Raw genomic sequence first — 70,451 nt, 5'->3', positions numbered from 1 at the left:
CTTTTTAATACATGCCAATATTCTGTAATGCATGCCATTGCTGAGCCTTGTCATCTACTAGGACCCCCAGGTCCTTTTCCATCCTAGATTCCCCCAGAGGTTCACCCCCTAGTGAGTAGATTGCATTCATATTTTTGCCACCCAAATGCATTATTTTACATTTTTCTACATTAAACCACATTTGCCATGTAGTCGCCCACCCCATTAATTTGTTCAGATCTTTTTGCAAGGTTTCCATATGCTGCAGAGAAGTTATTGCCCTGCTTAGCTTAGTGTCGTCTGCAAATACAGAGATTGAACTGTTAACCCCATCCTCCAGGTCATTTATGAACAAATTGGAAAAAGAATTGGGAAGTTCCCCCAAGGGGTTTTTTAGCGCTATAATGATATATTAATCAGAAAGAATGGAAATATAATAAAATCATTTATTTGTGCAAACAACAAATTGCAGATCGTTCATCACATTTTTTTAAATACAGTACTCTGGTTATGGGCATGTCTCAAAGAATGTTCCATCAATGTTAGATAATAACAAATATTAGATAATTAGATAATTCAAATATTAAAAGTATTAAAAAATCAATTAGTTAATAGACAACTAATTGATTGATTGATTTTTTAATACTTTTAATATTTGAAATGCATTGTATTATCTAACATTGATGGAACATTCTTTGAGACATGCCCGTAACCAGAGTTCTGTATTTAAAACATTTTGATGAACGATCTGCAATTTGTTGTTTGCACAAATTAATGATTTTATTATATTTCCATTATTTCTGATTATTATATCATTATGCCGCTAAAAAACCCCTTGGAGGAACTTCCCAATTCTTTTTCCAAAAACTTTTTGGGATGCGTAGCTGACTCCAATCCATGTGTTTTCTCCATGTTTATGAACAAATTAAACAGGATTGGTCCCAGCACAAAACCCTGGGGGACCTCACTACCCACTCCTGATCATTCTGAGTACTCCCCATTTATCACCACCCTCTGAACTCGCCCTTGTAGCCAGTTTTCAATCCATGTACTCACCCTATGGTCCATGCTAACTGACCTTACTTTATACAGTAAACGTTTATGGGGAACTGTGTCAAATGCTTTTGCAAAATCCAGATACACCACGTCTACGAGCCTTCCTTTATCTAGATGGCAACTCACCTCCTCTTAGAAGGTTAATAGATTGGTTTGGCAAGAACGATTCTTCATGAATGCATGCTGATTACCGCTAATGATATCATTTTCATTACTAAAATCTTGTATATAGTCCCTTATCATCCCCTCCAAGAGCTTGCATACTATTGATGCTAGGCTAACTGGTCTGTAATTCCCAGGGATGTATTTTGGCCCTTTTTTAAATATTGGTGCTACATTGGCTTTTCTCCAATCAATGGGTACCATTCCAGTCAGTAGACTGTCAGTAAAAATTAGGAACAATGGTCTGTCAATTACTTGACTGAGTTCCCTAAGTACCCTCGAGTGCAAGCCATCTGGTCCTTGTGATTTAATAATGTTGTTTCCCAAGTCTATTTCTGTTAGCCATGAGGGTGCTTCCTGTGATGTGTCATGAGGACAAACACTGCAGTTTTGGTTACTGAAGCCCCCCGATTCCCTCGTGAAGACTGAGGAGAAGAATAAATTCAGTACCTTCGCCATCTTTCCATCCTTTAAATAGATGTCCTTCCTCATTCTTTATGGGGCCAATATGGTCCTTCCTTTTTTACTGTTTATATACTTAAAGAATTTCTTGGGATTTGTTTTGCTCTCCTCCGCTATGTGTCTTTCATGTTCCATCTTAGCCACCCTAATTGCATCCTTACATATCTTGTTGCATTATTTGTAAAGTCTGAATGCTGATGATGATCCCTCAGCCTTGCATTTTTTTGAAGGCCTTCTCCTTAGCTTTTATATGCATTTTTACATTGGAGTTAAGCTATCCAGGACTTTTGTTTGCTCTTTTAAATTTATTTCCCAATGGGATGCACGGGCCAATGCCCTTATTTAATATGCTCTTAAAGCAAACCCATCTCTCCTCCGTGTTCTTTGTTCCTAAGATTTTATCCCAATTTATATCTTCTAGCAAGGTTCATAGTTTAGGGAAGTTTAGGGAAGTTTTGAAATTCAGTGTCTTTGTGTTCCCCTTGTGTTTCCTATTTGTGTGATTTATACTATAGCCAATTGACCTGTGATCGCGGTTTCCTAAACTGACCCGTATTTCCACATCCATGATCAGGTCTGTATTGTTGGTAATCAGTAGATCTAGTAACGCCTTGTTTCTAGTTGGTGCGGCTACCATCTGACCCATGAAATTGTCCTGCAAGACATTTAGGAACTGGCGAGCCTTAGACGAATGCGTGGTTCCCTCCACCCAGTCTATGTCTGGATAATTAAAATCCCCCATTATGATAACACTTCCCATCCTTGCTGCTAATCCAAACTGTGATAGGAGGTCCGTCTCTCCATCCTCCCTCAGGTTAGGGGGCCTATAGCATACTCCCAGTATCCCCTTAGCTTCATCCCTTTGGAGCTTTACCCATAAGGATTCCACCTCCTCCTTAGCTCTCCTATTGATGTCATCTCTCACATTCACTTGAACATTATCCTTGATATATAGGCATATCCCTCCCCTTTTTTACCCTTTCTATCCCTGCGATAAAGGGAATACTCTTGAATGGTTGCCAGCCAATCATGAGAAAAAGCAAGAGAGGGAGGAGGCGCCAACTGAATGAATCTAAGTCGTTTAAATATATCAGTGTAAGATGTACACTTACAAGTCCATATGATGAAGATGCCCATCAGAGATTAAAACGTCCTGGGGTACTCGGATGCCGCTCCGGGGGTTCCGGTATCAATTCCTCGGCCATGTAGATGTTGATATTCAGTCACAGGCTTCTGTATGGTGTTGTTCACCTGGCCGGAAGCTCCACGCTGACCAGTCTGGAACATGGAAGCAGAAGTGATGTCACCACGGCAGGGCAGGCATCTGAGCTGGAGATTGTAATGCAGGAAATGTACAGGCCGAAGGATCGATACCGGAATCCCTGGAGCGGCATCCGAGTACCCCAGGACGTTTTAATCTCTGATGGGCATCTTCATCATATGGACTTGTAAGTGTACATCTTACAGTGACATATTTAAACAAGTTAGATTCATTCAGTTGGCTCCTCCCCCTCTCTTGCTTTTTCACTTGTTCACAGAGGTACCGGACACCCTCTGAGGATAGCTTGCCTCCTATTTATCAGCATTTATCTAAAAGGACTTGCTATAAAAGCTACTACTATACTTTATTACTTAGGGCATCAAACCAATTGGAGCGCCAGCACTTTCTTTCTTTATAAGCCAATCATGAGAGCTGTTGAACTAGGTCTCTGAAATTCCCACAAAATCTAAATCCTCCTCGTACAACAGTATCTCTAGTTCACCCATCTTGTCCGCCAGGCTCCTGACATTGGTGAACATGCCACGTAGTTTAGACCGGTCGCATACTGTCCACTTATTGGGTGTTCAGAGATTACAAATAGGACTTGTTACTATACTTACCTCAGGTTTATGTGCTTTAGTCAACCTACCACTAATGCCCCCAATACTACCCTCTGGAATATGTTCATTGTTGACTATCTCTACCTCTGGACCCTCCGTCGCCTAGTTTAAAAACCCCTCTAACTTTTTGGCCATCCTAACTCCCAGCAGATCTGCACCCTCTTCATTTAGGTGCAGTCTGTCCCTTCTATAGAACTGGTGATCGACGGAAAAGTTAGACCAGTTCTCTAGGAACCCAAACCCCTCCTAACTACACCAGCTCCTCAGCCACTTGTTTACTTCCCTAATCTCCCTCTGCCTTTCTGGTGTGGCTCGAGGTAGTGGTAGTATTCCTGAGAATACTACCTTGGAGGTCCTTTTACTCAATTTAGCTCCTAAGTCCCTAAAATCGTTCTTTAGGACACTCCATCTGCCTCTGAATTTGTAATTGGTGCCAACGTGCACCATGACAGCCGGGTCTTCCCCAGCCCCTCCCAGTAATCGATCCACCAGATCCATGATGTGCCGAACCCGAGCACCCAGTAGACAGCATACAGTTCGGCGCTTCAGGTCTTTGTCACAGATTGCCCTCTCTGTCCTTCTAAGAATTGAGTCCCCTACCACCAGAATTGGTCTATCCTTTCCCTTCGCTTCCCCCCCACTCTCACTTCAGGAGTTCTCCCCTCGCAGGTAGGAGAGTCCCTCAGCTCCAGTGTTGGTCCCTGACCGGTTTTACCAAAGTCACTCAATGGAGAGTACTTATTGGGATGCTCTAGCCCTGGATCGGCCTCCCTGGCACTTCCCCCTCTATCCTTCCTGTCACCCATCTACTTGTTTCTAGTGCCTGCACCTCTTTGTCTCCATCTGCCTCTGTGCTGGCCCCTGCCGGGTACTTTCCCAGCACTCCTTTAGTATGGAGGGTCTTCGAAGTGCTGACAGTTGCTTCCCCAGATTCAGAACCTGGGCTTCCAGGGAAACAATGTGCTTACATTTTGCTTACATTTTTCACAGCAGTATTTGCGCTCGATCAGATGATCAAGGAACGCATACATGCAGCAAGATGTACACCGAGTCGCATCTCCACACCCGCCAGGCATTGTAGCTAATAATTTAATGAGGCTTGGGGATTATGCCCTGTCCAAATTATTTAACAACTAGCTTCCTGACACTAATACTCAACCATACAATAGACAGGTACTCAACAAGTCAATACACAGGTACTCGTCGCCCACATGCACTCGCAGTCCACAATACACAGGTGCACACAATATACAAGTATACACAATACACAAGTACTAACGATCCACACACACTACTCTGACAACACTCAGGTAATCACAATACACAGGTACTACCAACACTCTGGTACTCACAATACACAGGTACTACCAACACTCCGGTACTCACAACACTCAGGTACTCACAATACACAGGTACTACCAACACTCCGGTACTCACAACACACAGGTACTACCAACACTCCGGTACTCACAACACACAGGTACTACCAACACTCCGGTACTCACAATACACAGGTACTCCCAACACTCCAGTACTCACAACACTCAGGTACACACAATACTCAGGTACACACAATGCTCAGGTACTCCCAATACTCAGGTACACACAATACTTAGGTACTGACATACACTGTCAGTCAGGTTTTGGTGTTTGTGTCTCTCTGCACAGCCTCCCCTTGTAATCTGACACTAGCAGTCAGTCACTCAGTCACTGATCAGCCTCACACTCTCCCTCCGGTCTGCACTTCACTTACCCACCGCCTCTCCCTGTCAGACTTCCACCTCCCGCTTCCGCTGTATGTCTTCCCTCTGTCCGTGTCCGGGTGGCAATTACTGTCCTCAGTACACCCACTCCTGCACCACGATGTCCCGCTCTGCCGCCGCTGTGGGTCCCTGGGTCACCTGCTGCCACTCACAGTTGTGGGGGGGTCCGTCCTCCACGCTGCCACTCTCAGGGATGGGGGTCCGGTCTGGTCCTCTGCACGCTGCTCCCTCACTCCACGCTGTCCCCAGCACTGACTTCTGCACCAAACAAAAAAAACTCTGCAACAGCACCACCTAGTGCTGCTAAGGCACATATCAAGAATATGAAGTGTTGGGGGGACAAACACTTTAGGAAACTCCTACTGCCACTCCTCCTACAACCTCTGCTTATGCATTTCATGATCAGTTGTTCAGCTTGAATTGCCCAGTTTTTTTCACTTAGAGTACAGCATGGTCCTACATGCTTATGGCATAACTGAAATAAAAAAAGAAAAAAATGAAAGAAGCCACATCACCACCTAAAACTTTCTTGCTGCCATAAGCTTTATTTTGGGAAAGTGTGTTACAAATTACACTGCCCACCAGACCCCTAATCCAGCGGTTTATTTATTTATGGAGGTCAGGGGTTGGTATGGGATTGGTACATTTATATGAAACCATTTGCCAAAGTTTCAACATTTAAAAAGATCGGACACAATATACACTTAATGATCCTAAACTTGTCACTTCTTTATCCTTTAAAAACAACATCCTCAACTACCTAAGCCTTAACGTGAAAGTCCATGATAAAACTAAAATCCCTGCATCTATAGCCACCAGCATTCTAACACTAACCTATCTAGCCCTGTAAAGAAAAAAATCGCTATACATACTTTTTTTGCAGGCGATCCGACCCAATCCCAGGCTGAGCTGTCAGCCGCAGCTTTGCTGTGAAGGCGAGTGCAGAGGACACGTCCAGCAACAGAAGCCCCATAGTATGTTTATGGGTGACGTCACTCCCCATTCATTTCACAGCCATTGTCAGCCTCATCCTCTGCCGAGCTTTCGCCGATGGAGATCGGGTCGGATCGGCTTCAGAAAAGGTATGTATACTAATTTTTTCTTTACAGGGCTAGAGAGGTTAGTGTTAGAATGCTGGTGGATATAGATGCAGGGATTTTAGTTTTAGCATGGACTTCCACTTTAAAACCAACTTTATTTAAATAAATGTCCAAAAAAAAACAAAAAGTTACAAACACTAGTGTCAATATCAAATCAAAGTGCTACAAATGTATCAAAGAAGGAATACATATATTAAACTATAGCCCTTTAAGTGTAACTAAAGGCAAAACTTTTTTTTCTGTTTTGGATATTGTGTTATATTGCTGTCTGCACCCCTGTTAAGGAGATTCGCCCTCTCTATTTGTCCTTTTTACCATTATCATTGAAAATGAAAGTAAAAGAAAATCACAAATTTTGCGTTGTCCCCAGAAAAGTAATAGAGGGGATCTTCCAATGAGGATACTAGTTCTGGTGACCTGGGGGTCCCCAAAGAATTCCCTTAATTTGTAGGGATTCCTCTCACTTCCTTGTTGGCTATGGGATAGGAAGAGAAGGGAAATCTCCCCAATAGGATACAGATGGACGGAAAAAAAATGTGACAGGGGTTATAAACCTTCCTTCCTCTATCCAAAATAAGAAAATATTTTGCCTATAGTTCTACTTTTAAATATTTACGGATGACAACCAAAAAGCACTGGCACTCTAAAATCCAAAACAATATTTTACAAGAAAAATGTAGAAGGGACAAAGAAGGAAAAAAAAAAAGGAAGGAGGGGAGTGGGAGAAAAGGGGGGGTGGGGTGTTTAGAAGAGAAAAAAAAGGAAATGGGGGTCTTTCATGACTGAAAGAATTTTGGATTTAGGGTGCAACCTGACTGTGATTATATGCAAGAACCCGAGTGGGAGTTCCCATGATTAGCTGTGAGCGGCAGCCCCAATGAAAGCCATGGGAGGCTGTTGTCTATTGCAGCTAATCATGCCCACTCCCATGTAATAGCTCATGCTACCATCACATGGAAGTGATCGGCTCTGACAGCAAGCAGATTTCATGCAAGTGGGCACACTTAGCTACAAGACCAGGCAGCCTTCTATTACTCTCCATGGGGCTGATGCTTGCAGCTCATCGCAGGAACCCTTGCTGGGGTTCTCGCATATTATTGTGGCCAGGATGCATTCCTAAGTGTGATTGGTAAATGATTGCTATACATAAATATATTCCTTTGCTCAGACTGGACTACCAAAAAAAAAAAATGAACATGGCCAAAGAGTATTTATGCACAATTAAATTCTTTAGAGTGGACGGTCATTTTAGAAAGTCTAAGTCCAAACAAGGATACTAATATTTCAGCTTTTTCTAATTTTATCAAGTTCCACTATAAAAAGATTTACTGTTACATTTTAATTTAGTGTTTGCACTGCTTGTGAAATGTCTCACATTGCCTAGTTTCTGTTGTTAAAACAAAATTCTCACCAAAGGCTACCCCAGATAAACATTTTCACATCATAATCTATTCCATTTGTTCTAGCACTTTTTCAGATGCATTTAGGGTTTTTTTTTTTAAACACTTCCCCTTAATTGAATTGAGTGGAAGCCACAGGATAATGCATGCAAAAAGTAAAGTTTTCTTGCAAAACAGCAGGTTGAGTTCTGAATTACCCTGCATTTTTTCAACCAGTGTGAACTCCTTATTTAACAGATAAAAGAAAATGTGTTGCTAGCAAATGTAATACAGTAATACCTCGGTTTACGAGTAACGCAAATACAGTAAAGTATACAAGCGTTTTGAAAGACGAGCAACATTTTTTTTTGTCTTGATATACGAGCAGTAGTTTTACTGTAAAAACAAAACATCCATGTAAAGCCGCTGTGTGTATGTACAGTAAAGCTGTCGGAGACACTCCCAGCTGGGTGGGGCGGGTGTAGTGTGCGTTCACAGCACCCGGAAGTGATGTCAACAGTTCCCGAGTGTCTCAGAGTTCTCCAGGAAGCGCTGGGAGCCACCATCACCTCCGAGCCTCTGGCCACATATAGCACTGTATGCTGTACACCAGCGGTTTTACATGGAGGATGTCCAGACTCCTTATTGTGAGTGTAATTCTTTTTTTTTTTTTTTTTTTTTTTTTTTACATTAAAACTGTGATTCTTCTTTTTTTTCAACACAGTGGTACAGTGCAGTATTCCTACTACAGTACTGTACAATATTAATATGAGCTTTTATTCATTTTTATATGAATAAATGGTTGTGGAACGAATCATCTGAGTTTTCATTGTTTCTTATGGGAAAATTTGCTTTGATATAAGAGTGCTTTGGATTACAAGCGTGCTTCTAGAATTAAATAATGCTCGCAAACCAAGGTATTACTGTACAATATAACCTATAGCTTCATAGCAGGCATCCACCAGCACCATAACACCGATCTATAACTTACATCCACACTGCAGCCTCATTGAAATGACTGATATTCTTGGTTAGGGGGGCACACAAACATGTGTCGCTTAAGCTTCCCAAAGTGCAATTTGGTGCCTAAGTCACCAGTTACCAACTCAAGTGCTGTGACATGGGGAACATTAGGCATGCCTAGAAAAATCAATTTAGAAAAGTCAAGTATATGCCATGAGGGCAGCAACATGAGTTGGGGATAGCCAACAGAAGCACTACTGGTAATTATTATTTAAGGGTACTTATATAGAGCCGTCAATTTATGTAGCGCTTTACATATACATTATACATTCACATCAGTCCCTACCCTCAAGTAAGCTTACAATCTAAGGTTCCTAACTCACATTCATATACTAGGGCCAATTTAGACAGAAGCCAATTAACCTGCCAGCAAGTCTTTGGAGCGTGGGAGGAAACCAGAGTACCGGGAGGAAACCCAACCACACACAGGGAGAACATGCAAACTCCAGGTAGTGTCGTGGTTGGGATTCGAACCAGCGACCTTTTTTAGTGTAAGGCAAGAGTGCTACCCACTACACCACAGTGCCGCCCGGTAATATAGTGCACCAGAGTGCGATTGCTTTGGTGGTGAGGGTTATTTTATATCTGATTTCCTGACAGATGAGTGTTAAGGCTAAACTCTATGCATTAAAAAAATATGAAACTAGTGTAAGTGCTACAATAATAATAATTATGTAGTGTGAAAGAAATATTTAACTAACAAGAATAAAAAGCAGTTAACCTAGCTAGTCTTCATGTAGGCCCAGGGTATACAAACACTAGAACTGCTTAGCCTTAAAACATAGAAAAATGTGGAAATCATTGAACTACATATCCCCAAAATATTTACTAGTGTAAGCAGACTTGGAATTGATTTGCATAAATGTGATACCTGGAGTCAATTTTAGATTATACCCATATCAATTTTCATTTTAAATGGAAACACATAAAAAGAGACAAACTAATGCTGCGTACACATGATCAGAATTTTCGTCAGAAAAATCTTGGATGTTTTTTTTCCGACGGAATGCCGCTCAAGCTTGGCTTGCATACAAAAAGTCACACAAAAGTTCTCTGAACTTTCGACCGTCAAGAACGCGGTGACATACAACACGTACAACAGCACTAGAAAAGGGAAGTTCCATACGAAGCGCGTCACCCTTTGGGCTCCTTCTGCTAATCTCGTGTTTATCTTGTTTTACCAGACCGAGTACTTCCGTCTCGTACTTGATTCTGAGTATGCGTGTTTTTTTTGCACGTCAGAATTGCATACAAACGGAATTTCGGATAGGAACTTTTTCCCCGACGGAAAAATAGAGAACCTGCTCTCAATCTTTTTCTGGTGGAAGTTCCGCCAGCAAAAGTCCGATGGAGCATACACACGGTTGGAATTTCCGACCAAAAGCTCACATCGGACTTCTGCTGGCGGAATTTCCGATCGTGTGTACGCAGCATAAGTCTTTCAAGGTCATTGTGAGTCAAAGCTTGTCAGCGAGACGCTGGTCTCAGTTTTTGCACAATTAGAAATTGAACTTCTAATAAATAGTCTAGAATATGTAAATATATTTTTACTAATAAAGTATTTTATATCTTTGAGCAAATCTCCTTATGTATATTAACTGTATATCTATATATGTATCCATGTACGAACATATTTTGTACAAAAATGTAAGCGCTTTGTCTACAGCAATCTTATAAATAATAAAATACTCTGGGTTTTTTCATGCCAAGATCTGCATTCCTAGTATTTTATAACTTTTGCTCATCAACTAAAGATTACATAGTATTTCATCTATTTTGAATACGGGGTGGGGGGCACTTTCCTCTAAACTTATAAATACTCACCTCATCCCAAGGAGTGGCGGTGACCTGTGTCTTTTATAGGTGTTTGTAAAACTCTATAGCATAGATGAGGACTGAAATAACTAGAAGACTCTACCCTACTTACCTGAAAAAATGGTGCTCCATCATCATGTGACATCATAGCACAGGTCACTTCAAATGAGAACAAGCAAGTCAAAAAATTTCATGTGGAAAACTCACCAGTGCAAGTATGAACTGTTTTTATTTTACACATTTATTTCAGGTACTTATATAGCGCCATAAATGTACGCAGTGTTTTTATATACAGTATATATATACACACACATGAAACATTCCTGCCCTCAAGGAGCTTTTAAAGTTAATGTCCAATTTCAAATGTTTTGCCATTTTAACTAGCTCTTAATGTATGTACTTACAGTATAGTCTTTGTGTGTTTTGTTTGGCTTATCTTGTAACATGGGCTCACATGTTGTGGCTGCATTTTGTAGTTACGTTTTTAAATGTTATTTATATTTAAAAAGTTAAAAGACACAAGCTCAATATAAAGTCTTTTAATGTACACCTTCCTCCCATGTTTTTTTTTTTTTTTTTTTTTTTAGAATGGTGGGATCGGTCAGAAAAACCTTGGACAACCTTTACCTGCCATTGTCCTGTGCTTCTGGTATGTCCTTGCCCCCATTAGGAAGTAGGCTGCATTTAGGCATACTTCCACTTACTTTATCCATTGCTATATATCCTCTAAATTGGGGACTCCCAGATTAGAGTAAGGACTGCACTATACAGTGGAAACTTGACAAGGCAGTGCAGTTTCCCCATAGACAGTATTTGCTAATGTTGTGCATCTAAAACTTCTGTTTTTAACTATTAACTAACTAAACAGTGTAAATTTCTATTTTGCTGGCTAGCTGGCAAGTGAGCTGGAAAAAAAATTGTTTGCCGTGTACCCATGTGCACCTTGCTCTAAAAGCTAGTTAAAATTTGCCAGTTTTGTTCCACACGCCTTTACATCAGCAAAACTCAAAGTTGGAGAGAGAGAGGCAGCAGCAGTATTTCATTTATCTCCTGATAAAATAATTAAATGTATCAGAGTGTTTTGAACTCTAAATACAGGTTACATGCTTACTGGAGAACAGAGCACAGGGATAACATCCATGTGCTAATTAGGGATGAGCCCTACGGGGAAGCCATAGGGATGTCCCCGTGTTTTAGAGGGGGGCGGGGTAACCGTGTGGCCCAGCCCTCAGTTATAAAAGAACTATCACCTGAGAGGACGGTTATTATAGCAGGTGCCTCCCATGGAGGCAGATCTGTGGCTGCGTGCGGGTTTTTTTTTTTTTTTTTTTTGGTCCATCGGCAGAGCAAGAGAAGAAGACTTTGTGGGACATTTTAATTTTTTTTATTTTTTAAAAAAGGACTTGTCCCCAAGCCGTGTCATGTCATTTTTACCATTTTCACACTTTTTTGTGAATTGGTAGGGGTACATTTGTACTCCGTTACCATTTCACACAGGGGGGGGGGGGCCGGGATCTGGGGGTCCTCTTGTTAAAAAGGGGGCTTCCAGATTCCGATAAGCCCCCCACCCACAGACCCCCACAACCACCGGGCAAGGGTTGTGAGGATGAGGCTACCCCAAAGCACCCTCCCCATGTTGAGGGCATGTGGCCTGGTACAGTTCAGGAGAGGGGGTGCTCAATCCCCCCTCTTTTCCTGCGGCCTGCCAGGTTGCGTGCTTGGATAATAGTCTGGTATGGATTTTGAGGGGGACCCCAACGCCATTTTTTAAAAAAATTTTGGCGCGGGGTTCCCTTAATATCCATACCAGACCTGAAAGGCCTGGTATGGATTTGGGGGGACCCCCACGCAATTTTTTTTTTTCCTAATTTTGGTTCAGGGCACCCCTTAATATTCATACCAGACCCAAAGGGCCTGGTAATGGGCTGTGGGGGAATCCCAGGCCGTTTTTTTCAATGTTTTTATGTGTATTGCCAGGACCGACAATTCATTATAGCCGTGAGTACTTTTAATTGACTTTTTTCCTTTTAGAAATGTCATTTTGTGCAGGGACTGTTCTAAACACGGGAAACATGCACCACTTTACAGGCATACTATAGACACCCCCCAGGTACGAAAAGGAATATTTCACTTTTATTGTTTCATTTTAAGCATCGTTAAAATCACTGCTCCCGAAAAAAACGTCCCTTTTTAAAACTTTTTTTTTGCATTGATACATGTCCCCTGGGGCAGGACCCGGGTCCCCAAACACTTTTTATGACAACAACTTGCATATAAGCCTTTAAAATTAGAACTTTTGATTATTCATGTTCGTGTCCCATAGACTTTAACGGTGTTCGAACAAATTTTTTGCCTGTTCGCATGTTCTGCTGCGAACCGAACCGGGGGGGTGTTCGGCTCATCCCTAGTGCTGATGCTCCCTACTTTTTCAAAAGTAGCAATATTAACCAAGCTGCCAAAATGTTGCGTATACAGTATATATTGGCCAGGTAATGAATGCAAGTGATGCTTAAAAAGTGTTACTAAACCCAGGACCTCACTATAGTTGATCTCCCACAGAACATGGTAATGCAATAGTTTTAGTAAATATAAACTGCTAAATACCTTTTCTTATCAGCAGTTAGAGCAGTCTTGTGACTTCTATCAGTGTCTGATTAAAGCTTGTAGGTGGTGTTTTCATTCTCCTCTGACTGTCTTATGAGGCTGCAGGAGCCCTGGCCCTCTGTCTGGACAATGCCGATTGGCCTGTGCTGAGCACATGCACTCTCCCAAGAAAAAAAAAAAAAAAAAACCCTCTCTCGCACTACACACCAAGCTGAGCATGTGCAGAGTGCCCCCAAGGCCCCTAAGACAGGATCAAACAGCCTTTTTACACAATGAGAGGATTAACACCACTCTGGTATGCTTTACTGCAAATACAGACTGATTTTACCGTTGTGGGTTTAGTAACACTTTAACGTGCATGTTACCCTAAATATCTTTTTTTTTGTGTGCATTTTATAAAATCATAGCCTCTATCATTTTAATGTACTTCTTCCATCTGAAGTCTCTGATCCTGCCAGGCGCCTTTCTTCGATGTTCTAAATGGACCGAACATAACACAGAAGCTTATCTGTTCTTGCATAGTCAGTTTTCATCCGTTGGCTTGTCTTTCAGAGGTACAGGACACGGTGCAGACACACAGCATGTCTGTATTAGGTAGATTGTTCAGCCAACATGCCCCCACTACCAACCAATCACAGCTTGCCTCTGGCACGAACGCCCGCCCAATCATAGCCTGCCTCTTAAACACACCCTTACCTGCTCAAGCACAGCCTGCATTTTCCCTAAGGCTTAAAGCAGAAGTAAACCCATCCATAAAACTGTTTCATTTCCAGCACGTGCTGGAAATCTAACACTCCCATTGGTTGTGCTCTCAACCAAGCTGTCAAACCATCCAATGCCTGTTCCCAAGTCTGATCACATGTGCAGCATCATGGCAGTTGTAGATTAAACAGAGGCAAAGATGACAGCTTCCTTGGCTGAAAACGATAGGAGGGTTCACTTACACTTTAACAGACTATAGAATAGGCAAAACTGCACATTTCCCTCGCCCAATTCCCCACGATCAGGAAGAAGAGATGCATGGTCACATGACAGAACTTTTGAACCTTGTTTAAAAAAAAAAAAAAAAAAGGGGAAGAAGGAGGGGGAGAAAGGTCATTTCTGAAACTATGCAAAAGCAGTATTGGTGCCTGCATAGTTATAACGGTATTAGAAAGTGTCTATAACATAGTATGTTCACAACTACTTTTATTCTTCAAAACAATTCTGACACCCATAATACTTTAAATGTGCATTATATTTCAAACTAAGCTCATTTCTCTTTAATAACAAAAACATTAAAAAAACGGTTTATCCATACCATAAACTTTTAATATCTTTTAAGACTAATATAGCCATGGGTTTTATGTTCCATCTCTATGGTAATTAACTCAATTTAAAGGTTTTCATTAAATATCAGCAATGACCAGAGTGAAAAATGTGTCCCATTACTTGTAATACCCAATGATTGGTGTATGGCAGCTCAAAATGACAGTAACTTTTCATCTAATTTCATTTTAAATTAGTAAAAACACCAAAACATAAAACACACCGTATATTGCGTTTATTGGTTTTATAACAGTTTACAGGGAATTGAAAATCTTCTAGATCCCAATTGATGAGAATATATCATCTATGTCATCTGTTTCAGGAAGATGTCTTTTTGCATTTTTCATGCTGGCACTGGACACAAATGGTTCAGAAGTCTGACATCTTAAAGCAGTATCCTTGGCAACTGGTGACACCTCTTGATCACCAGAAAACAATTCTGAGCACAAACTTTTTAAATCTGTCCTTTTAACTTGAGATTCAGAATGAGCGACGTGACATTTGTGAAGTTTGCGCTTTCTTGAATAAGTGACCTTCCACTTCCAAGACTGGTGACATCTTTGTATTCTTAAATAGGTCTTCAGATGATCTGCCTCCAGGCTTCGCACACGCAGACAGTGACACATGGATTTTTTCCAGCTCTGCAGCTTCTTGTTTAAACTTACAGAGGGGAAGACATGTTTAATAATGATGCATGAAACCACTAAATAAATGAACAAAACTTAGTCTCTGTAAATGAAGCAGTGTTCTTTTTCTTTAGTAAAACATGACCTATAACCAATTCTGGTAGCTGTAACAAGCAAGAACGGCAACCAGGAAACACCTTTGTTTGCCTAGATTATTGCTCACCAGGTAGGGCTACCGTGAGAAAAAAAAACTTCCTCTTAAAAGAAAATCTGTCATTTCTTTACTTATTGCAGGTATTTATATAGTGCAGAAAATGTACGCATTGCTTTCCATATTGTACATTCAGCTCAGACTCTGCCTTCAAAGGAGCTTACAATCTAAGGTCCCCATTCTCTTATGCACACAGACATACTAGGGCCAGTTTAGACAGGAGCACATTAACCTACCATCATGTGTCTATGAAGTGTGGGAGGAAATCAGAAGACCCAGAGAAAGCACATACAAGCACACGGAGAACATGTCATGAGAAAAAAAAAAAAAAAAAAATGTAGCCTGAAATTGGCACCCACTCATTCTAAGAACCTAGATTCCCGACTGTCATATTTAACCCTTTGGGCTTTGATACTTATGTCAATGAGCCAGGACAAGTATGCAGAGAAAGACTTGTAACGTCCTGATCTACATTCTCATTCTGGGGACTCAAAAACTATTAAAACCAGTTTGGTCAGCAGAACAGCCATGCAACTAGCTTTTGTAGAAGCAGGTCAGCGGTGGCAACCCTCGATATAAGCACCTTTAGTAGTTAAAGCCCAACTATTTAAAATTGTCAAAAATGAATTAAGCCAGCATTGTGCATTATTCAGTCCAGCAAAGTAAGATTTAAGTCGGCCATAGACTGTTCGAATCTCAACTGGTTCAACAGGAACTGGCAGAGATTCGAACCATGGGCAAGCTGAATATACCAACTTGGGTACAACCAGTCTGCCAGATTTTACATGTGGATTATTGCTAGCGTCTGTTATAGCTGCTAGAAATAATCACTGTGTTCTTACGATGGGGACAGCTTCCCCTGCTCCTCTGCAGGGAGAACCCAATGGCTTTGTGGGAGGGATTCCCCCATCAACACTGTTTGCAGGAAAAAAATTTGCACAGTCTATGGCCAGCCTTTGTTAAGTCCAGCAGCACATGGGTTAATAATGTTCTATCAAGCAATGGCAGCATAAAATAGAAAAATGAATAGTTTTCTATCACGCTGGCAACTTTGCAGCAGATGCAGATCTCCAATTATACTTTGGCAAGATTTAGATGTCTAGACATGTTTTGTAACCAGCTACAAATTACCCGTGCACCATAATCAGCAGCTTTGCATATCGAGTAACTACTGAAGCTGGCAATTCTGTAAACTTATTCCAAATGCCGCTAAAAGTCAAACGCTCAGCAAGTGAGCTCCAAATCACTGGAATTGCTGCAGCACAAACCTTTCTGAGACTGCAATTTGTTTTTCACAGCTCCAAAAAAAAAAAAGGACAAGGAGATAAGTTATGTAGCTGCTGAGAAATATTTTTTGGCTTAGTCCTTACAAAATAGTCTGCAAAGCATCAGAGAGGGGTGCGTTCAGCAGTGTACTTTCGTTCAAGCAGCACAGTAGAAGTAATCAGCAGTTTACTCATTCATTTATGAAAGCTGTGATTGATGTGCAAATAATCATATTTTTTACAGAATGAACTTTAATGGCTTCTAAAATACAATGTCAAATAGTCTAGCGTATGTATTGTATACGTGCTTCAAAAAGGCACAGCAAAGGATAGTCTGTGTAACCAATCGCCCAGTGATGGCGAAGGTCATTTTAGGACTCCCCTATATAAATCAGACGGTCAGGTGCTGCCAGAAACATGTTCACTGAAAGGAGTCACAGAGAGGATTTATTATGCTGGTACATCTAAGCATAATGTTTTACTTTTAGAAGACACTATTTTTAAAGTCCACAGAATTTAAATTTGTCTGGATAGACATCCATCCATCTATCTATATAATGTCATCCACAGCTTCATGTGGATGAGTAAAAAGGTGACTACTAGTGCGATTTTGTTCAAATCAAAAGGCAGTGCCAAATTACCTCCGACTCCCATGTCATCCAATGCAGCTTTATGCTTTTTTATTGACTGGAATGTATATTGTTTTACACCTTCAATTTTTTGTCAGAGGCATTTTTCATTAAAAATCAATGGATATGGATTAAAGCCCATGTTCATGCACTTTGCGTTGTAAGTCATTGTCAACCACTGATTTCAATGGAAACATTTGGGCATTAAAACAGACTTGTAGATTGGTCCTTTGCAGTGCTTAGAGATTTACTTGCACCTGTCTTCCTTCTCTAACAGTGCACAACCTATTGTAAAATATTGTACTTTATGCTATGTTAAGGCCTCATGCACACAGGATGTTAAAATAACGTTATGAAAACGCCAGTATCTTTGCAGTGATATTTTTTTTAACTTTTTTCAGCTTTTTTCAACGTTTTTGCAATAGCGTTTAGCGTTTATTAGCATTTTTCCGTGTTAGCGTTTTTTAGCGTTTATCTTTGGTTAACTTTGGTGAGTGACGTTTTTGAGCGTTTATCAGCATTAGAGTGTTTTTACAGCTGAAAAACGTCTCTCAGAACCCACTGGTCCTGGGTTTTTTTTACAGCTTAAAAACGCCTATGCCATTTGCAGCTCAAAAACGCCTAGGTGAGCATGAAGCCATAGACTAACATAGACAGGCCTTTTTAAGCTGCAAAAAACGCTCAAAAAAGTGGCTGTAAAAACATCCGTGTGCATGAGGCTTAATAGTCCTGTTGACATAACCTGCCTGGCCTGATACATTGATAGAGCCAGCTAGAAACTTGTCAGCCTAACAGTGACTACAGCCAATCAGATGCGGTTTAGCATTGATGGAAGAATCTATAAGAATTCTCTCACTTGGCACATGGGCTGAATGAGAGAAATCTATGTGTGCATGGCTAGCATTAGAATCTGTTGTTAGGTGGTTTGAAGATCCAGCATGTAAAAACACTCAAGTATCAGCTTAGGGCAGGCAGATCACTTAAAATATATCCGACAGTATATTGTCTCATATGTAAATAATACCATCAATGTCTTTGTTTTACAATTTGTGAATATGGTGTTCTGTAAAGAAGGGCTGAGAAAGCTTTATAAATGGAGCGTTTAAGAAATGGGCTTAAGTCTCTTTTTAGGTCTTCCCACACAACTCACCACTGATTAGATATAAGCTTACTGATATTACGGCAGCTAGATACAGGGAAGCAAGGTAAAATCTTTCCTGCATCTTTTACCTAGTGCCCTGGGTACTGAGGCCTCTGTCAGCTATATTTCCTGCCTTGTTGCTGCGGGCCCCAGATCCCAAAGCTGTTCAGAAGAAAGCAATAGCGGCCTCTGGAGAAGCGGTGGTAGCGCAAGAGGAAAAAGATGTGTAACTGCTGAGATGAGCCCTGGAACTGAGGTGCAGGCACAGCGGTTGGTGCAAAGGTTAGCATTAGAAGAGGGTTGCAAGCAATGGAATAGGTGAGCATAGACGGTGGGGGTTAGGCACTCCAGGGGGAGAAGAGGTGAGCATTGAAGGGGGTTGCAGAGGCAAGACATACCCATGGTCTGCATGCACAAAAGCATGTGGAATGGAATAGTTTGATTTTTTTTTTTAGATTATCCCATGAACTAAGATGTAAGTGGGTATTGTGAGCCTGTTGCGAACAGCCTACTAGGCACTTTTACCCCCTTCCTGCCCAGGCCAATTTTCAGCTTTCAGCGCTGTCACACTTTAAATGACAATTGCGCAGTCATGCAACACTGTACCCAAATGAAATTTTTATCAATTTTTTTCCCACACAAGTAGAGCTCTCTCTTGGTAGTATTTAAATCACCACTGGGTTATTTTTTGCTAAACAAACAGAAAAAGACCATACATTTAAAAAAATAATAATAAATAACCCACACAACACATTTTTTTTTTCATAGTTTGTTAAAAACAGGTATTTTTTCTCCTTCACTGATGTGTGCTGATGAGGCTGCACTGATGGGCACTGACAGGCAGCACTGATAAGTGACACCGATAGGTAGGTGGCACTGCACTGATAATCAGTGCCCCAATTATCAGTGCCGATGTCCCTTGAACACTAGCCAGTTATCGGCTCTATTCTTCTCTCCTCACGCTGTTAGCGTGAGGAAAGAAAAGCCGATAACCAGCTTGTGTTTTCATACTGTGATCAGCTGTCATTGGACACAGCTGATCATGTGGTAAAGGGTGGCAGTGATTGGCCAAAGGACTCTGATCGCGTGGCGCGCAGGCAGTACGATCACAGGAGGACATCCATAGACACCCTCACCGCAAACTAAAACCACGCTGTAGCCGTCTTTCGCGTCTTCGTAGCGTGGGCAGGAAGTGGTTAAAGAGTATTTTATGGCTACAGACTGAAGCATTTGTGTGAAGCATTTTTTTTATTAAAAAATAAATAAATAATGGACCCTGTTCCTTTAAAGCCTGTTATACAGCACAGTGCTTGTGCTGTATAATTTGGCCCCCTGTAACACCTGAAATACCTGGCTGATCCTGCCAGTTTCTACCCTCCCCTCTGTAAACTGAACATGGTATATCATGGCTGCTGAGCCCGCACACCGTGGTCAGTTTATGCGCCTCCGTCATACGTTGTCTCCTGTCTGCCTGCGTTTCTCTCCCCCCTCCCCTCCATACCTATCAACTCGTGACAGTGCCCGCCCCTCCCCTCCTGCTGTTGAAATAACATGTACATTTTCATACCATTCGCTCTGTCTCTTAAATGCTGTGTCCCCCCGTGCATGCAACTTATAAAAAAAAAAAATTTACAATTATACCTCATTTCAGAGCATTGATGGCGCTCACATGACCGGCTGGCTCTCTCCTCCCGACTGAAGTCATTGGGGGGAATCTTGGTCCCGCCTGCTCCAGCTGTCAGACGGAGAGAGGAGAGAAACGGCTGGTCATGTGAGCACCGATCAGCGCTCTGAAACGAGGTATAATCTGCATTTTTTTTTTTTTTTTTTAGAAATCACATACACAGGGGGACACAGCATTAAGAGAGACGGAGTGGATAGTATAAAGTAGTGAGAGTGGCTTAACAACCATTTTAAACTATTCCCCTTTAAGTCACCCCCACTGTGTGCCTCAGGGTTCCCCAGCTCTTTCACAATCCTAATCTCAAGGATTTGCAGCAATGACATGAAAAAAACGTTTCAGGGCTATTATATACAGTATATGTTATGATGTTCCGTATCAATATATTTACTATATACTACATCTGTGATGCTTATTGCTGACTTTTTTTTATGTGATTGGGGTTAGGAGGCACAATTTTAGTGTTTACCTTAGGTAGCAGAAGAACCATGTTCACCCCCAGCCACAAACATATAAATAGATTATTATCAATTACGTTACATAAAAAGATATGCTTGATTACAAAAATGTTTAATATAGTGATGAGATCTATTTACAGGTACTAGCCATACACACCTGTGCCCCAGAAATTCAGCTTGCTGTAGTCTGTTGCTGTGAAGGTATTTGTATGTGAAGAACATGGCTTCTCTTCTTAATTTTTTTTTCCTACACCATCTCACTGCATAAAGGAGATGCTCGGACAGATCTTTGAAACTTGAGGCTTCCTGAAGTTTGGGCAATATATGCGTAATGCACTTCCTTTGATTAGAAGACAATGGTGCTGGTTTTCTCTTGAGCTTACTGGACCGTTCTTTTGAATTTAAGACCTGTTGTACAAAATTTTAAAATATTAAAATAGGCCTAAAATATCAAGGCTCCTAACATTTAATCAACATCCCACCTCCAAAAACTAGGACTGCTGCACTGGTATTATGCCACAAGTTGCACACAAAAATCTATAATGTGTTTAAAGTGTTACTAAACCCACAACAGTAAAATCGGTCTGTATATGCAGCAAAGCATGCTTGTTATACTCACTGTGGAACTTAAGGGGTTAATACTGCGCACTGTGTAAAATGGCTGTTTGATCCTGTCTTCTCTGATTCTCCCCCCCCCCCCCTTCTTTTACTGTCCCCAATCCATCTGCTGATAGTACAGAGCCTTAGGAGGCAATCTGTTCATGCTCAGTTTGGTCTGTACTGCCAAAGTAGTTTTTTTTGGGAAGGTGCATGTGATCGGCAGAGGGCCAATCAGCACTGTTCAGACAGAGGGTCAGGGGTCATGCAGCCTCATAGGACAGTCAGAGGAGAATGAAAACTCCTTCAACAAGCTTTAACCACTGCTCGGCCAGACACTTCTAGAAATCACAAGACTGCTATATACTGCTGATGAGATAAAGGTATTTAGCAGTTTATATTTACTAAAATAATTGCATTTTCATGTTCTGTATACTGTGGGAGACCAGATATAGTGAATGCAGGGTCCTGGGTTTAGTAACACTTTAAGCGCAAGTACTCATCTAAATTAAAGCCAAACCGTGTAATAAAGAACTGAGAGCTGAACTCAGCTGCCTATTCTAAAAAGGAGCCAGTTATAATGACTTGATAATATAGGAATAACAACATTATTCAAGTGCTGTCAGTAATTTCCTATAACAGCAGCCATAGCCATTATCATTGTCAGTAAGGGGATTACAGTCCACTATAAGAGATGTGGCTAATAGCATAAATTACTAATTCCATCCATACCAAAGCAAAATCCAGTGCAACACACTAGTGCAATGCCAGGGTTACTGCATTGACACCTGACCGTTTTCAGCTCATAAAATGCTTGTAAAAGCCAGAAAAAACGCCTGAAAAACGCCCAACAAGCAAAATCCCATTCATTTCAATGGCACCTGTTCACATCTGAGCATTTTGTCACCTGAAGAAAAACCCCCTAAGCTCAAAAAAGAACATGAGCTTCTTTGGGGCAGATTACAAGCGTTGTTCTGCCTTTTACATTGGTGACCTGAACAAAATTGAGGTAAAAACACGTGACTTTGAAACGCTCAGGTGTGAAATGCAGCTTTACGGTGTCTGGGAATACATAGGACAGGAAGGAACCAGATTGTATATTCTGACACCAATCCAGAGAATCACTTAGTGAAATTCAATTCTGAAAAGCAGAACTCACCTCCAATAAGACATCAGTGCCAACAGAGTGTATACCCACAATCTCACTCCTCCTGTCGCAAAATGGTAACTCATTTAGTTACACTGCCCTTAATAAACTCTACTTGGAAAAATCTAATATAAAAGTGTTATTCTCTCATAGCTGATGTGGCAGAATTGTAAAAGCCAAAGCACAGAGCTCTCAAAATTGTGATCTATGTGACACACAAGACATTTTAATGTAACTTTTTTCAGCCATTACCAAAACTGAAATGTAAAAACAACGTACTTGAAAACAGCCTCTACTGATGCTTTTAGTGCCTTCAAGCTGGTCTATAAGTGACAAACACCACAGTAGTTGGTCCCATTCACAGAGAAATGCCATTATTACTTACTTGGAAATGGTCACCCTCTGACACTAGTAATGCTTTGACATCAAATTCATCAAGCTTGTCTGCATGTGACAAAAGGACCAGATAAAAGTTTTAAAAATTGGACACATTAAAAAAATAAATAAATAAATAAATAAAATAAAAAAAAAAAAAAAAAAAAAAAAAAGTTTGAAATACACATTTTTAGCATTCAACTTTTTTGTAACACAAGAATCCTTATTTATTGTCTTCACTATACTTGGGCTTGTTTGAGAGCCAACTCTAAAAGGGCTTTAGCTGGCAAATATTACCTCCACCAAAACACAGAACATTTAGTTTTCGGTGAAATGTTGTGGCGTGTTGTTGCTTAAACCCAACCTATACCAACATCTTGTCAGGTTTGTACATTTGAAGACAGACATACAAGGAGCTGCCGTTCTTATTTTTTTTTAATGATGCAAGCTCCTAGGCTGTCCACTTAATCCCAAAGGAACCATTTAGTGAACCACGGCCCAAAAACAAATATGTAGCCACTGAAGTCCGAAATCCAGTAATGGATGCTTGTTCCTGGATTAAAATCCCAAACAGTCTTACAGCTTTTAGAAATCACGCCAGAACTTTATATTTTTATCCTCACAGTCTGACCCCCATAATTATCCCAGAATGGTCAAATTGGAAGCTTTGGGTGTGAATCCACCATCATCATCCATTCACAATTGTGTAATTTGTGGTGGGATTCTCCTTACAGTCGACCTATAGAGCAATCCCACCCCAACTATCCTGCTCCACTATCACTGCTGGAGAAGTTGCTCCAGGCTTGTTTTCATGCCAGTCATGTGACCTAATCCAAGAACACCAATCACAGGAGCTCTTTGGATTGGGGAGAAAGACAATAAGGCAATCAGCACCGTTTTAAGGACCCATGCACATGGACTTATTGTAAGGAATATGGCAACACAGTGTAAAAGAGCCCTTTTGTGTGGCACCTGGGAGCCACATCTGCCACGTAACTCAACCCATAAAAATATATTACAGAATACACTGTACAAGGGTATATGCATGCAAACGTCGGTACTTACGTTTCAACACGAACATGAATGCATTTCCCAGAAGTGTTGCGTTGGGCTGCATTCACACCGGAGCGCTTCTTTTTCAGGTGATTTTTTGCCACGATTTTGCACAGGTCAAAAAGGTCACCAATGTAAAAAGCAGAAAAGCACCTGTAATCTGCCCAAAAAGAAGCTCAAGTACTTTAAGCTTCAGGCATTTTGTTCAGGCTACAAAACGCTCAAATGTGAACAGGGGCAATTTAAATGAATGGGATTTTGCTTGTTGGGCGTTTTTCTGACGTTTTACGAGCTGAAACCGCTCAGGTGTGAATACAGCCTTAGGGAAAACACACACACGACTGTATTACATAGGTATACCCCCATACAGCGTATTCTATAATACAATTTTATGGGCAGAATTCACAGTAGATGTGGTTCCTTGGTGCAACAAATACAGACATATTGTACACTGTAGGTTTTACAATATGGCCATGTTTGTGTGGGGTATCTGCTCACTTTATAAACACAATGATAGAGGTGTGGATTACCCTCTGAAACGTGTACCAGATTGGCTATTGCATTCTGGCACTTGACAGCTCCTCTGACAGTTCCTATGAGTCTTCCACAGCAGCTTTCTGACATCTCTCTGGATTCCAGCATCGGCATCACTTCAGCGGCCCCAGGGGCTCCTGTCGTCTTCACACTGAGCAGCTTTAATGCCTATCACTCTAGAAACTTTTTTTTCTCATTCAATAAAATCTTACTACACCCGTGATGGCTTGGTGCCTCTCCTTCCCCCTCCCTTTCTTGCTTAATTTATAAATGCTACAGTTCATAATTTTCCAAAAAGCAGCAAGGTACATAAGGTTACAGGCTCTAATTTGATGCCTAATTTTTGTCATATTCTTACCACTCTTTAATCTTTTAACTTGTTGCCCCAAATCGATAACACTTCCCTTTGCTTCTTTTGGTTCCATAATGCTTGGCATTTTTAACTCTTCAGTAACCAAATCACTCGTTTTGAATAGTTCATTCAGAAGTTGTACCGAGCCCTTCTTGGAGAACATTTTTGGTAGTTTTCTATTAACTAAATCATTGAACACAGGGCCAAGGTAATCTTCAATCTGGACAGGAAACTCAAAGTCCTTAAAGTAAGGCATTTTCTGAAAAGCTGACACCTCGAGTTGTACCAATATTTGCGCACTGTATAAGGAGATAAGTCTTTTCAGAACTCCTCGGTACATAACCCTAAAAAATAAGAACACTGCAGATAAAATAAAGTATCACAACATGATTTTTATTACACTAGAATTTCTCATACTGATCTCTTTTTGCTTCAGTTAAAGATGAACTCAAGTTATGTCCACCGCCTAACAGTCCCAAGTGCCCCCATGAAATACACTTGTAGCCCAACAAAGGAAAATGTGTTTTTCTAAGCACACTATTATATTTCGACTACACCTGAGGCCAAGAACATGAAACAAGCGAGCATTAAATGATACCAATATACAAGAATCCAGACAGAAGTGTTTAAAGTGGTTGTTAGCCACTACAATATAACCATACAATCCTCTCTGTAAAATAACATTATGTGCCCCAGTGTCTGTGTCAGGGTGGATATAAATCAATGATTTAAAAAATCAGATTTTTTTTATTTCAATCAAATTTTAATAAAATGCTTTTGGAGTACAAATATATCTAAAGATAGTTTTCTAATTAAGATACATTAAATAATAAACTTAACTACATCATAATTTAGTTAATAATTAACATAATAAACTACATAATAATTTAGTTACTTGAGCCCCGGACCATTATGCTGCCTAAGGACCAGAGGTCTTTTTCCAATTTGGCACTGCGTTGCTTTAACTGCTAATTGCGCAGTCATGCAATGCTGTACCTAAACGAAATTTGCGTCCTTTTCTTCCCACAAATAGAGCTTTCTTTTGATGGTATTTGATCACCTCTGCAGTTTTTATTTTTTGCGCTATAAACGGAAAAAGACCGAAAATTTTGAAAAAAAATGATATTTTCTACTTTTTGTTATAAAAAAAATCCAATAAACTAAATTTTAGTCATACATTTAGGCCAAAATGTATTCGGCCACATGTCTTTGGTAAAAAAAATGTCAATAAGCGTATATTTATTGGTTTGCGCAAAAGTTATAGCGTCTACAAACTAGGGTACATTTTCTGTAATTTACACAGCTTTTAGTTTATGACTGTCTATGTCATTTCTTGACCCCATTTTGGAAAGTAGACACCACAAGGAAATTGCTGAGAGGCATGTTGAACCCATTGAATATTTATTTTTTTTGTCCCAAGTGATTGAATAATGACAAAAAAAAAAAAAATTATTTACAAAAAGTTGTCACTAAATGATATATTGCTCACACAGGCCATGGGCCTATGTGGAATTGCACCCCAAAATACATTCAGCTGCTTCTCCTGAGTATGGGGATACCACATGTGTGGGACTTTTTGGGAGCTTAGCCGCGTACGGGGCCCCGAAAACCAAGCACCACCTTCAGGATTTCTAAGGGCGTAAATTTTTGATTTCACTCTTCACTGCCTATCACAGTTTCAGAGGCCATGGAATGCCCAGGTGGCACAAAACCCCCCCAAATGACCCCATTTTGGAAAGTAGACACCCCAAGCTATTTTCTGAGAGGCATGGTGAGTATTTTGCAGCTCTCATTTGTTTTTGAAAAAGAAGAAAGACAAGAAAAAACTTTTTTTTTTTTTCTTTTTTCAATTTTCAAAACTTTGTGACAAAAAGTGAGGTCTGCAAAATACTCACTATACCTCTCAGCAAATAGCTTTGGGTTTCTACTTTCCAAAATGGGGTCATTTGGGGGGGGTTTGTGCCACCTGGGCATTCCATGGCCTCCGAAACTGTGATAGGCAGTGAAGAGTGAAATCAAAAATTCACGCCCTTAGAAAGCATGAAGGCGGTGCTTGGTTTTCGGGGTCCCGTACGCGGCTAGGCTCCCAAAAAGTCTCACACATGTGGTATCCCCGTACTCAGGAGAAGCAGCAGAATGTATTTTGGGGTGTAATTTCACATATTCCCATGGCATGTTTGAGCAATATATCATTTAGTGACAACTTTGTGCAAAAAAAAAAAAAAAAAATGTGTCTCTTTCCCGCAACTTGTGTCGCAATATAAAATATTCCATGGACTCGACATGCCTCTCAGCAAATAGCTTGGGGTGTCTACTTTCCAAAATGGGGTCATTTGGGGGGGTTTTGAACTGTCCTGGCATTTTATGCACAACATTTAGAAGCTTATGTCACACATCACCCACTCTTCTAACCACTTGAAGACAAAGCCCTTTCTGACACTCATTGTTTACATGAAAAAGTTATTTTTTCTTTGCAAAAAAATTACTTTGAACCCCCAAACATTATATATTTTTTTAAAGCAAATGTCCTACAGATTAAAATGGTGGGTGTTTCATTTTTTTTTTTTCACACAGTATTTGCGCAGCGATTTTTCAAACGCATTTTTTGGGGAAAAAACACACTTTGTTAAATTTTAATGCACCAAAACACACTATATTGCCCAAATGTTTGATGAAATAAAAAAGATGATCTTAGGCCGAGTACATGGATACCAAACATGACATGCTTTAAAATTGCGCACAAACGTGCAGTGGCAACAAAATAAATGCATTTTTAAAAGCCTTTAAAAGCCTTTACAGGTTACCACTTTAGATTTACAGAGGAGGTCTACTGCAAAAATTACTGCCCTCGATCTGACCTTCGCAGCGATACCTCACATGCATGGTGCAATTGCTGTTTACATTTGACGACAGACCGCCGTTTGCGTTCGCCTTAGCGCGAGAGCAGGGGGCGACAGGGGTGCTTTTTTTTTTTTTTTCTTTATTTTTTTTGCTTTTTTATCTTATTTTTAAACTGTCCCTTTCATTTTTATTTTTTTTTTAATCATTTTTATTGTTATCTCGGGGAATGCAAATATCCCCTATGATAGCAATAGGTAGTGACAGGTACTCTTTTTTGAAAAAATTGGGGTCTATTAGACCCTAGATCTCTCCTCTGCCCTCAAAGCATCTGATGACACCAAGATCGGTGTGATAAAATGCTTCCCCAATTTCCCAATGGCGCTATTTACATCTGGCGAAATCTAAGTCATAAAATGATCGTAGCTTCCAGTTTCTTAGGCCATAGAGATGTTTGGAGCCACTCTGGTCTCTGATCAGCTCTATGGTCAGCTGGCTAAATCACCGGCTGCATTCTCAGGTTCCCTGTTGAGACAGGAGAGCCAGAGAAAAACACGGAAGACGGTGGGGTGGGGGGGGCATTCCCTCCCACGGCTTGTAAAAGCAGTCTAGAGGCTAATTAGCCACTAGGATTGCTTTTACATGAAAGCCGACCGCTGGCTGAAAAGAATGATACCAAGATGATACCTAAACCTGCAGGCATCATTCTGGTATAACCATTCAAAGTCGTGAATGGTGTACCTGAAGACAAAAAAATGGTTAACAATAAAGCACAGTAAACGGTAAAGTATAAAAAATTGCATACCTGAAAAGCAAACATGATAAAACATAATAACAATAAAACATTGCAGAATAGAATACAGTAAAAAAGAGCAGAACAAGAGAGAGAGAATAGAGAGAGAGAGAGAACAATAAAACGACAACTATTTTTTTTTTATTTTATATATATTTTTTTTTTTTTTTTTACACTTTTTTTGTAACTAACTTTTATAACGGTAACCGGTTCCAGGTTTGGGTCTCTCAAAATGCGATGGCATCTTGGGAGACCCTGTGAAAGTGTGCCTAGTCTGTGCAATGCTGTACCCTACGCTAATACTCAACTAGTGTATGGTAGCGTTCAAAACATTCACCAATGCAAAGACCAGGATTGTCAGGACAGGAGGGACAATAATAGCGGGTGTCACGATTATATCCGCGCTTGCTGCAGACACGACATCTTTTTTGGGGGTTCGTTGGGTAGGGGTACTCGGGAGGACATAAAGAAAATGCCTCTCATGCAGCCGACTGCATTTGGTTGGGGATGTGAAAGGGGGAAGTACGGGCGCTGCAGAAGCGGTGGGTTCACAAATTGGGATTGGCGAATGCAGCAGGAAGGGCACTATGGGCACGACGGGCCTGTGTTTGTCTTCTTGGTGGCAGCGGGACACTACTTGTGCTTGCCACCTCACCAGCTTGAACTGCACTTATAGGACTCGCCACGTCACCAAGTGTTACTGCAGTGCTGGTTTGACTACGACCGGGGTGTACTAGGCCGCTGGCGCTTGCCAGTTCAATAAAAAGCTACCAAAAAAACTGTTAGCGATCGCAGGGATCAGGCCTGACTCTGCGAACGCTGCAGTTATGTGTTTAGTGTTTTGTAAGTGTCAGTGATCGATTGATACTGCACTTGGCTTGGCTGGGCTGGGCTGGGCGGAGGGGCAAAATGCAGGTGCTAGCAGGTATCTGGGCTGATCCCGCTAACACTGCATTTTTGGGAACCCTAAACTGCTGGGGACGCTAGTATAGATCTGATCGGATCAGATATTGATCCGTACAGATACTATACCACTAAGGGAGGCGTATGCTGCGTGCGTGGGTGTTAGCGGTACTGGCGCTAATCTGACGCTGCCTGGGGCGACGCATATCATCGCCGGGCGATCAGGGGGCTAAACCTTTATTCGGTAATAAACGGCGGGTGCCCTGACACTATAAAAAATAAACGAACTAACCAGCGTCACCCGTAACAGTTATACGGTGATCAGTGGTGAAAGGGTTAACTAGGGGGCAATCAAGGGGTTAAAACATTTATTAGATAGTATATGAGGGTCCCTGTCGCTATAAAACGCTGACGGCGAACCTAAATATTTACCTCACTAACTAGCGTCACCAGCGACACTAATACAGCGATCAGAAAAATGATCGCTTAGTGACACTGGTGACAGGGGGTGATCAAGGGGTTAAAACTTTATTAGGGGGGGTTAGGGGGGGTATCCTAGACCTACAGGGGGGTAATACTAACTGTCCCAACACTGTAACTGTCACAAACTGACACCAATGCAGTAATCAGAAAAAAAAAAAAAAAACTGCTGGTGTCAGTTTGTGACAGGGGGGGGGGGGGGGGGATTGGGGGGCATCGGGGTGTTTTGTGTGCCTGGCATGTTCTACTGTGTTGTGTAGTGTTAGTGCACTCACTCACTTGTCTTCTCTCCTCGGGCCGGAACGGAAATTACCGAGCCGAGGAGAGATGACATCATTTCCTTTGCTGCTGTTTAGCATACAGCAGCAAAGGAATGTTCTCATTGGCCGGCGGCGATCGCGAGGGGGGGGCCACGAACGGATGGCCTCCCCCTCATCTCCGATCGCCGTGGGAGAAAAGACGACCGCCTCGGGCACCGGGGGGGGGGGGGGGTCCGATCGGACCCCCCACCCGCGGAAGGCAAATCACGTATATGTACGTGATTTTGCCTGTCCGTGCCACCTTGCCGACGTAAATCGGTGTGAGGCGGTCGTCAAGTGGTTATGTGCCCCAGTGTCTGTGTCAGGGTGGATATAAATCAATGATTTAAAAAATCTGATTTTTTTTTATTTGAATCAAATTTTAATAAAATGCTTTTGGAGTACAAATATATCTAAAGATAGTTTTCTAATTAAGATACATTAAATAATAAACTTAACTACATCATAATTTAGTTAATATAGTTAATAATTAACATAATAAACTACATAATAATTTAGTTTATTCAGCATGAAATGGAGCTTAGTTATGTAGCATGAGGCTGTATATTTTACAATATTTACACGCTTGATAAACTCATTCAATGAATCCAAGCTCTGCAAGCTGACATAACATGCACTGCATTGATGCATTCACACAATTTCACAGTAACCATGAAATAAAACAAAGTTCAGGAATATTCCTTTATTCCATTGTTTTCCAAATCTATGTACACTACAAACTGTATGATTGAATCGGTTCTGATATCACTGTTTTACTAACCTGACAGCTTATTACTCTAAATAGGAAACCTTCATTTTGTTTGCACATATTAAAGATTCTAAACTACCAGCAAGAATAAGTCCTTACATTTAAAGAGCACCTGTCATTTCAGATCCATCATGGCAGCGCCTGTTAGCGGGCATCCACTCACCTGCTGCCGCCACGTCCCTCACCTTATTGTGTCACTGCCGCATCATCAGCGGTCCCAATAAAGTGAGTGGGGCTGTCGGTGAGTCAACAGCAGGTCCCGCTGTGGGACAGAGATGACAGTTGCTCTTTAAAAATTATGATTTAAAATCGAGTTGATTTAAATCAAGCCTTTTTACTAGCGATTTAAAACAGACTATTTAAATCAAATTCACTCTGGTCTGTGTTATAATAAAAAAAAAAACAAAACAATTTCTACATATATCAGCGCTCACATGACTCCTCGGCTCTCTCCTCTCCACAGCTGACAGTTCCAGCGGGAGGGGCCAAGAGCTCCCACTTATGTCAGCCGGGGAGGAGAGAGAGCCGAGGAGTCACGTGAGCACCAGGAGACGCTCTGTCATAGGTAGGAATCTGCATCTTTTTTATACAACAGAGACACTGGGGCACAGTTATTTTACAGAGGGGATTGTATGGTTATATTGTAGTTATAGCAGCAAGAGGAGAGGGCTGGGGAGTGGACAGAGCTCACAGGCAGGGAGGGTAGGGGAGAGAAAACGGGGGAGAGCAGACAGGAGAGCTGCGCATGAGGGAAGCACGTAAACTGACCAGTGTCAGGGCTCAGCAGCCACGATAAACCGGGGGGGGCATAGCCAGGCAGGATCATCCAGGTGATATAGGGGGGCAATTTAAACAGCACAAGCACTTTGCTGTTAATCATACTTTAAGGGAACAGGGTTTTTTGTTTTTTTTTAGGATAACAAACACTTTAAGTCACCCCTTCTTTGCGCTCCCTCAACTTAGCAGCAAAGCTATGCGAGATGTGAAAATAGTGCTTGGAACATAGAAACATTTCAAAGTTTACTATGGCCAAACAGATTCACTTTAAAACAACCTAAGCTTTCTCATTTGCCTGTTGTAAAAACAGTTATACTAGAGTCTAGTTCACACTGCCTTCAGCTTGAATAAAAAGTGTGTACAACCACCTGTTAAACACAGATTGTAATAGGAGCACTGACGGTCCATTTAAACAGGCTGCTAGCATTCTAGGGTAAACTTTAGCACTAATTAAAGCTTGTTGAATACCTACTGAAGCCTGCTAACAGCTTGTTTAAAAAGTGACAGCCAGGTTTCACATTAAGATCTGTATTTAATATTTAGAACTGGAACTGAACAAATCTTTAAAGGCTTTAACAAAATTGTTTATAGTTTGCTGTGCACACTGCTTATTGAGCAGCTGAAGACTGCACGAATAAGGCCATAAAGAGACTCTGTCACCAGATTATTAAATTTCAACAACAATCTGCCAGTAAGATTATCTGTGCATTTAACACATTTTATGCATGTCATTTGCCCAAAAAGCCTCTCTTGTGTAGACATCCAAAAGCCCCAAGATTGTTGCCATCTTGGATGTGATGTCAGCAGCCCCCTCAGAGCTGTCACTATAATACTACCCTACGCTCCTCCCCTGGCAACTACATAAAGATTTTGTAGGGAGTTGAGGAGCCAAGTAGTGGGTCAGCACAGTGAGCAATTAAACTCTCCCAGAAGAGGAGAGGGCTATGACGTGCGAGGGGGAAGGAAACTGTGCAAGGGAATTTGCCATTTTCTAAATTTTTAGGAGAGTGCAAAGGCACAATACAAGTAATTTATGGAAAGGAAAAATGCTGCAAGCAAGAATGAAACTATACGATTTGTGTGCTTTGACAGGGGCTCTTTAAAAGTACATGTAAACCCTAGCAATAAATGTATTATATGTGCCTCCCCTCCTTTCAGCCTGTTAAATATATACACTAGTAAGTGCAAAAAAAATACCCATTGATCCTGTCAGAAATATAGAGCCCTCTTGCATCCTTCCTGTACCATTTCAAGGAATCTAATCAGCTTTGCCTTGCTCCCTTCCCTAAACTGCAAGCCCCCCTCCCCTGTTGGGGAGAAAAAAAGGAGGTGGTAACTGAGCAGGGCTGACACCATTCCTTGCAATTTAAAACGCATGTCCAGCTTTACCTTCACTTTAAATCGTTCGTTTGGGCCAAACTTGCCCAAAACAAACTATTTTCTTCATTGTATTTGTGCCCACTGAGTGTGCTGTACAAACTGTATGAAGCCTCAAATACAAAACAGTATACAGCAATGTGTTCCAGGTGTGAAATAAGACCTTCCTGTCTCACACCTGAAACTAAATTATGTCGGGCTGAGTGGCACTCAGCCATTCATAGGCAGCTTTGTATTCTATCAATGAATACAAAGCTTCCTCTGACTGGCTGAGTCAGAGAGGCGGGCTGATGAGATCAAGATCTCCGACTTGGCCAATCAGAGCCTGCTTTGTTTTCTGAGTGGCGTTTAGCCCGACATGATTTTGTTCCGGGTGTGAGACAGGATGGTCTCATCTCACACCCGGAATACAGTGCTGTATGCAGTATTTAGCTTAGGCTACATACATTTTAAACAGCGTGCCCATCGGGCACACATTAGTAAATGAAAGTTTGTTTGGGCCAGCTTGCCCCAAGCAAACTATTTACAGTGAAAGTAAAAGCTGGACATCAGCTTTAAGAAAGGCAGGGTGGTGTCAGCCCACAATAAGAATTTTTTTTCTATTTACAAGGATAAAACTTGAGGAAATGTGATTGTATTTGCAGAGATGTACTGCATTTTTATTTTGCTGTGACATTTTAAAGTTCTGTCAGAAATATATTGTAGACCCTTGTAGTTTCTGTTTAACTGCATAGTTATCTTCCAGGGAGGCACACCCCAAAAACCAGGGCACTCAGAGCCAAATACTGCATTACTGTAAAGAAAGTCAGTGTGGCGCTTCACTCCCTCCTCCATTTCCTGTAGCTCATTACTGACCTATTACTAGGATTGCAGCTTCAATGACCAATCGTGATACGAAAGAGGGGACAGAGCCAACTTTCTAAAGAAAGTCAGTATTTGCATTAAAGTGTGCCCAGGTATCCAGAAGGTAACTGTAGACATGTTGCCATGCATTAAATCCCAACTCCACACAACTAATAAAATGATATCTTGAAGTAAAGCTGTGCCTGCACTGCAAGGTTTAATTTCTCATTTAGGAATAAGGGAGCAATAAAAGATTAATTTACCTGATCTCCCGCTCCTCCCCACAGCATCTTCTCCCCCATGCTCCGGAGGTGTAAGGTCCTGATGTGATCAAGACCAAAAGCAGGCACCACTAGCCCTACACAGGACGAGAGGACGCTGAGGGACAGGCCACCACCAGAGCATGGAGAAGCCCCATTTGCCAAAGAAGCACAGAACTGGGTAAATTAAAGGTTTTCTCCCCTCACCTAGACATAAACTATTAAACCCTTGCAGTATAGGCACAGCCCCACTGTAAGGGATAATTTCACATTTCCCAGAGTTGGGCTTTATCATCCTAATACTCTTCAGATAAAACAATACAAAAGGGGATTTACATAACTTAAACTAACAGCAGCATTTCCCAACTTATAATTTCAACTAAGAACTTGTATTTAAAGAAATCAGTACATGACTTTTTGTAGACATGATACTCCTTAAGGCTGAATATTACTAACAGATAATGAAAAGAAAAAAGGTACAAACCATAAGCGGCTCAGCAATCCCAACAGTACAACATTTAGAACTATAAACTCTTCCAAGTTCAAGTGCTGCAAACATAAGCTGTTTTACTGGATAAAGGAATAATATCCAAACCGATTACTTTTGCCATTTGTAAATAAAATGTCGGCAATGCCAGTGGTATCAGTAATCCATCCATCGGGATGGATTACTGATACCACTGGCACTGCCGACATCTTATTTACAAGCGCTTTTTATATCGTCAGAAATGTGACTGTTTTTACCCTCAATAAATATATTGTGAGTTTTATACAGTATCACGCTATGTGCTCTCATAGTTCCTTCACATATATCATTGATGCCCGATTGGACCTATCCTAACAAACACACCTTTGCAAGCACCCGGGCCACCAGTAATTGTGTCCTCTGCGGTAGCCGTTCCCAAGAATCCCCACTTTACAAGCTAGATTGACCCAGTGGGTATATGCCCATCTGTGTCCAATCTCTCCGGTAAGCCTTTACTAGGAGCGGTGGCGGATCTTCTATCAACTCCTTCACAATCTTCACTTGTTGTTTTGTTTTATTTTATTTTTGGTGTCGCCACTATATGGACTGAGCTAACATAACGAACACCAATACTCATGATTATTTCACTATATGTACTTTATATATGGTATCACTTTTTTTCACAAATTGTGTCCACTGATTCTGCTCACTATATGGACTGAGTTAATATAACGAACACCAATACTCATGTTTATTTCACTATATATACACACTTTATATATGGTATCACTTTTTCTACAGATTGTGTTCACGGATTCTGCTCACTGGTTGTGATATTACCAGCAGAAATACATTAAGTGGTCCTATGAACCATCTAAATGCCTATTAGCGCTGCACTTCTTTATATTTTATGTTTCAGACAGTAAGAGCCCTTTCACACTGGCTGTCAGCCACGTTAGTGGTAAAGCACCACTAGTTTTAGCGGCGCGCTTTTAACCCCTGCTAGCGGCCAAAGAAAGGGTTAATAGCGCCCGAAAAGCGCCACTGCATCGCCCCAAAGATGCTGCTTGCAGGACTTTTTCTAACGTCCTGCAAGTGCAGCGCCCCAGTGTGGAAGCACTCAGGCTCTCACACTGGGGCTACAGGGGAGGCGTTTTTCAGGTGCTATTTTTAGCCCAAAAGCACCTGAAAAACACCCCAGTGTGAAAGGGGTCGAATAGAATCAAGATTTCAACCTATAAACTAATATATATTACATATCATTAAGAGAAAATCAGTTAGTTAGTGTAACATTTTACAAACTAAAACAGACAGAACAGTTTCAAGTGGAACTCCAGCAAAAGGATAGGATAGTCATTTTATGTTTCAAGTAGCACCAGAAGTGGATTGGCTACCATGCACAGCTGCACCATGTTTTGCACTCTTGAGTTTTAGTAAATCAACCCCAATATCTCCCCAAAAAGGAGAGACAGCAATAAAATCCTGTTTTTAATATTGATTTCATCAGTAAAAAAAAGTGTTATTATTGTTCCCATTGGGAAGATTTCCTCTCACTTTCTGTCCTAGGAGGCACTCTGTACCGGCTTTCAGTTAAAGAGCTGGAGGAAAGGTCTATGGGCTATGAGCACGGTGGCAAGTGAAGCTTGTTGTTCACTCATTAAGAGATCTCTCTGAATAAAGGACATGGCTGTGCAGATAGAGCCTCATACAGCTGAGTCTATTTCAAATTTGACCCCCCCCCCCCCATACTGTCTCAGGGTGGCTGCTTAGCAACATGTTACACACTAAACTCAGGTGTAACATGTTGCCAAAAAGTGGAGTTAGCCTTTAAAGATTACCAGCCATGGTTTTGTTTTTTGTTTTTTTTGGGGGGAGGGGGGAGCTTTTTGGTGGCACTGACACAATCTTCACACTTGAAGCTGTAAATGCGATCTATGCACTCTATATTTCTCAACTGGCTATTTTGTGCCTCTAAACTTATTTGTTTCATTAATGACTGCAAAAAAATTATGCATACATTTATGTGCTCTTGGGCACTGACTGCACCAAACTACAGTCCCAGGTTAAATTAGGTATGAACAGCTAAATCAAGTTGCTCCTAGCATTTACTAAGCTTTCATGCTACCAGTGAGAAAGGCTGCTTTAGGTCGAACGATTCCTTTGGCCACTTTGTATTTATAAGAAGCATAATACCTATGCTGCCACAAATTCCTCTATAACTACACTGCTGGCTGGCTCTGCCCTGTGTCTGTATATATGCATGCACTTCTGCAATCTCATATATCAGGAAAGAACAAAGACAAAGCAAAGGATACTGGAAAGCCTTGCAGCAGCAATCCATCAGACGTAGTAATAACTTGCAAGCCCCCAAAATCTTCATAGACACTAGTTCCATTATAGGTTGGCTAGGAACAGGGACACGGTTTCCAGTTTTCAGCTCAGTTTTACTAAAGAAGAAAAACAAAAAAGGTTTTCTTACAAATGCATGATTTTTGTTCAAATTTACAATGATGACTGATGGCAAAAATGTTGTACCCCCTTAAACTAATTGGTGTCTACCTCAAAAAATTTAATTACATTTAAAAAAAGGTGACAGTTTATTTTGCTACAACAACCCCCCACCTACTGATACTAAAATTCCACCATGATCCTCCACTGCCTCCATCACACCCCTTCAGAAATACTTACTACATCTGAGTAGGAGAGAGCATGGGACCTCCTCCCTGGACGCAGTGCTTAGGCCTGAACAGCCAATTACCAGGCACAAAATGAGGGAGCTTACACAGAGTTTGGACAGAGGAACATGTAGAAGGCAAGGATCAGTAGGTGGGGGGTTATTTCAAGTGACAGAATATCTTTGATGTACATGCAAGTCAAGGACATTGTTGTCACAACTGCTTAGAATAATATGATCACCGAAATAAAAACATTTTATAATTATATTTATATACATCACATAAGAAAAAAAAGGAAGAAATCTGTGTCGCAGTATGGAAATCATATTGTTTTTAACAACATTGTATTGGTCTTAATACAACCAACATTTTGGATAGAGAGGGGAGAAAAGGTTAGAACCCATGGGGTTTTCTTGTGTAGCGCCCTGGAGTTTAGTCAGGGAGCTCCTCACCAAATTCATTGTCAGGAGTATCTAATGTAGTTAACTACTAGGGATCCATTGACGTCTCCCTAAGTTTGGCCTGGTTGTACTTTCCTCTTCTACCACAAGGTGGCCGGGCACCTGGAGGTATTAGATTGAGAAGACAACTGAAGGTCAGGTTACGGGCCTGCTGGGAGAGCCTATATATATCTGGATGTGGTCAGGTGATTCAGGTTCTTGTGTTTCACCCGGACGGCGCGTCTGTCGTACACCCTGGGCTGCTAGGCCGGAGATTGGGCCTATCCCGGGGGCATCAGGCTGTGTGAGGGCCTATCCAGAAGAGGGCAGCACAGGGTTGAGACTACAGATTGCAGTCCAACCAAAAGTGAAATGGTCAGAGATAGAACGGAAGCTGTTGCCACAAAAGGGACCAATCACCTTTACCAGGGACCAATGTGAGTAACTGAAGCAAGTACCGGAGCAGTATTCTCACCAAATGGGAATGGTGGAGAATTGGGAAACTTCAGGCAGTGATCAAGTCAGGGACCCAACCAGCGGAGGTGACTCTTGCAGAGCAGCCTTGTGTGTCAAGCTAGGGACAGAGCTGGTCAGCAGGGGTAAAGCTTGAAGGTTACCAAAGTGCCAAGGTAGGGACCCAGCAGGGAAGCGTGGGCGACACTTGAAGGAAGATACCACCGCAAAAGCCGTGAGGAGCTCACAGGATTCAGAGTTAGTGAATCAGAGGGTCCAGTGAGAGTCCAAGAGCTCAAGGGGCTGAAGAACTACAAGGAGAAGTGGTAGTAAAGATGAGAGAACTGTTACTTTGAGTTAGGAACTGTTTAAGTACTGTTGCCATAGGAGACAGCAATCCTGCACATGCAGAAGTGGCACTTTGCTGGGGCCTTTCCCTGTACGGCTGTTTTCCTAATCAAGTCTCGGAGTCTGCCATTTGAAATTGCAACTACTTAAGGGTGTCCTGGCCCTAACCCTCTTTCCCCTACAAAATATAAAAAGGACTGTTAAAGAAATAAAACCTCTTTTACATCCAAGAAGTGTCTGGTGCCCAATGACTTCTCACCTTTGCACCCACTATGCCTCACAACCCACCACTTATTGAAGGATGTCAGCTATCTTTGGCCTTGAAGGTTCCCATTAGACTGGAAGAGGTCAGAGATTCTGCTACACTTGTCATGAGATTACAGTGAGGATAATCTTTCAATGGAGACACCTGTTTTGGTGACAATTGTGTATGAGGGGAATGCCCTTTGCTTTGCAGAGATCTGACTTCTTTCTCCAGAAGAGGAAAAAATAAATAAATAAATCATAAATTGGGGTTGTATCCCTTTCATAATATATCCAAAAAAAAAAAAAAAAAAAATGGTTATACACACAAAGTGAGTAAGAATAAAACTGACAAAGAGCTAACTAAACATCTCGGCACTAAAGGAAAAAGTTATAAAACGTTCACAAGATGAAAACTAACAAACATACTTTTGTTTCTTACTAATAAATGTTCAGCCTGTGTGTGATGGACAAATGTCAGATTGCTATTTTAGCCAACCTGAGGACTGACTTAGCATTTCTTCTCTAAGGTTTCTGAAAATCCAGAACTGGTAGCACTGATCAATGATACAGTATCTTCCAGTGCAGGGTTGCCAATCATTTTTATTTTCAAAGGGGCAGACAGCAATAATGATAATTTGTACTGTGTAGTGATGTAAGCAGAGTAAACAGTTACAAAATACAAATAGGCACTCCACATACATAAACTGCTAAAAATAATGTAGGAAGTCAGAATATACAAGAAAATAGGAGTTTATATATCAAACATACTTAGGACACAAGTCCAACATCTCCTGTATGGAAGCTTCCAAGCCCATAGTGCGTATTCGTCTTATACATTGCTGCACCTAGGGACAGATGAAAAAAACAAAAAAGATAAAAAAATAAACGTCTTACAATAAATCTGTCACCACAATATATACCAGATAAAAGTCCATTGGAAGGACTGCAAAGTCAGCCGTAGCTAAAACTGAACATTTTTTATGAATGGGTCACTTACAGACAAGAAAATACAATGAATGTTAATGTGGTTTGTTCCCAAAACATGCATGACCACAGAATGTCAGAAACATTACCTAAAGCTAGCAATCTGATAATCACTATAACAATATCATTGCATTTATAGCGGCTGTAAACCGCAGATATAGATATAGATATAGATAGAGAGAGAGAGATACATACACACACACACACAATCTCACCACACCTGCAAGGCAAAATGCCATAATGTGCTAGTATGCATTGAATACTAGCATCACTGTACTGTCACCCCTGAGAGGGCCAACATGTTTCCCCGGTCTTTCTTCCCTCAGATCTGGCACGAAGCTCTGAAGTTCCAGCAAGGTATGCCAGACCTTCAGAGCGCATGTGCCGGTGACGTCACTGGCTGCATGCAGGGTGAATATCTCCTAAATTGGTTAAAGTTTAGGAGATATTCATTTAATCTACAGGTAAGCCTTATTATAGGCCTAATGACCAAGCGGGGTTCGCTACCGCTTTAAAGACTCATTTTCAAAAAGCAGAGTTAATGAAAGCTGCAATGAAAGTTAATAACAAATTTTTTAAAAAGTAAATGTTTTAACACAAGGTTATTCTACTATTCACTCAGGGAATATTGTGTACAAGAGTTCACTCATTTACAGTATCATGTCCCTGACCTCAACCATCTTAAAGCCATATAAAAAGCACATTCCACTAGTACAAACAGCTAATAAATTTTGAAGGTGAAGTACTACAGATGGAGCATCAGATAAAGTATTTCAATTAAAAAAAACTGAACTCTGGACTGTCTGGGGAAAGTCCATATGAGTGTCTCAAAGTCATAGCCTATAAGTGACAGGCCAGAGTGCATGATATGGGCAAGTCCACCAGTTTGAAGAGAAAAAAAAAAACACACACACACAACAACACACACACACACACACACACACAGTTCATTGTAAATCACAGATATCTCTCATGGGCAAATCTGATAAAAAAAAAATTTAAAAAAATTATTGACCCCAGATTCTAATTTTCCAAACTATAAAATAAACATATTTCATTATCTAGCCCAGGGGGTCTCAAAACTTTCTAAACAAAAAGGGCCTGTTTACTGTTCCCAAGATTTAAGGGGGCTCTGGCTGTGGCCATTGGGAATAGACAATGTCTCAAGCTTAGTGATCAACAGAGCAAAAAAAAAAAAAAAAAATGACATTGCCCCTATGGTCTGGAGGAAGAATAGCACCCCATTGGTGGTGTTATTGGGAGGAATTCTGACTCATATCAGTGGGAGGAACAGTGATCTAGCCCAGCCTTTTTCAACCATGGTGCCTTCAGAGTTCTCCAGGGGTGCCTTGGCAAACTGCCTAAAAATTGTCTCAAAATTGACCAAAAATTGTCAACAAGCCAGCAGGTGAAGCTTGCCTTTTTTTTCCGTTACTCAAAGCCACAGGTTTTAATTATGTAGCATTACAACCTTGGGCACCATAGGGGCCAGCTGCTGCCATTCTAACAACCAATTATATCATAGGATAAGGAGGACATTGGGCTCCTGAGGACGTCCTTGTTTGCCGCTCTCTGTCGGCACCAGGGTTAACATTAGCTGAATGAGGGAGAAAAACTGAAGGAGAAGAGAAATGCTGGAGTACTAATGTGAAAAGGTATATTTGTTTTGTAAAAATTAAACCACCTCCAATGTTTTTTTTATGACAAAAACCAAAAGGAGAAAAAAGGGTTGAGAAACACTGATCTAGCCCATGCTGCAGTGTAATCAGACTCCTGGTTTGCAGCTCTGGGTTCTGTGTTCAACTACAACTTCGGACACAATCTGCAAGTAGCCTATGGGGTTGATTTACTAAAGGAAAAGAAGCTGCACTTTATAAGGCAATTTGCTACAGAACTCGGGTAAATATTGTGAAGTTTCACTTTGCAACGAATACACAATCACGTACTATAAAAATAGCATTTTTTGCTTGCACTTGATTGGATGATAGAAGTCAGCAGTGCTTCACCTTTTTCACTAGGCTCTGAGGCTAATTTCTTTACAATGTGAACAGTCTATAGGTAAAAGATAAAAGTGCTGTGCTAACTTCTAGTAATAAATGATTACCTGTGTGTTTCTACACATTTATACACACTCTAGACCAGTGTTTCTCAACCTTTTACTGTCGGGGAACCCCTGGCAAAAAGTCTGAGATCTCGGGGAACCCCTGAAATAATGTTCAGAGCTACAGCTTTATTTTCTGCACAGATGCTCAATTCTGGGTTTAACTGGAGATAAGCAGTGTACAGGGGGCAGCAGGGCAGAGCACAGGAGGTCAGAACAATACAGGGCAGACAGCAGAGCATGGGGCACATCACAGGAGGCATGGCATGGGGCACAAGGCAGGGCACAGGGCACATCACAGGCCACATCACAGGGCATGGGACACACCAGCTCACACTCACAGCAGGTCATGGGGCACTTCGGTACACTGTTGTGGCAATTTCAGAGTAGCGCGGAAAGTGGCTGGAATAGGTCTTCTCTTTCATATTGCGCTGCTCCCCGTTGGCCCCTCCTCTCTTCTATCCCAGGTGAAGTCACAAGCTGTTGGGGTGGATGGGAAGAAAGGAGGGGCCAGCAGGGAGCAGCGCGATATGAAAGAGAACTTATTACAGATGCTTCCTGCGCCACTCTGCCTGTGTTAACGGAGACCCGATCTACCCGTCAGCTGTCTGTGATTGACGGGTAGATCGCCGTGGAACCCCTGGGGACTTCTTGCGGAGTCCCGGTTGAGAAACACTGCTCTAGACTATATCTGTAGCAAACCACATACATAAAGTACTCTAATGACAACACTAATTAAAAGAATATATTGATATGGGATCCAATACATATAGCCTGTGGACATGAATTTAATTGTGCATATGGTAACTATATTGTAAAATAATTTGAGACATAAGTTGTCGTTTGCTGACAGTTATGCTAATTTTCAGAAGGACAACAAATGAGGATAATATACAATAAGGCGAGGTATAGGGTGTATGTGGGCCATAGGTAATGTGTTCTTTTCTATGCACCGTTCTGAGTTAGAAGCATAAAAGGAGGAAATTTTAATCTAGTGGAGCTTATCGTATTGTAATGAGGCTGAGAATAAAAAGACACAAAATATCAGGTTGAAAACGTAGGCAACACAGCGACATTGAGAGTAGAATTAGATGCCACGCACAATAGAATGGCCGCTGTAACACTATATAGCGACTGACAGAGCAACCATCCAATCAAATCCCCCTGAGGAAGATACGTCAAAATCCCGGTATCGACACGCATTTGGGAGGAGACAGGACAATGCAGGAGGCAGTAGAGCGTTCTCAGCAAAGGAAAGGACACATTACTTCAGCGTTACCTCCGATCTTGTAAAGAGCGGTGTACTGTAGCACCCACGAAATGTGAGTACCATAGAAAAGGGGCTAAGTTTTATAAACAAATAGTGTTTAAACTATATCACACTATCAAGGTTTTTTTTATCATATACATGTGGAAAACATTATCAGCAACCAGCCCAGAATTCCAACACGATCACTGAACCCAGAGGTGGTTCATATAAGTGTTCTGACCAGGCTTAATTGCAGGGTCACACGCTCTAAGGTGAGCGCACATACTGAAGGGGGGGAGCACCTGAGTGGACACAAGACACGGGTTTTTATCACCAGCTGCTTTGGATTTTGAACTGTGAATGGACTTTATATATAATGCATGTCATTTTGTGACTCAGGCAATATAGCACTTTGTAGTGCATGGGAACACATATATATTGGATTTCTTATTTATGACAGATGATGAGATTTTAAAATTGCTTTATATTGTTGCACCGAGTCACCTTATTTGACAATAAGTTGTGTCACTATAAGCACTTTATGTATGTGATCTTCTATAGGAAAATTTTAGAGTGTGTATACATGGAAAGGCAGAGGGAATAATTAATCATTGGTTCACATATTGCACTAGATTGGCGCACAGTGTCACACATTTTTTTTTAATTAGTAGTGTCATTAGAGTACTTTATGTATGTGGTTTGCTACAGATATAGTCTAGAGCAGTGATGGCGAAACTTGGCACCCCAGATGTTTTGGAACTACTTTTCCCATGATGCTCATGCACTCTGCAGAGTAGTTTGAGCATCATGGGAAATGTAGTTCCAAAACATCTGGAGTGCTAAGGTTTACCATCACTGCTCTAGAGTGTGTATAAATATGTAGAAACACACAGGTAATTAATTTATTACTAGAAGTTAGCGCAGCACTTTTTTTCCTTTTACTTATATGCTGAGTGCATGGCCTTATAGGACATGATCAGTGCTAGCAGCTTTCTACACAAGAACCAATTATTTGTGTATGGTAGCTCGCAAGATTTCCAGTGTTTAGAAAAGTGAACAGTCGGTTTGCCTTTGGTAAGTCAACCCCTAAGTGTTTGCATGGGTTTCCTCACACAACTCAACTTAGGCAAGTTAAAAGGCCATAAGGTGTGCAAGGATGGTAGGACATTAGACTAGAAGCTACTTTGGGAGACAGAGTTTGATGTAAATGTAACTGTGAATTCTGTAAAGCGCCGCACTGTATCAATAAGAGAAATAGCATTTCTACGCAGAATACATAACAAGACAAGAACCGGTTATAGACCAATTAGCCATAACATTATGACCACTGCCAGGTAAAGTGAATAATGTTGTGAATCTCACTACAATGGCATCTGTAAGTAGGTGGGATATATTAGGCAGCAAGTGAACAGGTTGTCCCTGAAGTTGATGCATTGAAAGCAGAAAAAAAAAAAAAAAAAAAAAAAATGGGCAAGCCTAAGGATTTGAGCAACTTTGAAAAAGGGCCAAATTGCAATGGCTGGATGACTGGGTCAGAGCAACTCCAAAACTGCAGCTCTTGTGGAATGTTTCTGGTTTGCAGTGGTCAGGACCTACCAAACGTGGTCCAAGGAAGGAAAACTGGCAAACCTGCGACAGAGTCATAATGGGCCAAGGCTCACTGATGCACGTGGGTTTGCCCATGTAGTCTGATTCAATAGAAGATCTTCTGTTGCTCAAATTGCAAGTTAATGTTGGTCCCAATAGGTGTCAGAACACCCAGTGTATCGCAATCTTGGCTTATTCGGTCTTGCCACACTGCAAACATGGTTTAAGAATGGTTTGAGGAACACAACAATGAGATCAGGCTGTTGACTTGGTCTCCAAATTTCAATCTGTGGGATATGCTGGAAAAAAAGTCAGATGCGTGGGGTGCCTTATCACCCAACTTACAGGATCTGTTACTGATGGCTTGGTGCTAGATACCACAGCACACCTTTAGAGGTCTAGTGGAGTCCATGCTTCAACGCGTCAGAGCTGTTGTGGCAACAAAAGGGGGACCTACTCAATATAAAAAGGTGGGTGGTCATAATGTTATCTTTATATTGGATATGAATCTTTCCATCATGCTCGCTATTACTACTGTAGGCTTGAAAACGTTAGTGGTCAAGGGTAACAAAACTGCACTCATTTAGATTGGAAAAATCTTATGTGGTACCCCTGAGGTCGAGCAACAATAAACAGAAGAACGCTACCCAGCCTTACTTCCATGTGCAATGACCATGGAACATCCAAGTATAGAAAGCTTAGAACCCTTTTCTGTGAAACCACCACGTTTTAGGACATTGTTTCCTAAACCATTCCCACCAACTTTTCATTTTCTGTGAATCACAGAACACAAAATATAATCACATTGTACAGAAACCAAATACTAGAAATGCTGTTTTTTTTTAACACCAACAACAAGGCACCTGATAGTTCTCTACATTGAGCTCTCTGTTGCTGGAAACATGTACAAAAAAAAAAAAAAAAAGGATCCCAAAATGATGAATGTACACCAAGGCTTTGTTATGCATAGTACAGACGCCACGATTAGTGGAGGGAATAGGCAAAGGAAATTCTTAGTCACATCAGAAGTGATATATGTACCTGCTTTAAAGCAAGATATGGCTTGTGAGCGCTCAGCCGGTGATGATAAATATATAATACAGAATCCAAAGTAGCAGCTTCAACATTTAGTTCTTTACTCTTTAAAACAGAGTCGGCAGCTTGACAGCTTTCTGAGAGATTGACGAGTTGTTCTAAATATGAAAAGAATAAGATTGTTGACTCTGTCCACATACACATATGGATAGTTGTGATACATAATAACAATGTATAAAACAAACTAGTTCATATACGATAAACAAACAACTAGTACAATTTAACCCCATAACACTAGCCATAATCATATGTGGAACTTATGCGAAGCTGGCACATATCTGCATATAGCGAGCACCCCCAGCAAAGTGACCACACTGTTACTGACATCGCCCAATCTGGTTTTATAATCCGGAGTGGGGGGGGGGGGGGGGGGGGTGGGCTCTCGATCACATGATTACCGTGACCGCCAATCACACTGATTTCATGAATGGGAATCAATCCCATCTATGGCTGAGGAAAATTGAAATTCAATTAGCTGCAGCGCTGAATGATGTATTCTGAGAACAGGGGAGTCCCCACTGTCAGAATACAATAGTGCAGTGGAGAGGATTTCTACATCCATCTCAACTGTGTCAATCGGGGGGAGTCCATTTTCTTTCTTTTTTTTGTTCAGCCTGCTGGCTGATCAAACAAAATGATTCAACTATGGCCATCTTAAAGCTAGATACACACTATACAAATATTATGTAGATTTTTTCCTTTAGATTTACCAAAACCATATAATATGAGGTCAAACCTTAAGAGATTCAGTTTATATGCAATCAGGCAGGCCCTTGCACTACATAGTTTTGGTAAATCTAAATGGAAATCAGACAACAAAAGTTGTATAGTGTGTATGGTGTCTAAACCTGATTTCCAGGAATTCAGCAAGTGAAGTCACTCAGAGTTAAAGTCCAAGGAGGTGCATGCTACCTCCTGAGCTTTATTGTGATCCAGCAGCATAGCTTCCGGAGCTCAGGCGCTAGACTCAGCCTCTCCATGTGTAGAGTTGGTGCAGTTACTGTGCCCGCACCTCCCCTCTGATGCCCAATCACAGAAGCCTTTGGATTTTGTGAAATCATTCACAAAATCCAAAGTATTCTGTGAGTGGACAGAAGATGGGAGGGGTGGGCACAGCTGCTCTCTGTGCTTCTCTCCTCTCTAACAGACTTGAGTGTGGAGTATCCTCCACAGAGCCACAAACCTGTTGAACATAAAGAAAAAAAAAAAGAGATAAGCTTATGATGTGGTGGACAGCTATGAGAACTAAGGGCTAGTTTACACTTGCTTCAAAACATGGCTTCAGACACGCTTTGTTAAAGCTCTCTGAATGCCAGTCAAAGCCCATCACTAAATAAAATGGTTAGCTTACAGTCCTGTTTACACCTGCTTTTGCTTGGTGCTTCGATGGGACTTTGGTGGAGCTTCGAGCGAGCTTTGCCATAGACTTCTATGGAGGCTTTGAAGATGCTTTGGGGTTTATTTACTAAAGGCAAATCCACTTTCCACTGAAAGTGCACTTGGAAGTGCAGTCGCTGTATATCCGAGGGGGACATGCAAGGAAAATAAAAAACAACATTTTAGCTTGCACATGATGATAAATGATAAGATCAGCAGAGCTTCCCCTCATTTCAGATCTTCCCCTCAGATCTACAGCGACTGCATTTCCCAGTGCACTTGTAGTGCAAAGTGGATTTGCCTTTAGTAAATCAACCCCTTTGAATCACCACTGAAGCTACATGGGGTATAATTTTTTAAGCGAATCCAAAGTAAAGCAAAAGCAGGTATAAACAGAACTGTAAGCCTACAATTTTATTTCGTGACCGAAGCTTTGACTGGCGTTCAGAGAGCTTTAACAAAGCCTGTCCAAAGCCTTGTTGAAGCCGAAGAAGGTGTAAATTAGCCCTTAAAGAGGAGCTCCAGTCTCCTGCAGAAAAAAATTAAAGTCAGCAGCTACAAATACTGTAAGCTGCTGACTTTTAATATTAGGACACTTACCTGACTAGGAATCCAGCAGTGTCCTCACCTGAGCCGAATTTTCAACCGGCTCTCGGGTGCTGCCACCATCTCCACTAAAGATAACCGGCAGTGAAGCCTTGTGGCTAATCGTGCTGCGCTCCGTGAATGGGCCCGGCTGTGAGGGAAAGAGGAGGGGGCCGAACTTCTGGCTGACTTCCCCAGGGTGAGATCAGCAAGAAGTGGGAGCAGGTACGTGTTAAAACCAGGTACCTGCTCCCCCCCAAAAGGTTACAATTGTAGCATCGGAGGAGATTGGGGGGGGGGGGGGGGGGGCGCAGACAAGTGGAGCTTCATCTTTTGGATGGCGCTCCGCTTTAATGTATGGTGTACCTGCACTTTTTTACAAAGTTGCTGAATTCATGGAATTCAGCTTAAAGAATGATCTTTCATAAACAAGGGACCACTGTGGAAGCTGCCAATTGATGTAATATTTGGTGCTTCTGCAAGTGATTGGCACCATCTTCTGGGTCCTATGCTGAGTGGCTGCCCCTCTGCACATTATATGAGTCATTTGCTCTGCACCACCACCACCATTCATAGAATGCCCCGTATTTTTTTTTTTTTTTTTCAATGAACATAAGGTGTTCTCTGATTGAAAGAGGGGTGGTGACATCACAATCTCCACCAAATCCAATCAGAGAACACCTTGTATTCAATGGCAGTGGTGCCAAAAGAGCAACCCCCTGTGATCATTGTCCAGAGGGGAGGCCCTGACCCAGAACCTTGGCAGGATATGGAATATTGCAGCAATCGCTGCAGGAGCACTGACTACCAGTGATTATCCGCGTGATTATCAGCATCAATATAAGATATGCATGCTTACATTGTGCCAGGCTGAACCAACTCATGTCTAACGGGGCTGATAGTGATCAGGTCACTCTACCGGGTTGTAGCTGCCTGGATGAACACTGTAGTCAGTTACAGTTTACCAGATAGCATGTGTATAGCTAGAAATGTCTGCAATTGTGTCATTAAGCATGACATGGCCATTTGTTGGCCTGACCATCCAATCACCTGGGCCAACTACTGTCACGGTGGTAGGGAACAGCCAGCTGGGCAGGTTTCAGTGTTCAGGAGTAGAAACTTGCTCAGAATTTCTGACGAGCCTGGTGGTGGCTCAGGAGTACAGGGAGGAGGTAGGTAGTTGACCCCCCAACACAACCCACTCCCCATTAGGGCTCATTCACACTAGCCCATGCAGTAAAACATAAGTGTGTGCATTGTTACACAAAGATTTGTTTAGGCCCCTTTCACACGGGTGCCTCCATGAAGTGGTATCCGCTTGCTTAGCAAGGGATCGCCACTGAGCAGGTGGATGACAGGTCTGTGTCCGCTCCGCTATGCAGAGCGGACACAGATACAGCCCGCGCTCGTCTATGGGGCAATTGGATGGCGAAAGACCACCTGTCCGTTTCCATCCGATCCGCCAGAAGGATGGGGAATAGGCCGATTGCCACCTGCCTCTCCGTTGAAGGGACTGGAGGGTCCGATTGCCACCTGCCTCTCCGTAGAAGGGACTGGAGGGTCCGATTGCCACCTGCCTCTCCGTAGAAGGGACTGGAGGGTCCGATTGCCACCTGCCTCTCCGTAGAAGGGACTGGAGGGTCCGATTGCCACCTGCCTCTCCGTAGAAGGGACTGGAGGGTCCGATTGCCACCTGCCTCTCCGTAGAAGGGACTGGAGGGTCCGATTGCCACCTGCCTCTCCGTAGAAGGGACTGGAGGGTCCGATTGCCACCTGCCTCTCCGTAGAAGGGACTGGAGGGTCCGATTGCCACCTGCCTCTCCGTAGAAGGGACTGGAGGGTCCGATTGCCACCTGCCTCTCCGTAGAAGGGACTGGAGGGTCCGATTGCCACCTGCCTCTCCGTAGAAGGGACTGGAGGGTCCGATTGCCACCTGCCTCTCCGTAGAAGGGACTGGAGGGTCCGATTGCCACCTGCCTCTCCGTAGAAGGGACTGGAGGGTCCGATTGCCACCTGCCTCTCCGTAGAAGGGACTGGAGGGTCCGATTGCCACCTGCCTCTCCGTAGAAGAGACTGGAGGGTCCGATTGCCACCTGCCTCTCCGTAGAAGAGACTGGTGGGTCCGATTGCCACCTGCCTCTCCGTAGAAGATACTGGTGGGTCCGATTGCCACCTGCCTCTCCGTAGAAGAGACTGGAGGGTCCGATTGCCACCTGCCTCTCCGTAGAAGATACTGGTGGGTCCGATTGCCATCTGCCTCTCCGTAAAAGAGACTGGAGGGTCCAATCAGGTCGGGCTAAAAAAAAAAATGACAGGGGGACCTGATCGGATCACCCATGTGAAAGGTGCCTTAGGTTTTTTTTTTACCTTATTGCATTATAGTGTCACATAAAAATGACATTTCATTAGCCCTATTGCAACCCACTGCAGCGACACACACCATGGTGAGGGGCACTGCATACCCTTGTATATGCATGCTGCATTTGTTTACAGAGGATGGTGTGAGCAGAGCACATAGAAAACAATTGTGCCCTAGTGTTGATCCTGCATTGATCTATACAGATCGGCAGACATGGTGTGAATGACCCCTAATGACAATCATCTCCTCGCCTACCTTCTGAGCCAATGAGCTCTACTAAAGGATGTGTAATGAGTAGATCCTGTTTAGGAGCACAGTGTCCTGTACTGGAGGAGGTCAGGCTGTGTTCAGTGCAGTGTGTCTAGTGTGGGTACAGTCCATGCTCTTCTATGAAGCAGCCAGAGGTGGCGCTGCAGCGCCGAGCTCCGTACACTCACCTGTGTCTTCCCCCAGCGGTACGGTCACCTGGCACTGGATGGCTGGACGTGGGATAGCCAGGCGGTTCCAGGGTTCAGCGGCCATAGTACAGCATCCCATCCTATCACAGCAACGTGCTTCTGAGTTCACACTGCCCCGGAAGTACTCCATAACACCAAAACTTCCTGGTTCCCAATGACCCCGCCCATGTAAACACACGTGTGTCCCTGCTGTAGTGTACTGCAGACCAGAACTGAGTACATATCAGGGTCCATCATCACTTCATCATCGGGGATAAAGACAACATACAGCTCCAGTCATCTGTGGAGGAGTTCAACACACGCTGAAAATGGATCTCTAAAATTAAAAACCTTACTTCCGGCATGAATTAAAAAAAAAAAAAAAACCCTTCCACACCCCCCCCCCGCCCCCCCCCCCCCAAAAAAACACTGCAAGAGTTCAAGAGTTAAATGCTTGCTGACCCCTACTTGATGGGACCTTAACCACTTGAGCCCTGGAAGGTTTTACCCCCTTCATGACCAGCCCATTTTTTGCTATTAACCACTTAAGGACCAGCCTCGTTTTAGAATTTAGGAGTTTACATGTTTAAAACATGTTTTTTTGCTAGAAAATTACTTAGAACCCCCAAACATTATATATGGTTTTTTTTTCTAACACCCTAGAAAATAAAATGGCGGTCATTGCAATACTTTTTTTCACACCATATTTGTGCAGCGTTCTTACAAGCGCACTTTTTTTTTTTTAAATTCACTTTTTTTTTTAAAAATTCACTTTTTTGAATAAAAAAATATGACAACAGTAAAGTTAGCCCAATTTTTTTATATTGTGAAAGATAATGTTACGCCGAGTAAATTGATACCCAACATGTCACGCTTCAAAATTGCGCCCGCTCGTGGAATGGCGTCAAACATTTACCCTCAAAAATCTCCATAGGCGACGTTTAAAAAATTCTACAGGTTGCATGTTTTGCGTTACAGAGGAGGTCTAGGGCTAGAATTATTGCTCTCACTCTACCGGTCACAGCGATACCTCACATGTGTGGTTTGACCACCGTTTTCATAGGCGGGCACTACTCACGTATGCGTTCGCTTCTGCGCGCGAACTCGTCGGGACGGGGAGTTTTAAAAAAATGTTTTTATTTTTCTTATTTATTTTACTTGATTTTATTTCTTTTTACACTGTTTAAAAAAAAAAAAATTGTGTCACTTTTATTCCTATTACAAGGAATGTAAACATCCCTTGTAATAGAAAAAAGCATGACAGGTCCTCTTAAATATGAGATATGGGGTCAAAAAGACCTCAGATCTCATATTTGGACTTAAATGCAATAAAAAAAAAAAAAAGTCATTTGAAAAAATGACATTGAAAAAATGTGCCTTTAAGACGTATGGGCGGAAGGGACGTTTTGAAGTCGCTTCCACCCTGCAGTGTCATGGTGGAGATAAGTGGGGGCCGTCTTCCCCTCACTCGTCTCCATGCACAGCTAGGGAAAGGACGCGAACGCTTACCGGCAGCGGCGGAGGGCACCGGATCACGGCGGGAGGGGGGGCCCTCTCCTGCCACCGATAAAAGTGATCCCGCGGCGAATCTTCCGCAGAGACCACTTTTATCTTGTAGCCGGCCGAAAACGGGGATACGGGGGTTATGGCAGCTAGCTGCTGCGATAACAACGATATCCGCCCCCAAAGTAGGGACGTATATGTAAGTGGTTAAGCACTGCACTACTATGATTGGTAATTGTTGTAAAGTGCTGCGTAAACTGACGGCGCTATAGAAATCCTATATAATAATAATTGCGCAGTCATGCAACACTATACACAAGTGGAATTTTTATCTTTTTTTTTAAATTTTTTTTGCACAAATAAAGCTTTCTTTTATTGGTATTTGATCACCACAGTTTTTTTTTTATTATTATATAAACTAAAAAAGATTGAAAATTTTGAAAAGAAAAAAATATTTTTTTCGATAAAACATAACCAATAAAATAAAAAATGGAATTTCTTCATAAATTTAGGCCAAAATGTATTGTGCTACATGTCTTTAATAAAAAAAAATCCCAATAAGTGTATATTGATTGGTTTGGGTGAAAGATATAGCGCCTACAAACAATGGTATATATACTGGAGTTTTTATCTATTTTTTTATACTAGTAATGGTCAGTGACCTATAGTGGGACTGTGACAGTGCAGTGGGCAATCTGACACTGAGTGGGAACTGACTAAGGCCCCTTTCATATGGGCACCACTGTGAAGCAGGATCTGCTTGCTCAGCAGGGGATCTCTTCTCTTCGCTGATCCCCACTGAGCAGGTGGATGACGGGTCCGTGTCTTTTCCGCTATACAGAGCGGACACAGTCCCACTCTCGTCTATAGGGCAATCGGATGGAAACGAACAGCCTCTCCATTTCCATCCGATCCGTCAGATGGATGGGGAAAAGGTTCCCCCATTCGTCTATCCGTCTGTTTTTGGCGGACAGGCTTGAATCGGATCGGATGGCGGCAGTGGGATGGACACATGCCCGCTGACATCCGCCGCTCCGTAGAGAGGTATGGATGGTCCAATCAGGTCCGCCTGTCAGTTTTTCAGTGAAAGGAACCAAAAGCATAACTACTTCTGTTAACAAACAAAAAAAAAACACTTTGCTTATCTTATAGATAAGTATGACCACAGACCATGTGATTGACTGCCCCAAACCAGGCAGAGCTTTAATATCCTTTGTAAAGTCATATGTAATACCAGGAGAAACCATAGAGAAGAAATGCAATCCCATGTGCAGGCTGTCACATTACAGAGGACGCTGGAGCACTGCCAGGATATAAGGAAATGTGCAACTAAGTCACTTTTTTGTGTATTTGCTGTACCAGTAAGGCCTTATTCAGATGGGCGCTGGCACTCGTCCCGTGCGCATAAGCCATTTATTTTATTCTTCATCTGCCTCAAGCTGCATACAGGCAATCTATGTTTTACAAATTCTGTATATAGCCCTACAGAACAGACAATGCACAGTCCACATGGGATTAGCTGCTTAAAGCGGAGCGCAACCAAAAGGGGAAGTCCTGATTTAAGGCCGCCATCCCCACTCCTCTTCTACAAATGGCACTTTTTTGCAGGGGGGGGCACTGGTTTTGACAGGTACCCGCTCCCATTTTCGCCTAGATGATCCAACCGGAAACTCTACTCTACCCCTCCCTCCCTGCACATCACAGGTCTTAGAAGACTGCAGGACCATTCACAACATGCAGCGCGACTCGCACATGTGCAGTGGGCACCTGGCTGAGAAGCCCGTGGAAAGCGGGCGGCATGGGTGATCACATCACTCATGGGGCAGGTGAGTGTGTGTTTATTAAAAGTCAGCAGCTACACTTTTTGTAGCTGCTCACTTTTGATAAACAAAAAAAAAAACAACTGGAGCTCCACTTTAAAGTGGAGTTCCACCCAAAAGTGGAACTTCCACTCATCAGATTCCTCCCCCCCTCCGGTGACACAGTTGGTACCTTTCAGGGGGGAGGGGGGTACAGATACCTGTATATTACAGGTATCTGTACCCACTTCCGGCATAGATAGCCGCAGAATCTGCGGTTATTTATGCCACTTCCTGCTCCCTCCCCACTGCCTGCTGGGAAACACACGGGTCCCAGAGGCAGCAGGGACCATCCGTATTGCGCTGCGCAACTCACGCATGCGCAGTAGGGAACCGGGAAGTGAAGCCGCACGGCTTCACTTCCTGATTCCCTTACCGAAGATGGAGGCGGCAGCACCCGAGGACGGAGAGACGCTTCGGCCTCGGGTGCCGACATCGCAGGCGCCCTGGACAGGTAAGTGTCCATGTTTTAAAAGTCAGCAGCTGCAGTATTTGTAGCTGCTGACTTTTAAAAAAAATGTTTTCGGCGGCGCTCCGCTTTAACTGCAGACAGGAAACTTTATTCAGGGAAAGGACATAGAGCATACCATAGATGCAGCTACAAACTTATAAACACTGCCATCTACTGGTTGAAGCATATATCTCTACTAAATACTGATGTACAGTAGTTGTCGCACAAAATACAATTCTGTATTCCAACACTATGGAAGTGGATGCAGTTGTAGTGTCAGAACAGACACAGTTGCATGTCTAAAATTGGACAGGCATACGGGAGCAGGTCCACAGACCTAAATGTAGACAGTGAGTGTTCAGGTTCATGCACACCTGTTAAATTTTTACATTTGGCTGTTTCCGTGTAGCCACAGCAACTACTTCCTTAGGCTGGCTGCACGCTGCTTGAGGCAGATGCAAATGTGAAAAAAATGCTCATGCACTCAGGATGGGTGCCAGTGCCCATGAAGCATATATATTAGAATCCGAAATGTTTTCATTAATCATAAGCAGGAGGTGAAGCTGTCCACACCTTACAGTCTATATTTTTAAATTTTCTGACATTGTGAGTATAAGCCATTTCCATTTATATACTATTCATCCTAATCATAGCACAAACCAATTCTGATAGGTGTAAAAACATTTGGTCTCACCATTACTTATTGTGTATGAATTATTCTTTCTCTGATGCTGCTGAATCAGCCTTGATTTTAGATTACCTGTGCTGATGGGAGTATGTTCTCTGACAATGGTGACCTCTCCTGAATATGCAAGTTGCCTTGCTATCATATTGATCTTTTGGTAACAATACTTTGAGTCTACAAAAAACAATTGGTTGTAAAATCATTAGGCCCCATATATGCACGCCTCTAACATTCAAGAATCAGTTTTGTGAACAAGCAGTGCAAAAGTCCAAAAACACATAGGGGGAGACCTGTGTCGCTCAATAGACTTCAAGATTTTATGGTAAGTACAAAAATCTTATTTAAACTATCCTCCATTGAGGGACACAGGACCTCTGAAACATTCGGGACAGCTAAAAGCAGTCAACATGAAGGATGGGCAACAGTCGGACCATACCAAAGGCCATTGGCAACAACCAGAAGGAACGATGCCTGAATATAAACCCGAAGAGTTGATGTTCCCAACAGGACAGGGGAACTAACAACCCAGGGGAGAGTACAGAAAATCAACCTGATGCTCAGTCCAGAACAACAATAGCCACCAAAGGAAATTACAGCTTTTTAGTCTGCACCAGCAGTAGCTGTGTGCCAAGCACAGGGTTGGGACAAGAGGTGGGCAGGAGGGACTGCTGCCCTGGGCACAGTGGAGCAAGGGGACAAAGAATGGACAGGGGGCAGTAAACCCATTCTACTGCATTCATTAACAGTGGGAGAGGGGGCGCAATTCCACATCTTGGCCCTGGGCACTAGGCGAGTCTGTCCTGGTACTGGTCAAGCAACAATCAACAGATGCAGTGATATAACTACCGGAATGGGAAGAACAGACCAACAACAAGAATTGCCAAGAAAGGAAAATTGGAAAGAGAAAATTGTCATCTAAAGATCACAAAAGGCCCAAACCTTAAACACTCAACCCTAACCATCAGGACAGAATGGCTCCAAGAAGTAGTAGGGATGTTTAAAACAGCCATCCAACCTCATATGAGATAAATAAAAAAGAGAAATAACATAATACCCCAAAGAGATGGTCAAGGACCTAAGCAGTTAGACACAACCCCAATGGAACCACCTTAAGTTAAAGTAACAAAGAGGAAACTAAGGCAATTCAAAATAGACAGGACTAGGAAGGCAACCACCCCATACTGGTACAGCAACACCAGAAACAGTAGGGCAAGAAGACCTGTTATCAAGGATGTCAGGCACTGTCACTAGAACCTGACAGGGAAAACTGACTACAGGGCCTGTGTGCCTGATCCAAGACATGGGAATACAAGTCCTCCAACTCTTCATGGTCCTATAAAGTATCTTCAGCTGTAGAACAGGGAGAAACCTTAGCCAGTGAGCCAAGACTGGCCACCTGATTAAGAACAGGAGCAGGGAAGATATTTTAGCTTTCTGTAGATGCTGCTAATCAGCCACAGGAGGAGGGTCTAACTCCACATAAATCAAACCCAAGCAGCCCCTGAGATGAGTGCATCCATAGGGAGTGACTGTCATAGGGTTGCAGCTGGAGCTGTCGGCTGACAATTTAAAGGAACACCAAGCCCTGCAGTGCAGGAGATAAAGCACAAGCAAGTGGACAAATTTTTGTCCCCATAATGGGGTCCACAAGATGAAGAGTCTCAGAAGGCAAAAACAGTGCCTTTATAGGAACCATGAGGTTGAGAGTAATAACCTCAAAGTCCTTTAGCATAGCGGCCAGGTCACTTGCTTTGTCAAAGGGAGACTTTCAAAGCCTTCCAGTAGGTGAAGGTCTTACAGCACTAAGATGGTGGCCAACAGAGTTCAGACCTACTCACAACAGGACTTCCCTGAAAAAGCAGACACAAATCGCTCCAGGGAACCGGAAACAATTCCCAGACATTAGGACAGTCCGGAGACAGGAGTTATCCCATGATGGTGGATGGAACCGCCCCAGGGGCCCTAAGAGACTGAGGGAGTATTTCAGGGACAATTAGATCCAAAGGACCGCCTGCACATCTTGCCGCAAGTCCAGACTCCCAGATGCCAAGGGGGACACTAAGGAAAACCAAATGTCAAAAAGTGAAGGAGAGAAAATGTAAGGAGGGCAAGCCACCAAGTGCCCCCACTAGCCCCTAAATGTGAAGGAGGGGGGAGTACCGTGACCATTAGGAAAAATTCCACTAACCCAGAGGAAGCATCTAACCTGGCCTACCTCACTCTTGGTGACTGATAGTTACCTACACTAGACATTTGTAATGGTCCAATTGGTGAAAACTTGCAGAGGCTGAGCCCTCTGAGAGAATTCTGGCTATTAGAGTCCAGAAACGTTCTCAAGGAAAGTTGCCTAAGACTCGCACAATGTGAATGACAAGAAAAAAACACTAGGGTGGACATAAGGTCAAGTGCTGTCAACAACTACAAGTGCTACTTGTAGAACACTGAGGGATCAGAACCCTGCTGGGGGATGGAAAAGTGGAAACTGGTCCTAACTGACTTTGTAACTTAGATGGTCCCTATGGGGAGAGAGAGAATACTGAGGATCAGCATTATCAGGGATACAGAAGTTCCCTGAGGTACAGAGGGAATACCTTCGTAGGGAATAACTCCGAAGGGCTAGATCCTACTAAGACAGAAAAAAAGAGGGTCCCAGAATGCAGAAAACCCAGTGAAGTCTGCGTAAAAGAACAGCTATGAATAGTAGCACAGGAAATAGGCTGCAGGGATGCTGAAAGAAATGCAGTTTTCAAGTACTTAGCCTGCGAGCTAAAGTATCCAAATATTAAGGATTCCCAACAACCCAGCCTTTTAGAAGTGTGGGGGTGGGGGGTGAACCTTCATACAGAAAGCTTGCCAGAGGTGTTTACGGATCTTTGACCTCTGGACCTGCTGTCTAAGCAGGACTAATGCTGGCTATACACTATACAAAAAATCTGCCGAAATTTGGTCATTTATACAGTTCGTTCGTTTTTTGGCTAGTTAAGGGGCACAAATCGGTAATCAGTTGGGACGTTTTTGAGCCGAAAAAACGAAGGGCAAGTTTGGAAATTTTCTGCTGAACGAACAATAAATTGAAGGGTTAATGTGTTTCCCTTCCAAACTGTTTGCACTAGGTATATTTGAAAAAAACAAACAAAAAATTGATTCATTTATGTCCATTGAACGTTTTATCGGTCATTACATAATGGCACTATCGTTTGCTCCCACAGCCGAATGTTCGTTTTTCGAAAATGGGTTTGAACGATTTTTCCTATAGTGCATGGCCAGTATTAGACTCAGAGGATCTGACAGCACAAACTGCTAAGGCAGAGGAGGTAGAGGAAAGGGGCTCCTCTGACTTTTCTGCGTATAGCCTAAGCTCTGGTAGGTGCATACTGTAGCCACCCAAGGTACTGCTAATAACAGTTCCAAGAGCCAGTCCATAGAGAGAACGTCCCTTGAAGGGAAGACAAAACCGCTGTTCCTTTGATGTCCCACAGTGCGTTTATACAGACATCTGAAATATACAGTAGTGTGCACTGCCCTGAACAGACATCAGTCCTATGTGGGACACAAGTTCAGAGGCTTGTAGTAGACCCTCCCTCACAGCAAAAGCACAAGGCTCTAGACATCTGCTCCAAAAGCTCCATAACGTGGGGACCTACCCTGGCAGAGGAAGGACTCTCTCTATGAAGCTTAATCTATTCTGACATGGTTTGAAAGATCAGAGTTACCAATGACACAGGATGCAGGGCCAATTCAGTTAACTCAAACTGGGATCTAAGAAGGGAATTCAACGTGTTATCAGTGAAATCCCCAAAGGTAATGTATACCGTTGACTCTTCTAGTGGTATCTCTGTTAACATGGCTCACTGGAGCAACTACATTGTGCAAGGACTAGTTATTAGTGAATCCCATCCTAAATGGGAAATGCTTTGGCAGAGTCTCAGGTGGGGCCCTGAACCTTTCAGGATGTTTCCAGACCACACAGAAGTCCATAAATTGTGGGTGTAGTAGAAGGGTGTTTGTAGCTGTAGGAGCTCTACAAGACCCAAAGGCTATAACAACAGGGTGATCCTACCTATTCATGCAGGGTGATACACATTGCATCAATAAGGTTTGAAACAACCTCTTGTATATCTGACTCCACTAAAGGAGACTATAATGACCCAAAAAAGCGATCCCTTCATCTTGGCTTGATTTTGCTGCTGACAAGGCCTGTGCTTGTATTCACACTGGAAAAAAATAACATTAAAGGTCCAGTTCACTTCTAGTTTTTTTCACATTGTTATCAATCAAGCCCTGATGAAGGAGGCACTCTTGGATTCCCAAAATACATTAACTACCTAATGGATTGTTCTCCTGACTTTTTTCAGAATAAAGTTGTATGTGGACATCTTAGCAGTGGTGTGGTGCTTTAAATTCACATTTTGTTACATGAGGACCAGAAACAGACTCTGTTGGAGTTGGCCCCAGAGAGCACATAGAACTCCAGTAGCTGGGCGCACACACACAGCTAGGAAGTTCCTAGTGGACTTGAGGGAGCCCCCCCTTGAAATAGACTCGGCAGATGCAGACCCTATAATGGTAGTGGTCTCAGATTACAGGTGTTGACTCGCTTTAGGTATACTGGTAAAACAACCCTGGAACTATTAGGGGAGTATGGGCTGAGATCATCCATAGCAGCGGGACTATTATCTGTGTCCCCAGAACCCAGGCAGCTGGTGCCTGTAAGCCTTCAATAACACCAGCTGCCTAGATCATGAAACTTGAGTTTCGGTCACTGTAAGTGGGCAGTGGAATGGAACCAAAGATCCACTTGGTGCTCCGGATTAAGAAGGTGGGAAAAAGAAGGCACACCTAGCAAATGACATTAATGCAAACAATGCTTAACGACTGTTGCAGTAGGATGCTAGGTAATTTAAAATGATGCCTAACTGTGAAGTAGCTCCTAATGCTTCAGCCAACTGGCCCAACTCACTAAATAAACCTTCAGAGACAGGGTCACGCCAGAGGTTGTACAATAGCTCTGGACCCAAAAACTAACGGCTACCAAACACAGCACATGAAGATCTAGAAAGTCTATAATGCAGAGCCCAGTGCCAAAAGGACACATTTCAGGCTAGCCTTGCCACATTCAAAGACCTATTTGTCTTGTGGGTCCTTAGAGACTGGTAACACCAGAGGCTGCGCCATAGCTCTGAAATTGTAAAGCGTTTTGCGGCTAATATAGTACAAAGGCCTGGAAAGTGTTACAATGCAGAGCCTAGTGTTTAAAGGTCACATTCCAGATTGGCCCTCTGTTGCTGTGTAGAGACAGCTCAAGCAGCATTTTTGAAGTCTTGATCTGAAAAAAAAATAGCGTGTATCGAGTTTCTTGATTGAATCCAAAATAAAACAAAAATTAAGAATAAAAAGCTAGAAAAAAAACTAAGCTATAATGATTAATGGTAGGGTTTACAGGGGGTGGCTTTCAGCTTTTTTTTTTGTTTGCCAGTGTCTGAACCTCCTGTAGGCATCAGGATTTAACCAGAATGTCTCAAAATTCCTTTGTCCCTCAATGAATGATAAAGAAAAAAATATTTTCAGCACAGTGCATTTGTTTCCAGTAGTGCAATTCACAACTTCCATTTCTAACTTGATCCTGATTTAGCTTTATTTGTAACAGTTAAACAAAAGTTGCTTTGCAGAGTTATATCCATATGGTCCATTCATCAGTCGCTGCCGGATTTCTTGTAAATCAGAAAATCTACTTGTTTCCAATCTTCTATTTGCAGTTAATGAAGAGATTGTTAGGCCATACTCTTGAGAACAGATGTTAGAAAATGCATCTGACAGAGTCTCTGTAGGAACTAGATTCGGAACATGTGTCAACAGCTTTGTTCCCTGCAAGCCGTAAATTATTTATTGTCTGTACACAACACACAGATTGTCTTATTTTCAGTTTTATTTAAATTCCGTTATTTGTGCCTGGGCTTGCTAAAGATATTGCATTTTAGCTTTGCCCAACCATTTACCAACCTTGAAGGATCTAGAAACATTGTTCAGATCTAAATTCATTATCCTGTAGTTCCATATTATTTGCAAACAAATAAAACACCTTTCTTGCTCATGTTCTGACAGATACAGGAAGACTTTAGCTTTTGGTGTACAGTATATTGCTGGCTACTAGTGGCGGTGCATCCATAAAAGGCACAGGAGCGCCGCCCCCCCCCTTTCCTGCACCACTCTAATCACCATAGATAGATTCATGCATTGCATGACACCCCCTATTTAGGTGCCCGGCCCATTTTCTGGCACTGGGTATCTGAATTACACCGGCAGGAGTGTTTTTTGGAAGCACTTGGATAGAGCCACTTGATTAGAGCCATAGGCTTTAATAGGCGCCCAAAAATGTGAGAAGCGGGCGCAACGCTGTGCGTTCGCTTCTCACTCAGCTGTATGTTAAAAAGCGAAGGAATTCGCTTTACTAACATTGAACCGCCTCTCAGCCAATCAAGTTGCCGGGTCTGTGTTACCTGTCACCTGATTGGCTGAAATGACAGGTCCTGTGATTGGACGCCTGTGAGAGGACGAGAGGAGGAGCGGGCGGGAGAAGGCATCAAGGTCGGGGAAGAAATGGAGGACACCAGACACCGCTCGCCGCTGTCATCTGCTGCCCACCCGAGACAAGGTAAGTGCCGGGCAGATGGCGGGGGGCACAGTCACAAATCTTGGGGCACAATGGCAACATTTGGGGAGCAGTAGCAACATTTGGGGCACAGTGGCTGCATTTAATGGGCACAGTGGCAACATTTGGGGCACAGTGACAGCATTTGGGGCACAGTGGCAGCATTTAATGGGCACAGTGGCAACATTTGGGGCACAGTGACAGCACTTGGGGCACAGTGGCAACATTTGGGGCACAGTGGCAGCACTTGGGGCACAGTGGCAGCACTTGGGGCACAGTGGCAACATTTGGGGCACAGTGGCAGCATTTAATGGGCACAGTGGCAACATTTGGGGCACAATGACAGCATTTGGGGCACAGTGGCAGCATTTAATGGGCACAGTGGCAACATTTGGGGCACAGTGGCAGCATTTAGGGCACAGTGGCAGCATTTAATGGGCACAGTAGCAGCATTTGATGAGCACAGTGGCAGCATTTGGGGCACAGTGGCAGCGTTTGATGGGCAAAGTGGCTGCATTTGATGGGCAAAGTGGAGCGTTTGGGCACAGTGGCAACGTTTGATGGCACAGTGGCTGCGTTTGATGGCACAGTGGCTGCGTTTGATGGCACAGTGGCTGCGTTTGATGGGCACAGTGAGGCTGCAATTGATGGGGTTTTTTTCAGAATTTTTCAGTTTGTTTGCGCCCCCCCAAAAAAATTTTGAGCACCAGCCGCCACTGCTGGCTACAGAAGGTTTGGATGTAGGCAAAAAAAAAAAAAAAAAACAGTAGGCCAGTACAGGAAAACCCCTCTTACCATCAGCATGCCTCAGGTTTTTTTAGTATCCTAGGAGAATGGATGTAATTTTTTTTTAGCTCTACTGGGAACGGAATAACCCATTTTTACTAGCACTATTTTTCTCCAGTGCTACTTGCATTGTTTCTACTGATGCACCTCTTAAGCCTTGAATCAACTTGCCCTCTGCAACTACAGTCTGTACTATCTTATGAGTCTTCACTAGTTCTGGCAAAATAGAGGGAGTAAACCTTGAGGGGTTAAAATTTCAAAAGAAGGGTTATAAAGGAGGTACCATCATCCTAATGAATTAAAAATTGGGGGGTAGAGACAGTTCCCCAAACTTTTCTCCACTATGAAAGTAAGGACTATCTCAGAACCAATGGGACAATGTACACCTTATGAATAAAAATTTTATTTTCTTTTACATATATAAAAAGAGACAAAACGTAATTTTCAATAGTCAAGACAGAACAATATAAAATCAAAGGGTGTTTATGCAGTTGTGTAGATACTTAATGTGCTCCAAGATTGTAGTCAAAAGTATGGAAGGTCCTCACGGGACATGTGGTCCTCTACATATTTCACAGTCTAAGACCGCTTCATCAGGAGGGTGATATCTACAATAGAAGTAACAGATTATACAAAACAATCACAGTTCCAAAAAAGCATGATTGTATATAAATGTAGTAGAAAATCCACACACATATACATATTAGATAACAATACTTTTGATAACATGGGGGAAGGAACAAACGGGATTGATGCATAGCCGCTTACGCGAGAGTCCAACCGCAGAAGCACAGTCAACAACACCACAGGGTTCCCCTACGGTGGATATGGGGGGATGTATAAAAGTGGATGATAGGTCTTCCGCAGTAGCTAAATGGGATATGTAAATAAGGATAAATTAATATACTTCTGTAGGGGAACCATGTGGTTTTGTTGGCTGTGCTTCTGTGGTTGGACTCTTGGGTAAGCGGCTGTGCATCCATCCCTTTTGTTCCCATCCCTATGTTATCAAAAATATTGTTATCGAATATGTATATGTGTGTGGTTTTTCCACTACATTTATATAGAATCATGCTTTTTTGGAACTGTGATTGTTTTGTATAATCTGTTACTTCTATTGTAGATATTATCCTTCTGATGAAGTGGTCTTAGACCGCAAAACATGTTGAAGACCATATGTCCCGTGAGGAACTGTCTCTACCCCCCAATCTGCACTAGTTCTGTCGAGCATGTCCACCTTCTCTGCTCTGTCCAAGCAGGTTTTTACCTCTACCTTTACAGTCATGCATTACTTTATGGCCCAAATCATACAGCTGTTTGCTGACCCTGATCAAAGAGGCAACAAGCATGCTATCATGCCTTCCTCTGCAGATTCTGTATCAGATCTACCTGCAGCCTCCGGGCCATCAGGCACTGAGGCCCTGATTCTGAGTCTCTCCACTGTCTCCAGTTCCTACCCAATAAACTTGTGTATGAGGGGTCCTGCCATCACTCCCAAACTAAAATTCACCATTTCTACTCTTATTGAGACAGTATATACCACTTGGAAGCTTGACTGCTGCTTCCACCAGTGCTTTTCCTAGTCTGGGGTCTTTTAGGTAGCCCAAGACCACCATGACCTTTTCTGTGCACTTGTTCCAAGTTCTCTCTTACACAGACTGGGAACACCCTGAAAAGATATGTGTACTTTCCAAGTGTCTACAGTATTAGCCTTGTAACTGGAGAGGAATTTATTAGAAAGTGTTCCACCTTCTCTATGGATTCGGCAGTGTCTTAAAGTGCCACTAAATTTTGGTTATAAAAAAATTCTATTCAAGTATGCATAACTCAGAAAAGTACCTTGTATTTTTCTCAGATTCCTTTAAACCTTAATTTGTTCCTTCAAACCCAGCATTTGTTTGCTGTGTTTCCTACCTATCATTTGGACTGCTTTTGGATATTCTGAAGGTTAATGTTTTCCTGTGTCCCTTAATGGATGACAAAGAAATAGGACTTTTATACCCACCTAATGTCCTTTTCTCTGGAATCCATTGAGGGACACAGGTCCCACCCCTCTGTGTTTATGCCCATGCTTTTGGTACTGTTTTGCTAGAAAACTGAGGCATGCTGGTAGTAGAGGGCTTTTCCTGACCTATGTTTTTTTTGTGTTTGCCAGTGTGCAATTCACCTGTAGAAGGCAGTATAGCCCGAAGATTAAAGTCTTAAAGTTTGTGTCCCTAAATTAACTTTAAGATTACCATAGCCATTTTATTTGGATATATCAGTAAGTTAATGGCTGTATGAATAACTTCCTGATGTCACAAAATACAGTAAAATTTTATAAAATATGTGCACTTTTTATTATTAGGAACTGTTTCTAAGCCTAATATGACACACACCTGTCGTGAGATTTACTAGGATTGTAAATGCTGACAAGCACCTGATAAATGCTAATTGCTTGTCCTCATCTGGCTTCATGAATTCTAAGGCTGGCCACACACTATACAATTTTCCTATTCAATTTTCTTTAGATTTACCTTCAGCTGTGTAGTGCAAGGGCCTGCCTGACTGCATACACATTGAAAGTGTTTAGGTTTGACCTCATATATGGTTTTGGTAAATCTAAAAGAAAATTGAATAAGAAAATTGTATAATGTATGGCCAGCCTAAGACACAGACCTGGATGAGTATGTAGCAAGTGAAAGTCAGAAGTCCCCATCTCTATGTTTGTTGTGCATCAGTGACTCACAGCACTGAAGCCAAAATATAAGCGTAGCGATACCCCCAAGGAGCTACTTTTGTTCAGTCCGTTATTCTGCCTCTCAAACCCAAAGAACTGTCTCAGCCCCTCTGACACACCTAGCAAACAGTGTATTTGCAAACACAGTAAAACAGACACAGATGTAGTGAACAGGAAGTTTGTTTAATGGGAGACTTTCCACAATCAAATAAACAGTGATATGGTAACTCAATAGTCAAGAATGGCAAACTGTGGTATTTAATAACAGAAACAGAGGGAGGGAGTGGGTTTAACAAACACCCCAGGGACTTTTAAGGTGCTTAAATTAAGTAATGGACAAAATAGAAAGACATGTATGAGCTATCCATAAAATATATTAAATTTTATTGAAAATTTTCTTTAAAAAGCACATCTCGTTATAGACAAGACACCATCATAAAAAGATAACACATATATCTCAGTATTCAAGCCCTACAAGGGCATACAATCAAAAAAACATTTGATTTCTTAACAATCTACCACTCAACATGTTTCGCTCAGTACGAGCTTCTTCAGGAGTTTTGGTGTGGATTGTAGAAAGTTCAGGCTGTAATGCGTTTGGAGGTATATTGGAAATAAATGAACAATTTCCTGCTGCAGTAGTGTCACCAATGTACAGGCTCTATCATGTGTTACCGTCTTTATATGGCCACAGGGGAATATAAAGTTTTATATATCCTTTAATAGAATCAATAGTTATTTGCTGGAAGTAGGAACACCTCTTAGCAAAAAAGGAAAGTAAAAAAAAAAAATAAACAGGCTGTTTATTCCAGGGAGGGTGCACACCGCTCCTAAATTCCATGCCTTTTTACCTCTACCAAACCTGCTTATGAGGATCTCTTTTAAAGAGGATTCCCCAAGCTCTGGCCATGGCTCCTCTATTAGTCCACTGACCTGCTACTGCTTTCATTTTTTGCTAAGAGGTGTTCCCACCTCCAGCAAATAACTATTGATTCTATTAAAGGATATATAAAACTTTATACCCCCCTGTGGCCATATAAAGACGGAAACACATGATATGAGAGCCTGTACATTGGTGACACTACTGCAGCAGGAAATTGTTCATTTATTTCCAATATACCTCCAAACGCATTACAGCCTGAACTCTCTACAATCCATACCAAAACTCCTGAAGAAGCTCGTATTGAGCGAAACATGTTGAGTGGTAGATTGTTATGAAATCAAATGTTTTTTTGATCGTATGCCCTCGTAGGGCTTGAATACTGAGATATATGTATTATCTTTTTATGATGGTGTCTTGTCTATAACGAGATGTGCTTTTTAAAGAAAATTTTCAATAAAATTTAATATATTTTATGGATAGATCATACATGTCTTTCTATTTTGTCCATTACTTAATTTAAGCACCTTAAAAGTCCCTGGGGTGTTTGTTAAACCCCCTCCCTCTGTTTCTGTTTTCATTCAGTATGGTATGTGGTGCTATTTGCTGACTATTCCTGCCCTTATTATTGTGGTATTTAATAGTGTTAATCAAACCAAAATGCAGACTTCAAAATAACACAGTCAAACAACTTAAATAGGTCTAGAGTGGCCTATGCACTCAGGCATAAAGGGGAACTGATCTGACTTAACAGTCAGTCTGTTTCCCTCAAATCCTGAAATCACAGACCCAGGCAATTAAATGAGGCAATAGGCAACAAATGCAATTCATCACTTTAACATTTAACGTGAGAGTTCACCTTTAAAGGTAGTCACTGGGGTCACTAAATTACTGATACTGAAGGAGTAACAGAAAGGGTCCTCACAATGGAGATATCCAGGATTTTCAACTAGCCTGGCATTGGTGCACTTGGTGTCCTGTAGAGCAGGATAAACAAAGTGGTACTTGAAAGTATCCTGGTAGGCAAAAAATTGATGTAGGATGCTAGCAGTATCCTGATAGGCAAAGTAGAATGTAGTGACTGTTTAGCAGAGTGCAAGTGTTCCTACAAATGTGGGCACTGGTGAGACAATGTTGCCTGACTATCGTGTCTTTAAAGATGGGTAAGCGCCCGCTCACCCGTCCTGTGACCAAACGATTAAGCGACCAGTTCCCCGAAAAACCCGACTGGCCACCTTGTAACCGGATCGGCCTACACCCTCAGGAACACCTGGAGATATAGCCGGGATCCCTCTGAGGCTGGATGTCCGTCACCGTTCAACTCCTGGAACCGTGGCAGGATCAGCACACCGACCTCTGGAGCTGTGGCAGGATCAACACACCAACCTCTGGAACTGTGGCTGGATGGATCCCCTCCTTGGGTAACAGCAGCCCCTCAGATCACGTCTGTGTCTCTCTCACTCCCTCATTGACTGCAGTTCAGTACAGTCTCTCCCATTGGCTGTTGTAACTGCCTTTAATTGGTTTTCTTCTTCCGGCCAATAGGGGCGCAAGAGAGGCTGTTGAATGCACAGTTCTATGTGTGTCAGCTCACATTACTCAGTGAGTGAAAACAGGAAGAAGGAGGGAGGTCGAAAAATCTCATGCAGACATGAGAGCCAGCTCTCCCCCCTTTCAGGCTCAAAAGCCTGTGTACATGCAGTCATCTGTGTTAATGTAAGACTTTGGCTGCAAAACCCGCTATATAAGCATGCCCATCAGACAACTCACATTATAAAATGAGAAACCAGCAATGGCAGCCCACACTGCCATTCCCTCATCAGGGACGAGTAGAGACTGGAGTTCACTTAGATAGATTATGAATGTGAATGTCTACGACTATGTTAAACTAACAATCGTAAAAGGATAAACAGTTGTCACTGATATAGTAATCAAGAAGTGAACCTATCGTAGAATGTGGATGGAAACAAGAGATGATACTGCTAGTGGATGTTGCAGATAGAAGGAAATGTAGCACTAGAATAGAGGCCGGTGAAAGAGAGAAGCATGGGTGCAAGAGTGTCTAGGATCCTAGAAGGTGCGTTGCCAGGGAGTGTTGACTGTGGAAGAGAGAGGAACAGGTCTAGAAGGGGGGAGATCTCTGTTTACGGTAGAGCGGTCCCAGTCCAGGACATGTTACGAGCGAGTAAAAGAGAGGTTCAATTACCAAGGCAATAATAAGGAATGGTCAAAGTCAGGGGGTAAGCAGTGCTTAACGCAAGGTTTTTCGATGGCTGTCATTTTAGCGTAAATAAGGGCCCCATTCATTCTATGCATAGCTTCAGCCACAACCAAAGTCTGTGATTTCCACACCTAAGCTATAGTTTGCTTGGCCACCGTGATAAGTAGTAAGAACAATTGGAACTGGGTACAGGTAAGGTCGGCTGACTTAAGTTCCTAAGGCTTTGGAGGCCAATTCAAAAATGCTCTTCCAGAACTCTTGGGCTACAGGGCATTGCCATCAGATGTGTATGTGGGTGCCAAGAGCTGAGAAACCTCTAAAACACAACCCCGTGTACAACAGAACAAATTTTGCGATCCTTGCTGATACAAGATACCAACGTGCTAGGACCTTGTAGTTAGTTTTGATTGCCGAGACGTTAGGTGAGGAGGATTTAGTGGCTAGCCATATATTAGACCAGTCTGCGATCTCAAATGTGCGCTCCAAATCGTGTGCCCATTTATCGGTATAGGATGGAAGTGCATTATCTGGAACGGTGTTCAATTGCTGGTATAGGATTGAAATGAGGCCCCTAACATGTGGGTCGCTCCCACAAATATGTTCAAATTGCGTCATCTGACTCAGTAATGATCCTGTTCTGAGAAATGGCATATAGAAGTTTTTAATTTGTAAGTAGTGGAAAAGTTCAGATCTGGGGCGTCCATAGGTCTTGCAGAGGGTAGGGAATGTATGTATAGAGTTGTTGGAGACCAGGTTGTGGAATCTAAGTACCGTATTTATCGGCGTATAACACGCACCGGCGTATAACACGCACCCCAATTTAGGAGGGAATTTTAAGGAAAAAAAACTTTTAGGAGGGAAGTTGAAGGGAAAAAAACTTACATTTAAATGCCCATCATTGCAGCCTTGTCAGTGCAGCCTTGTCAGTGCAGCCATGTCAGTGCAGCCATGTCAGTGCAGCCATGCAGCCTCGTCAGTGCAGCCATGTCAGTGCAGCCATGTCAGTGCAGCCTTCCCCAGTGCAGCCTCCCCCAGTGCAGCCTCCCCCAGTGCAGCCTCGCCCAGTGCAGCCTCGCCCAGTGCAGCCTTGCCCAGTGCAGCCTTGCCCAGTGCAGCCTTCGATCCCCTGTCTTCAAAATCGCCGACCGCGATTTGAAAATGGCGCCGCCGGCGCCGAAATACACAGAGCCGGTCCTCGGCTCTTTCCGGCGGCTCTCTTTCACTTTTGGCTCCACTCGTAGTCCCGAGCGGAGCTATCCGAACCTAGGTTCGGATAGCTCCGCTCGGGACTACGAGTGGAGCCGAAAATGAACGAGAGCCGCTGGAAAGAGCCGAGGACCGGCTCTGTGTATTTCGGCGCCGGCGGCGCCATTTTCAAATCGCGGTCGGCGATTTTTGAGTTGTGCAGTTCGGGATCGGCGTATAACACGCACCTGCGACTTTCCCCTGATTTTAAGGGGAAAAAAGTGCGTGTTATACGCCGATAAATACGGTAAGTTATAAATGCAGCAGGGGATTCCCAGGCTGGGTAAAATGCAGGGTTCCTAAGGAAAGAGAGGAGTGGGTTATGAGGAGATTGTAGATTTCACGAATCCCTAAATTTGTCCCAAATATGTAGGGAATGTTTTGTGATGGGGTTTATGAGGTTTTATGGGGTCGCAGTCTACAGTTTTGATGGCTACCCACAAAGGTGTTTCTTGTGCTGCATGGTAATTGGGCAATTGTGCGAGTTGTGCTGCATAATAGTAGGATGAAAAATTAGGGATTCCTAGTCTGCCACTAAGTTTGGAGAGGTATAGGGTAGATTTGGGGATACAAAGTTGGCGCCTCATATACAGGACATTACTCTTCGTTGTAAGAGGCATAGTAAACATGATGGTACAGGTATGGGAAGAACTCTAAAGAGGTATGGAAATTTGGGTAGTATAGACATTTTTACAGTATTGACTCTACTCAGCCAGGATAGGGGAAGAGAGGACCATTGGGTCATGAGGCTGGTAACCTGTTTTAGTAGGGGGAGATAATTAATAGCAAAAAATTCAGACATAGAGGAAGTGAGTTGTACCCCTAAGTATAAGAGGTGGTGCGGCACCCAAGTGAATGGCAGAGAGGATTTGGCTTGTTGGAGTTCTGTCGGTGATAGGGATATATTGAGAGTGTTCGATTTATTCAGGTTAACACATAGACCAGAGATGTGGGCAAAGCCCCCCAATATAGAAAGCAATTTGGGGGCAGAAATGTGAAGGTAAGATAAAAAGACTAGTATGTCGTCTGCAAAGAGGCACACTTTGTAATGGTGGCCTTCCAGTTCTATTCCCTTGACATCTGGATCCGATCTGATCAGTAGTGCTAAAGG

General features: G+C 42.4%; 1 protein-coding gene across 1 annotated transcript; it reads right to left on the bottom strand.

Annotated features, from left to right (window-relative positions):
* Positions 1-14,752: 14,752 nt before the first annotated feature.
* Positions 14,753-50,511, bottom strand: RMP64 (ribonuclease MRP subunit p64). Its single transcript, XM_073614465.1, has 9 exons — positions 50,343-50,511; positions 45,531-45,682; positions 39,337-39,413; positions 36,722-36,853; positions 34,425-34,502; positions 24,608-24,945; positions 22,673-22,731; positions 20,701-20,951; positions 14,753-15,192 (listed from the first exon to the last, which is right to left on the bottom strand). Exons 1-9 carry the CDS (start codon positions 50,491-50,493, stop codon positions 14,808-14,810), a joined length of 1,623 nt encoding a protein of 540 aa, XP_073470566.1. The 5' UTR covers positions 50,494-50,511; the 3' UTR covers positions 14,753-14,807.
* Positions 50,512-70,451: the final 19,940 nt, after the last annotated feature.

This window comes from Aquarana catesbeiana, linkage group LG02, assembly GCF_042186555.1.
Source record: "Aquarana catesbeiana isolate 2022-GZ linkage group LG02, ASM4218655v1, whole genome shotgun sequence".
Classification (NCBI taxonomy): domain Eukaryota; kingdom Metazoa; phylum Chordata; class Amphibia; order Anura; family Ranidae; genus Aquarana; species Aquarana catesbeiana.
The sequence above is the reverse complement of the archived record's forward strand: the minus strand, read 5'-3'. Positions and strand labels throughout refer to the sequence as shown.

What these genes read in the sequence shown, in the direction of transcription:
- RMP64 (XM_073614465.1), bottom strand. Translation starts at nt 50,493, where the DNA reads ATGGAGTACTTCCGGGGCAGTGTGAACTCAGAAGCACGTTGCTGTGAT. An exon ending in CATATCTTGCTTTAAAGCAG is followed by an intron (nt 39,414 to 45,530) that starts GTACATATATCA and finishes ATCTGTCCCTAG; the next exon opens with GTGCAGCAATGTATAAGACG. An exon ending in GCTGAATTTCTGGGGCACAG is followed by an intron (nt 15,193 to 20,700) that starts GTGTGTATGGCT and finishes CCCCTCTGTAAG; the next exon opens with TTTAAACAAGAAGCTGCAGA.